General features: G+C 45.0%; 1 protein-coding gene across 12 annotated transcripts; it reads right to left on the reverse strand.

The window, feature by feature from the left end:
• Positions 1 to 9,366: 9,366 nt before the first annotated feature.
• SNX19 (sorting nexin 19) lies at positions 9,367 to 46,510 on the reverse strand. 12 transcript variants are annotated; one of them, XM_082629305.1, is made up of 11 exons: positions 44,960 to 46,510; positions 42,763 to 42,982; positions 41,619 to 41,719; positions 41,391 to 41,510; positions 39,011 to 39,141; positions 37,700 to 37,796; positions 37,043 to 37,223; positions 34,466 to 34,595; positions 12,625 to 12,809; positions 11,746 to 11,833; positions 9,367 to 10,806 (listed from the first exon to the last, which is right to left on the reverse strand). In XM_082629305.1, the coding sequence occupies exons 1-11, from the start codon at positions 46,496 to 46,498 to the stop codon at positions 10,674 to 10,676; spliced, it is 2,925 nt and encodes a 974-aa protein (XP_082485431.1). In that variant the 5' UTR covers positions 46,499 to 46,510; the 3' UTR covers positions 9,367 to 10,673. The 12 variants fall into 12 exon arrangements, 11 of the variants coding, with proteins under 11 accessions (XP_082485431.1, XP_082485430.1, XP_082485426.1 ...); XM_082629304.1 differs by having other exon boundaries at positions 42,844 to 42,982; positions 44,786 to 46,510; XM_082629300.1 differs by having other exon boundaries at positions 44,786 to 46,510.
• Positions 46,511 to 72,089: the final 25,579 nt, after the last annotated feature.

Below are 72,089 nucleotides of genomic sequence, written 5' to 3' on the forward strand. Positions count from 1 at the left end.
AAGGGCCGCCAGTCTGGGGCCTGCTTCTGGGGACGTCGGCACCTCCGATGAGATGGTCAGCCTGAGAGGCATGGGAGGCGGGGCCTGGTGTTACTGCTGCAGCTATGAAACCCACTCAGACAGCCTCCTCCCATACTGATCTGAGAAGCTGGCAGGTCTCTACAGCGGGGGTGCTGACAGATGTCTAAGGCTTCACCTCTGCTCAGTGGAAGGTTCCTGCTGTCATCTGGCTTTTAAGGGGGGTTTCAGGGGTGTGGTTCCATTGTGGGTAGGAAGATGGAGAGAAAATTGCCAGATGGCGTTGAGGATTCCAAGCCTACCAGAAGAGAAAGAAAGACATTACTCACTGACACAAGAAGGCTGCCAACTCCACTTACAGAGCAAGCCTTTGTGTGCAGGCAAAGTCTGTTCCGAGCCTGTGTGAGAGGATGAAGGAACCAGCCATGGCCTCTGAGAATTTGTGAGACGACAGAATATTTAAGGGGAAATTAGGGAGATGCCACGGTGTAGTACTTGGAGAAATCACAGAACACAAGACAATCTGCCCCCAAGGGCTCTACAGCCGCTGGAGAGGACAGATGGGCACGTCCTCAGGGGCAGGTCAGGACAGCCCTACTCCAGGTGCAGCTCCATGAGCACAGCTGGATACAGTCCAAGCAAGATCTGCTGAGCCCAGCCAATTCAAGGGAAACTTCTGTTTCATTACGTTTCATTTCTTAAAAAGGAACTTCTTCATTACACATTGCTTCTCAGGGCAGCAGGTAAAAGACACACAGAACTATGAACAGATACAATCAGCAACCACTTCTGCTTTTACATGGCATCTTTCCCACTTGAGCATTAATTATTTGGCATTTTCTCCCTGGTTTTCAGAAAGTTTTCTCTAGGAGGTTGAACTTACAGAGATGATTTAAGGGAGAGGAAAGCTTCAGCAGTATCTCCAGAGGCTGTTTTGCATTTTCTAATGTCTGAAAGTTCTACAACAGGTTTTCCATGGAAAACTCAACAAGTCACTAAAGTCTCTGAGTCTCAGAACCCAGACTTAAAGTCAGGGGAAGAGATTCCCATGGCTAACCTTTCTAGACGTGTGTCCTGTCAGCTTGGACTGCCATAACAAAATCCCACAGGCTGGGTGGCTTCAACAGAGATTTATGTCTCATGGTTCTGGAGGCTGAGAAGTCCAAGATCAAATGCTGGCAAGGTAGGTTTCATCCTGAGGCCATTCCTCTTGGTTTGTAGGTGGCCACCTTCTCACTGGGGGCCCACGTGACCTCTTCATGTGCGTGAGGAGAGGAAGCTCTGGTGTCTCTTCCTCTTCATGCAAGGGCACTAATTTCATCATGGGGGCTTCCACTCTCATGACCTCATCAAAACGTAACTACCTCCCCCTGGCTCACCTCCTGATACCATCACACTGGGGGCTAGGGCTTCAACATAAAAATTCTGAGGTGGGAGGGACACAAGCATTTTGTCTACAACATTGTGTGAATAGTTTGGAACATGTAAAGCATTTATGAAAATGTTTAATCTCAGGGTTGATGGTTATTCTGATTTCACAGAAGGGAATACTAGGGCAACCTTCCTCATAGAGTATCAGATATGGAGTCAAGTATAAGAAATATCATACATTTAAGGTTTACCTGCAATATTAAGTTGATGTCCATATTAATTTATCATAGAGACAATTAGACTAGTGGGACAGCCAAGTCAACCCACAAAGACTGGTAAGCTGATACAGGAGGAAAATTTAAGGAATAAAGAGAGAGCAATTTTTGAGTTGCATAAGAAAGGAAAAATGACAGAGCTATGAAGTCTTTATAAAATTTTTTTTCCTGTTATTATTTACTTAGTTTGGTTTTTAAGAAAAGGGTTTCAGAAATAAACACAGGAAAGGATTGGGTGAAGCAAACTATTGGTCCAAGGCTGCCTTCTATGAACAAGACTAGATGAGGAAAATTTCTATCACTTGGGAAACATCTACAGAAACCCTAATCTTATATAGATCTCAGGTCACTCCACTCCAGCAGTGGGCATTCTCCACATCTCAAACCTCAGGACGCGGAGCCTGCTGAAACACAAGCTCTCACTCACCTCAATCCTCTCCAGACTGCTAGAAGGAGGTGCACAGCCCTGCTCTTCAAGCATTGAGGCCACGAGTATTACTGCCGTCTCCACACATGCATACTTATCTCCCCTCTTATCTGTCCAGACAAGCTCTCGCCTTGTAAGCAAATGCCGTATGCCACTCACAAGCCCATATCTGTGCAAGGCACACACCTGTACATGGGGGCAAATTCTGTTTCAAACATTCAAACAACAGCTTCTATCTCATCCAAACAGATCGTTGCAAAGGAAACTTTCTGGGTCCTCACCCATATGCAGGATATACAAAGCTGTCTGGAAGGGATCTGGTATTAATTACCTAGTGTTCTACACTGGAATAAGTGCTTAATCCCAAGGAGGTTTACACTGGAGACTGACCAACCTGCCCCGGGGTGGATACACAACCAATCTTGGCTCCAGAGACTATTCCACATCATGTGTTGTGCAAATGTGCACTGGCACAGGAATGGACTTCGTTCCACAGCAGATGAGATCCTTCTTCCGTGGGCCGACTCTAACATAATATATGACCCAAGCACTACATTGTCTAGAGCTTCCTACTTTTCACGAAATGCATCACTGTCTTAATTCTCAGACTGAACTTCTTCCTCCTTTACCTGCACTTGCCCTCTTTCAAGTCATGGCCTGGAGGCTCCTTCTGGGGCCCAGAAACAGCAGGCGACTTTCATATTGACCTGCAGCTAATTTGGATGTCTTAGATTCCTAAGTTTTCATTCTGATGGCAGCTGTCCAGTTTTGATCTGTGTTTGGGCAAATAGTTGCAGCAGCAAACTTGGTGGGGAAGATAGCAAACACCTGTGAGAGTGAAGAGGCATTTATGCTAGGTTTCCTTTTCTTCAGGGTTATTACTGTGTCTTTGAAGAGTTTTCCTTGCCGTATCTTAGACATGACTTAAACTATTAGAGAAGGTGTGAAACAGAGAATTTTGGATCTGGGACCAAAGGATTTCCAGAAAGCAAATGGGAGAGAAAGTTGTCTTTCTCCTCATGGAAACTGCATTCCTTACAAATTTGTGTCTGGGGCAGGAAGAAGTAGAGAATATTTCTTGCAGGCAGATTTTTGTTTTGTCTTATGATCTCAGTGAGGTAAAGAGTAGGTGAAGGTGGGGGACTTGGAAAGTAAACAGGGCACGCTGGGTGTTTTTATGGCTGGATCATTTTAGAAACCATTTTCAAATCAGGACCAATTTTCTTTAAAAAGCATATAGTTTAGAACCTTACGGCCTACATACTTAGATGGCAAACAGCACTCTTATAAAACTGTGTGGGTTTTGGCAATAGAAAAATGAACTTCTTTCATTTGATATTTGCTTTAGAATAAAGATATAAGGTCCCAAACAGGAAAACCTGGCTCCGCCTCACCCCTTTCTCCATCTTTTGTCCCCAGCAAGTTCTTCTTTCAGTCAACTTATTCACATACTTTACCTCCTAAGAGTCGATAAGCATAATAGTCTTTAATTAAACGAGCTTCGGTATTTATTTTGCACTAGGTAGATAAAAGGGTTGAGAAGGCACCGGGGTATAACGGGAGTAGAACAGATACAACGTTCGTTGCCCTTGAAGAATTATAACCTCTTGCTGAAGACCCCACATGTGTGCACAAGGACCTGAGAGGCAGCGTGTTGATAGATAACTCTGAGTGGCACCATCAGATAAAGCTTTAAGGTTGAACTTGAATGGCTCTGACAGATAGAGGGTGCCCACCCACGCACAGCTGGAGGAAGGAAGGGAATCTACCTGGAGAGAGAGCACGGGCCAAAGGACAGAAGCAGGAGAGAGCAGAATACAAGCCCCTAGACTTCTGTGAAACTATCTCATCCAACTTCCTGGCTAAACCAACTCCATAATACATTCTGTCCCCAAGTAAAAGTCCTACTGCCAACCAAGCCCACATGATTCTCCTAGAGACACATGAAGCCTTAATGAACGGTGCTCTCACGGTTCTGGAAAGAATCTGGTTTGCCATCACTTTGTTGAATTTGGACTCCATGCATTTGTAAAGGATATAAACTCTAAAGAAAGGGCTGGTTTTTTCCTCAATAAGGTCTGTCCTCCCTAATGGCAAGATATGAAATGAAATGCAGACATTTTGCTAAATCATGGTAAATCTTTCTGACAGCTACAAGGGCAGAATGATTCTTTATCAAGCGGCACAGGCAAAAGGGCTGATGCCCCGAGCTTACAGATCACCACACAATGCTACACCCAGCACAGAGAAGTCACAGCTTCTGTGGTCACGATAGTGCCTTTATCTGCAACCTCAGACTTTTGTGTTTATCTGTCTTGGTCTTTATCCCCCATTGATTAATCCAAGTGTCTGGAAGTAAGTATGACCCACTCTCCATTGGTCATAATAATATAGTGCAACAGTAACAGGGAACATATGGGGAAGAAAAAAAAGTCCAAGTGTGCACGTGACCACATGTAAAATAAACAACAAGGACTTCCTGTATAGCACAGGGAACTATATTAAATGTCTTGTAATAAACTATAATGAAAATAATCGAAACATAAAAAATGGATATACACATATATACGTATAACCAAATCACTTTGCTGTACACCTGAAACTAACACAACATTGTAAATCAACTATACTTCAATTGAGAAAAAGTCAAAGTGTGGATTATTTATACATAAGCCGCAGATTTACCTCCTTAACTGTTATGACACTTTAACACTAAAATTAGCTTGCATTTCCTAAACGAACATTGGTGAGAAAGAGGCCTATCTGGGATTAAAATGAGTAGATAATGTCACTTAGGAAATGTTTGCTAAGTTTGGATCTTGATTCTATCACTTTTCTTTCATTCCCCTCCAGCCCTCCACACCCAGAAACAGTGGCCCCTAGAGAAGCAAGCGCCTGTGGGTGAGGTCTGCAGTATCAAGATGTGTGGGGAAACCAGACTCTGTCCTGCTGGTGAAGACATCAAAGCCAGGAGTAGTTCTCTGTATCCTATCACTTGCTTGCGTGCACTTCCAGAAAAGCCGAGTTCACAGGTACTTTCAGACCAGAGACAGGTGGGAGCGCGCGGGACGCGGCAGGAGGGCTCAGCGAATCTGAGAAGAGCGCAGCGCACGTGCCACGGGGGCTGCTGGCGCCCGAACCTCCTCCACCGCTTCGTGCTGCCTCTGCTTCAACCCCGCTGCGCCTGGCTCACGGCAGGGAAACGTTATGATGATTTTCACTTGTTTCTTGCTTGACACATTCTTCCGGGTTCGTGTTTTCCTGCCTGTTTTTAAGAAAACCAGACCCTGCCGTCTCTGTGCACTGCGGAGTAGCAGACCAGTCTCAGGGTGCGGGAGGGGCGTTTTGGGGTAGCCGCCCCTCACGGGCTCTCTCCCGAGCAGCACTGGCCTCCTCACCCTTTACGCCACAGAGGAGCGACGGAGGCTTGCTGGCTGGAAACCCTCCCGCCTTCGGCGCTTTGTTCTCTGGCCCGCCAAGGCAGGGCAAGCAAGCGCTGCCCTGTGACGTCTGGCTCTCCCGGTGGAAAGGGGACAGAGGAGCCGCGTTACGGCGGAGCCCGCCCAGCGGGGCTTCAATGAGCGCAGCAGCATCATGCTTTCCCTTCCCCCCCGTTACGGCTCCTTCCCGGCTCCTGCTCCCGTCTGCAGCCCGCAGGGCTGGCTAGCCCTCCCGTCCTCACCCTCAGAAAGCGCATCTCCCCGCAGCGCGCAGGACGGCGAGGAGCAACAGCAGGCTCCCGGGCCGCGGCGGCGGGGGCCGGCCAGAGCGCGGCCGCCGGGGGCCCGGAGCCAGGCTGCTCCAGGGCTCCATCAGGAGCTGAGGAGGGGCCAGTAATGGCTCCGCTGCGTCCCAGCAGGGCGCCGGCGCTTGACAAACCTGCTCTTACACGTGATCTCGATCGATTCTCAAAAGGGTTGTAACGTTTTCGCCCCTTTTTCTACTAGAGACCTGAGTCTCGGTGCAGGTGAGTTACCCAAGCACATGGCATCCTCAGAGGCGACTAGGTGGCAGGGCGAGGACTCCACCACCTCATATGCAGGCAGCGGCGGGAACAGGCTGGGAGGGAGCAAGGGGGTCAGGAGGGGCTGAGGCAGGAGCCGAGTCCCAGGGGCAGGACCAGGCCGGCGGTTCGCGCGCGTGTGGTCGAGCCCCCCGTTCCAGGCAGCAGGCCTGCAGATGAGAGACGCTCTCAGGGGGACTCTTCCTTGACCCCCGCCGTGCAGAGGGAACCCACCGAGGTCCCTCACCTGCCGGGCCCTAGTGCCCACAGGCCCCCTCCGCCTGACCCCGCGGGGCTCCCGCCTCGGCTCTCGCCCCTCCCTCCCCACACACCGGGCTGGCCCTGTGCTGGGCCGCACGCAGCTGTCTTTAAAATTTCTGGATTGCTGTAACTTACACGCAAAATGTGGCGTCTCGGCCACTTGCAAGTGTGCAGTTCAGCAGGGTCACACACACTGGTGTAGACGGGTCTCCAGGACTGCTTCCTCTCGTGAGGCGGAACCTGCGTCCTCTTGTGAGGCGGAACCTGCGTCCTCTTGTGAGGCGGAACCTCCACGCCCGCTACACGGCCACCCCTGGCCCTCGACCGCCATTCCATCTGTCCTGTGGGCCTGGCCACTCGGGGCGCCTCAGATAAGTGAGGCCGGACAGGATGCGTATGCCGCGGTCTACTCTCCGTACCTCTGCCCACCTGGTTCACTGTGCCCGCACCTGGACACCCCCCCATTCCTTCACCAGCTAATTCCTGTTAATCCTTTAGAAGTCAATTCAGATGTCATCACCTCAGGCTCTCCCTGGCTCCCCAGCCTCAATTAAGTTCCCCTCCTGTATATTTAGTGGTGCGTATTAGCTGCACCCAGTTGGAGGTGGCGTCCGAGTCCTAAGCCCCTGATACTTGAGGTGCGGTTGAAGGCCTGCATTCTCACTGGCTACGTCTGGGAGCTTGTGAGAATGCAGTTCGCTAGGCCTTTACCAGGGCGCCGGGTCGCTCACGCACACACTCAGGTTCAGTAAGCACTGTTCTCACTGGACGAGGGGGCTGCAAACTACTCCTGGGCTAAACGCAGCCGGCCGCCCTCTGTGTGAACAAAGCTTTATGCCAACACAGCCGGTCATCTGAATACGCATTGCCTGTGGCTGCTTTCACACCACAGTGGAAGGGCTGAGCAGCTGCAACAGAGACCACCATGTGGCCACACAGCCTAAAATATGTGTTCCCTGGCCCTTTACCACAGATGTCTACTAGACCATAGGCTCCTTCAAAGTGGGAACCCGTCTTATTTTGCTTTGTAAGAAGAAAGGCAGATTAGCACAATGGTTATGTGTGTGGGCTTGAGGGCAGACTGACAAGATTTGTATCTCAGCTCTGCCATTTCCCTCAAGTGTCACGTCTCTCTGTGCCTCATGTTCCCTTATAAAATGGGGACAGAGAGTAGAACTACCTTACAGGGCTGATGTGTGGGTTACGTAAGGTAACGTACGTGAAGTGCTTCACATGGCACCTTCCGCAAACGTTACCCTTAGCTGGTTTGTTATTTTTAGAGCACCGGGGACTTTGGTGATGTTGGCAGGTTGGCCCCTGCACCTGACCCTGTTTATCAACACCCTTTCTCTGCTTCTTCCTTGCTAACATCTAATTATTTTTTCAGGTATCTAACCTTCCTGGAGAGTGACCTCCTCTCTGGGCGACAAACACTACTACGAACCAGTCGTGGTCACACGTCCTCAATGTCAGGGCACTGGCTCAGGGGCGGGCAGTTCTGGCCGAGTCAGGAGAAGAGCAGTCTTGGAGGGCTTCTGGAAAACGGTGTCCTCATTCTTTAGAAGAAAACATGGGAGAGACGCCCCCGTTCTTGCATGGATATTGTTATATGTGAATGTGATGCCCTGAACCGCAGCAACTATGAAGATAGGCGGTCTGAGGACGAGCTAGCATGTTTACAAGGGCAAAGTAAAAAGATGGGAAGAATCTGGGCCCTCTATGAGGTCAGAGTTGCTGAATCCATCCACCCCTGGGCCTCACCCACTCAGGTACTGATCTGAGGGAAGACAATAAATGCTTCTAGTAATTTAATTTCAGTCTAAAGCAACCTAACTCATATAGCCAGGGACCATGTTGACACCTATTTTTACTCCGCCCAGGACCTAACAACTGTTGCTGGGTGCCACGAGGAAAGGAAGAGTGGAAGCTGGAAATGGAGGGGCTGGGCAGGGCGAACGGGGAACCACGGATGTTCCAGGTTAGTGTAGGTCCAGTTCTTCATTCATCACTCACTCTCTCAGCTGGAGTATCTTTTCCTGAGACCCGTGGCTCGCTCCCAAATGCTTATCTCCCTCGTGGTCTGAACCTACTACCTAAACACGGGAGGTCGTTTCAGAGCCAGATGGGGTTTGATTATTTCCTTGACGATATCCATTATTTCCCTTCTGGGTAGAAGGAGGGTCTGCAGACAGCTGATCTTTTTGGGGCAGAGAGTATGGAGGTGGGGTCTCTTATAGAACACGAAATACAAGGAAGTGTTCTTTGGGCTGGAAGTATCAGAAGATTGCTTAGAATTTACCGTTATAGGGGTTTAACGGTGTGTCAGCTTGTGTACTGGTTTTGTGTCATATCTGAGCCAGAACCAGTAGCAGAGATTCAAAGCAGTATAGGTGGCAAGTACACACGAGAGCAAAGCACGGGCAGAGACGGGCAGCAGAGCCTCTCCTGGAGAGCACCCTGGCCCTGGCGGAGGGAGGGAGGGGCGGTGCAGTGTCGCTGGGCCCCCTGCAGTCCCTCACCCTGCACACACTTACCACAGGGAGAAATGCTGAGCGGCTTCTCCTGTGAGTGCCCCGGGTGGGAGACGCTCTGAGAACTCTGGAGCCAGAAAGTGACTGTAACAATCAACTTTTTTGTTTTGGTTTTTGTTTGTTTTTTTTGCCGTACGCGGGCCTCTCACTGCTGTGGCCTCTCCCGCTGCGGAGCACAGGCTCCGGACGCGCAGGCTCAGCGGCCACGGCTCACGGGCCCAGCCGCTCCGCGGCATGTGGGATCTTCCCGGACCGGGGCACGAACCCGTGTCCCCTGCATCGGCAGGCGGACTCTCAACCACTGCGCCACCAGGGAAGCCCAACAATCAACTTTTTAAGGCAGAAGGAACCAAGTGACATGACCTTATTCATCCCCTTGCCTTTAGGCACTAACAGTAAAGCCCCCAATTACCTCACGACATGTTTGATGGTTAAAAGCCTTCCAGGGTGGGGTGCAGGGAAGCAGAAAGATTTCACAGCTTTCTCCCGTGAGACGTTTTAATCTAAGAGAACTCTGACGCTTGTCCTAGACCCACCCTTTTCTCACCAGTCCAACCCCAAGACCCTCCTCCAAGTGGAAGGGTCCCAGTTCAGTGGCAGCAGGCACTCCCCCGCGAGCACAAGCTAAAGGGACGAGGGTGGGCGAACCCCCCGCGGCGAGACCTATGTGCAGCGCCTGCCTCCTGGCTCTCTGTCCCTCCTTTCCTTCCACCAATTTCTGCGAATTGTCTGTCTTTCTAATGGACGCCATGCCTTTGCTTTCACCACTCGTGCTCTTCAAGACTAATTAGATCCTGAAGGAACAGGAAGTACAAAGCTGTTTCTGGGTAAGCTGCTAATGTTCTTGGTTTAGAGTTAAAGATCCCTGCCAGAGACTTGTGGAGAGAGAACCCTCCCTCCTCTGGGCGTTCTCAGCCAAGAAGCAAGTGCTTCCCTTCCCTCGGGCAGCTCTCTGGGCTGAATGTGCAACTTGCCATGCGACTGGGTTGAAGAAAGACAGGGGAGGCCACAAAGGTCAAAACTCACTTGCTCTTGGGGAGGGGGTTAGAAAGCTAGTAAAGAAAACCTGCGGTGCAGCTTTCAGGAGAGGGTATGGAGGGTCGGGTGGATCTACCAGAAGTGTTGTCAGTCTGTGCTGAGGTCTTTGGGACAGGAAGACTACAGCCACCCAGGGAGAAAGCCTGCAGTGACACCCTCTACGGGGCCGATGTGCTGGAAGGAGTGCCTTGAGAAAGGTTTCCCTCTCTCTTGCGGGGCTGTTGGCAAGCTAGGTAGGACCAGGGGTCTGGCTTTCAAGAGTGGTCCCGAATGAATTTTCAGTTTCCTGGTGGGAAAGAGAACTCAGAAGATTGTCTTCTCCTCTAAGAAAATCTGGCTATGGTTTTTCTCCTGGTCTACCTAGAGCCTGCACTGGTGGGTGAGGCACACGTGTGCACGGGGCCAGGCTGTCGGCAAACAACCTTAGGGAGGAGGGCAAAGGAGAGGCAAAAGGGGCTCATTTCTCTACCTCACAGCTTCCTTTTCCAAAGGAAGCAGGATCCACCCACCAGCAACAGTCCAAACACCACCAAAGAGGCATGGAAATGGGTATGCATGCAACTGGTACATATACCCCCTCACTGCCTGCTACAAATGGAGTGTAAGTTGGGGGAGAACTGTGCCACTGAGACCCCAGGCCTTCTGAGCCACAGCCCAGTTCCAGAGGCACAGCCCTTCTGACTGGTCTCTGGGTGGCAGAGTAATGCTCCCTTCCTAACCTTCGAAGAAATGGGTGAAATAACCTCCGGCTAAGGGGAGATGCCCATCTTCTTGGGGCTGCCTGGGGTGTCTGCAGCAGAGCTGGTTATGGCGGACTCCTCAGCAGAGGCACTGAGATCCAAGAATTCCAGGATGATGTCCCAAAGGCAGTAAATCAAATGCCTGAAACAAATGAACAAAACAACTTAGAGGAGGGTCTGGCTCCGTCTAGAGACACCAGATCCTGTTTATGACATTTATCTTCCCTCTCCCTTTCCCCTCTACTGATATCCTTAGTGGACTCCAAACATCAACAGCTGGACAAAGCCTCTGCCATGAAACAAAAGTCTGTTGAACTCATAAAGGCTATGACCCCAGTAAATGTGGAGATGGTACCTGAGACTGGATGTTAGGAAATTCCGCATTGCTTTATAGCTAGCTACATCAGCACACTGGCACTGCTCTGAAGAACTCTAAGGGAGGGAAAAATCCCTGTGATAACAACTTACTAAGAATTTTCAGGTTACCTGTGATGAGGTAAAGCCAGGAGCCTTGGGGTGCGACAGTTAACAGACACGGCGTGCTGCAGGACGGGGGCGTGAGAGGGGAGTGGACAAGCACTCAACACGTGCAAAAGATTCCACCCCAAGGCACCAGCCAGGGAACCACTGACCTCTCTGTACTATTCAAGGAGGGTGCACCAGCATTTCTGGTCCCCTTGTCAGAGGCCAACTCATCATCTTGTCGACCTCACATCAGGCAAAGACCCACGCTGAAAGTGCTGCCCAGGCCAAGGGCTGTTCTCGAGATGCTCACAGGGGCAGGCAGGTGTCAGGAAGAACAGGCCTGGGGGCTGACAGGGCCTTTTCAGTAGCTCACGTCGGGGCCTGCATCGAGTTCTTCCAAATGCAAACAGTGGCTGGTCCCACTGGCTTCCGACCACCTGACACCTGCTCAGGGGCCAGCGGAGTGGGTTTTACCCAGTGTGTGTGGGCCTGGTCATCACACTCCAGGGCCCAGGGCCCAGGGCGAGGAGAGACTGCAGCGCCGTCCCTCTCAGTGAGGCTGTTCACCCAGAAACCCGAGGTGCCTCAGACCAGAGGCGGCTTCAGCCGTGCCTACCGGTTGATGAGGGGCTGCTGCAGTGACTCTAAGACAAGACTCCAGCTCAGCCGGCATTTGTTCACCCCAAGGATTTCTACGACGATATCTGAAGAGGAAAAACAGATGTGGTTTTAGTGTCACCGCTGAAGCTTTAGCTTCTAAGGGGTTTGTCTCCTCAAGATATCTGCTGTCTTTAATCATACTGGGTACTTCTGGCACACCTCTGAACCACACAGCCAAGCTAAAGTCATCAGCAAACAGGGAAAAGCCAAGAAACATGTTTCTTAACTTTACCTATCTAAATTAGAATGGGCCTCAAGAAACAATTTGGTAACCCGTCACTAAAGTGCAGGCACTTCTGATACAACAGTTTAGGTTGGAGAACAGAGGTTACTAAGAGTGAGTAACACTGTCCAAGGCTAAGAGTTCACTACTGTACCCTGCTTCCCCCAGCACAACCACAGGCAACAAACTGCCTTCCCTGCCCTCCCAAAAAACCATATAAAGCAAAGGGAAAAAACCTTCTTCAGTTTGTTTTTATCTACTGCTAAGGACCATACACTTCACTCACTGGCCCCAAGCTACCAAGCTCAGCTTCTGCAGGACCTATATCATTTTCTTCCCTGGTCCAAAATGCCATAAGTTGGCAGAGACCAGGAAGTCTTCATCTGGTGGGAAAATGAAGAGACCTGCCTGAAAGTGAGCCTGCCCATTCCCTCAGCATCCCTGGAAGTCCTGACCATTTTCCTGTTAGCCTCAGAAATGGGGGGTCAACAAATTTTTGAGTTCAGCCACAGTCAAGGCCCTTTTAAAAAACAGGGAAGGGTGTAGGTAATGGTGGTGAAGCAGGAGGGGAAGGAACAGTTATTGGCATAATCAGTCTCACTGTCCAGTCACCTGGCAGGACTCCCATCAGGCTCTGCAAGGCCTGTTTCTCAGCAGCTGCCTTCTGCTCCTGGGTCCTTACGGGTCGAGGATACTCAGGCAAAAGCCCGCCAGGCCAGATGGATTCCTGAAGAAGCCGGAGGTACTGCACCCAGCGCTGAGGACACGTCAGAGTAGCTACCTGCACCTCTAGCCACCTGTGGTTGAAGACAGAAGGGTCAGGTCAACCTGGAGGAAAGGATGCAGCGAGGCGTGAGTCATGTGAGCAATCAGAACAGAGCAAAGCCAAGTGAGCACCGACTCTCACGGGTGAAACCAAGCCAATCAACCACTTGGGATCACAGAATTTGAAGATGACTAATAATACTCTCATAATTATTCACTGAGCTCTGCTATGAGGCACGTGTAGTATTAGGGGCTTTAGAACAGAACATGAAAGGGGCCTCTGGCTCTGGGGAAGGCTGCACCTTTCCAACTGTCCCCCAGTGGAAAGCACCAGAACTTCTCGGTAACGTGTACACACAGCCTTCAGAGTGCAGGGTTTGGTTGATTTTATACAAATCCCTCTCCCTGGCCACCCTGTCCGTATCCAGTTGCTCTTCAAGCCCCCAGGACCTGTCCTGAGGACTCCCTTCGTCTGCCCTTTGCTCCTTACAGACCAGGCCTTCTCCGTTCCAGTAACAGAAATCTGTCCCTTTGGCAAAACCTGTTCAAACTCCACCTCCTCCACGAAATCCTTCCAGAGCATTCCAGCCAGAAATGCTCTCTCTCCTCAGGTCTCCTTTGGCACTCAGTTCTAGAACACAGATTTAGCACCAGAATTTCACTTTGGAACATAAATTATTTTCTCGTGTCTACAGCTTGACTTTTCCAACTAAATTGTAAGCACCACAAGAGTTCCCCATAACAAAAATTTCCCAAGGTGAAAAATTTGTTGATTGACTGGCAATTGTTCTTATTACAGTGAAAATTTACCCCTTTGTCTTGCTTTCAAAAACGAGTCAGTAACTCTGAGGGGGCAGGTATGCCTAACCTGCAGTTCCTGCAAGGCGTTTCAACGTTAATTCTTTACTTGTCTCTGCGTTTTTTCAGAGTGATACGGTCACTAGCTGAGGTTTAAGACTGCAGAGGCCTCCTTAGTAGGTCCCATTTTGAGACTGGCATGGCTGTGGCTGTGATGAATGAACCATCAGCCACGTTACTCACGCACAGAAGACTCTATTTGGTACCGCACCACATGCAGCTCATGCCACCACTCTCAACCCGAGCTACTTGTCGCCCATCCAAGAGCAGAGGGGGCTGCCAACGCAAACTTTATTTAACCTCCACTCTGCCAGACAGTCTGCATTCCACTCAAGCTAGGCATTCCAGCTTTGGGGGCTGCAATCCCCCAAGCCCAGGGCTCACAGATGATTCTAAGAATAGGAAGTCTGAAAGGTGATGGCAGGGCAAGAATGGCAGACGTCGATGGAGATCAAGAGCGGCACAGAGCTGCTCCTGCCCAAAATAGCCATCACGATTGTATTGTTATTGTTAGGGCTGCATCTCCTCCTTACAGGGCTTTTCATTCAGTGAGTCTAAGACGCCCGATGAAAGGGATCCAGTAGCAAGAATTCCTGTTCCTGTTTATAGAAGAGGGTCGCCAAAGGGAGGTGCATGCGATGACCTGATGTTGACTTTAGCTAAGGTGTTGACTAAACTAAGGTGTAGCTAAAGTGTTGACTTTAGCTAAGGTGAAGGACCTGCACCAGCGTCTCACCTAAGTGATTTGAGGGAGAGGGGCAAGGACCTGAGAGTCAAAAAATTTAAGTCCTCCAAAGGAGCCAGGAGAATCCTAAACAAGAAGGCTTCAGTCAGCATTAGTTCTAGCTCAGCTTCTCATTCACAGACGCATACAATAGGCTGGCTTGCCCTTCTCTTTGCCCTTCTCTTTGCCCTCAGGAGTCAGTAGTACCTGTGACTCAACTCTTCAGAGAGATCTTAACATCCACTCAACCCTTCCTCGGCTAAGCATAACATACGACAGCAAACCTGGGCACCTCGGTCACCTTCACGGCACGTTTTACAACATATGAGTCTCACGGTTTTGAATTAACAGTCATTCACTCGACGGGAACAGGACCTCGAGCTGCATTTGGGCAAGGAGGTCCTCTTTGTTCCCTTCCACAGTGACTGAGTGTCTCATGCACACATGCTTGATGCAAAACAAATGTGTGCACGTGGCAAAATATAAACTTACACAAATATACTAGACTGTACCTCATCAAACTCTAAATGGGGGTATTGGGAAGAAGAATCAAAGTGTGAAAAAGTAAGAGTAAGCTGTTCTTAACCTACGAGTGGGAAGGTTAAAAAGAAATCTGTGTTTTGAAGCAAAAGGAATGGAACTTATGTGTCTGCAGTCCAGTGTGTCACAACAGCTTTTCCAGCATCAGTTTCTGGAATCTGCTGCTATCACTATTAAGCTAACAGACAGCTCAAGTTTCAAGGTGGATATACACACACATATCCCTCGGACTATTTACTATTTACAAATTATTTATAAGAAATCATCTACTAAATACAAATGTTATTGTTTACGTAATACAAGATGCATGAGGTAAATACGCTAAAATAAATATGGTAGAGAATAGCCTCAAATAGCACTGGTTTTATTTTCTACTACTATTCTAGTTCTGATATTTGATTTAGATATCTTCTTCTACCATCCTACCTTTTTCCCAAAGAAAAGAAGAAGAAAAAAAGCCAAACCACATCTGTTCTGTCTGGCCATCTCTGAATGATTCAGAGCACAAAGAAGCCTTACCAGGGGGCCCAGAATAGGCAATAAAATGAGAAAAAAACAACAACAGATGTACACTGAGACATGCAAGAGCCTCTATGATGCCAGACGTGGGATGCAGAGATCAGCGCATCCATTCCACCGGGCGCGCATGTCCAGTCCACGCTCAAAGGAACCTGGTCTGAAACAGCTATACATAAAGGGATGAAGCAGTGGCTAAAAAGGATACAGTTTAACACTAGGGCTTAAGATGGCACTTCAAGGTTAGCAGAAGGTCATTTTCCATCAAAACAGCACAATCAAATCTCAAGAGTAAGGGGAGAAAGCTTTAAGGGACCACATCTAATTAGCCAAATTCCCCTCACTTCTTTTCTAAGATCGGTGCTATGGCTGAGTAGGAAGGCCCTGAACAAGTATGGCTTAATGGGGAGGGAGCGGGAGAAGGACAGTGAAATAGTAACAGAAAATATTCACAAGAGCAATAACGATATTCTAACAAAAATGCCTGGTGCAGTCTAAATGAAAGACAGTAACAGACTGCTTCCTGAATCCTCTTCAGCCACTGGGCTGTACTTCTGTATCCAACACAAGGGCGATGACGCCTCAGCCACTTACAACCAACCGGAAGTACCAAATACAGGTCAAAGAGAAAGAGAGAGAAAAAGAAGATGACGTTAAAGCTTCTGTCACTTTAAACAGATCTACAGATTGCAAGTGTCCACTCATCCTGTCACCCTTAGAGCAGGGTTAACGGTCATTTAAATGGGTTGCTGGGCACAGGGTATTTTTCAAACTGTGGCTGAACAGCATTAGAGGTCATGGCGTCTACTCTGTGGTTTGTGACAACGTTTAAAAGAACACCTAAATGTAAATAGATAAGAACAGAAAAGATAGAAGTGCACTTCAAGTTTTGGGACCCTTTTACTTATGTATATATGGATATAGCAGATCTGTATTTGTGTGTGTGTGCGCGTGTGTGTGTTCACAGTGGGTCATGACGTAAAATGTATTTTTTACTGTGAGATGAAGTTTTAAAAAAGTTTGAAAAACATCGATACGGTATAAGGAATTAAGAGTTCCAAGAGAAGGAGGAAAAAGCTCAAGCCACAGTTTTAGCCTCCTGGAGACAGTCCCCACGTCCACCCGCCCCCAAGCACCCTGTGAAATGTTTACAATGGCATAAACCCCAACACCGTGTTCTGTATACAGTCCTAGAACACTGCTCTGAGCATTTGCTCATGAAATCAGTAGGCCCAATCTATTGGGTGGAGAGAAAGGAGATCTTGAGGATGATGGTGTGGATCCAAGGTATTTCCCATTACACAAGTTGTTTTTGCCAACTTCACACCTGATAAAAGTAACAGTTCCCTTCCCTCTGATTCCTTTCCCAGGCCTCTGCCTTCCTGCTACGGCTCCTTCGTGTGTTTACAGACAGTTCCTCCCTGTCTGTGCTCAGCTCTAGGCTTCCTAGTCCTGCAGCAGCCAGACCCAGGTTGCTCGGCTGTGCCTGAGAGAGTTCAGGCCCTCTGACTGTGTATCTAGGTCACCATCCTTTCCTGCCCTGTGTGGCGAGAAGAATGAGGAGGAAATGAACTTCAAGGGCAAGAAACTCCTGTTTCTTCCTCCCAGTGACTATTGTGAAATCTAAAGTGGCTTGTAGAGTCTCACACAATTTCTTCTTTGATTTTTGCTTTCATGTTTTAAATCATGGATCCACATCTTTAAAACATGTGCTTCAAAGGAAGACTACTGACTGAACATCATGATTTAAGAATCTGAGTTCTATAGTTTTATAACTTAGCCACAAACAGTTTTTGTTTTTGATTAGTAATATATAAGTTGCAGATACAAAATTAATATGCTTTAATAATTGAAGTATTTTTAACCAAGGAGGTTAAAGAAATCCTCTGCTGAACCTTAGAGGTTATCTTTTCCAATCTCACCAATTCACGAATGAAAACACTGAGAAAAAAACAAGCATTTCACAGCAAGAGGCTTATAGAAACATACAACTTTAGAGCTGGAAGGAAAGAGGTTACCATATCCAACCTCCTCCCAAAGTAGAAATCCCCTGTGTGATATCATGGCAGAGCCAAGGGTTCTGGCCTCTGACTCCAGAAAGTTGGGCTTTTATCTTAGCTCTGCCACCAATGAGAAAAGTGACTTTGGGGAAGTTGCTTAATTCCTGAAAAGGGTAATTTCAATTCATTAGGGATGCTTCTTAAATACTGGCACCAAAATCTGCCTCCTTGTAACTTCCAGCCATTGCTCCTATTTATACCCTCAGAAGTTTAACAGGAGGTATTAAAGTTACTTGGTCAAATCTCTTTCAAAAGACAACACTATGCATTTTTAAATTCAGCTGTTGTGCTAAGTCTCCTCCACAAGGTATATACATCTTTGATTCTGCCAACGTCAAGGTTGAGCACACAGAAGACACTCAACATCAGATGAATGAAGGAGAGAAATGAATCATTCCTCATCCTGGTTCCCTCCTCTGGGTGTGGGCTGCTTTGTTATTCTCTCTTAAAATGGAGTGCCCAGAACCAAACACAACTTCCAGATGTGCCCTGACCAGCAAAAAATGCAGATTAGTGCCTTGCTTGACCCAGACACCATACTTCTATTAATATAGTCAAAGGCTGTGTTGGCTTTTTGGGCACACACATCAAAGCACTGACTCATACTGAGTTTGCACTCAATTAGAACCTTTAACAAAAAGTCACATGTGCCTGTTAAGCCTAGACTTGTCCTTTTGTACTTGTGTAATTAAAAAAAAATCTAAATGCTGATTTATAATATTTATTTCTATTAAATTCCATCTTGTTTGCTTTAGACTATCATTCTAATTCTTTTAATCCTTTTGAATCCTGACTTCTGTCACCCAGAGTATTAATTTTACCTCTAAGATTAGAGTTACTTGCAAATTTCTGATGAACAGGGTAAGTTCAATGCTCTGTCACTAGAAAATGCCCTCCAGGCTATCAATCTATTAGCTACTTGGGCTAAAGACACTCAGTTAGCCATGGACCACTTAAAAGTACCACAGTCCAGACCATGTGTGTCCATATGGATATTAGGAAAATATGGCATAAGCTTGTTGAAATTCACAGACAGTATAACAACCAATGCATTCCTTTCATTTAATGGTCTGATAGTCCTGCTAAGCCAAGAAAGAAGCCTTGCTAATCAGGCAGGGTGCATTCCCACTGAATGCACACTGGGTTCCAGGGCTTGCTGTTTCTCTTCCTGAGTGTTCACAAAACATCTACTTAATAATCTACTTCAGAAATTTCCAGAGATAAATGTCAGGGTCAGGAGCCTGTATCCACTTTTTATAAGGCCAGATATTTGTCCATCTCCAACCCAACACATCTCTATATGGAAATTTTCTTAATGATCTTAGGTCTTCAATGATAAATACAAATTCTTTCAGTTCCATGGAACAGAATTCATCTGGGTCAGGTACATGAGTTTTAAAGCAGACTGAATGCTCTCTTATTATTTTCATTCCTATTTTAGTCTTCAATTCTAGTTTAAACACATTTGCTCAATTCTTCTTGTTAGACCCTTTTCCTTTACAGAAAAAAACAGAAATTAAATACCCTAGGCAAAAAGTATACCAATTCGTTGTTGAATAAATGATTTCTCAATGTAACCAGTTACTACTATAGCATCTGTTCCAAACAATTTACCTGTATTTTCTTTGTTCTTCTTGTTTTTAACATGTGCGTTTTTTTTTTGTTTTTTTTAAAATCTTTTCCACTAGCATTTATCCACAATGTCAGCTCCTTCTGAGTCAAGCTTTTTGGACACCATTCTTACCAGTTCTAGTTTCTGTTCTCTGCATTACTCAGTATGTTTCTCCTTTCTCTGTTTTTTATATACGTTCATCTATAGTCTGATCTCAGTTAACTACTCTGGTTTCATTTGATGCTGATTCTTTTTCTTTCTTACTGGAGTCATGTGTTTGTTTATTCCATTTACTCAGTACATACTGGTTGAGCTTCTTAAAAGTGCCAAAAGAATAAGACTGTAAAATTTTGAGGGGAGGCATCTCAATTCATTTTGGTATATTCCTCAGCATTTACTGTAAGAGCACCCTTCATATAATAAGGCATCAAATATATACTGAATGAATCAACCTTATTCCAAAACTCTCAGCGATAACTTCCAGTGTTAAAACTTTAAGTTCACTTGTTATTATGGCATATAAGACAGGATTCTCAGTTATGTTCTTCTGTGAATTCTAGTACCTCTCACCTACCTCTACTTTCCTCTCTGTCAGCTGTTTTCCATTACATCCACTTGTAGCTGTATCTGAGTTTTTCTTGCAGCTTCCTCCCCTTTGCTGAGTTGATGGGTCTCCTGTCAAGTATACTCTTCCTACTCCCCTTGGGTTATGTTTTAACTGCAGTCAGGAGTCCACCAGGTGAGCATCATTCGCCAGAGGAAGAAAATTTAAAAACCTTTCCTCTGTACCAGCTACACAATTAACTATTCATTCCACATTTTCCTTTTTCTTCCAAAGACAGAGCTTACGGATAAAAGAAAGGATGAAAATCTAGGCCTCCAAGTCCTGAAGTTTTCTACTAAGAATCTCAAAATTGTTAGAGATACAGTCCATGCCTCCTCATGTGTCATTATTTCTTTTTACACAAAGGTAGGTAATAATCTATTGATTTATTGATTTAATAAGCAACAAGAAGCTTGCAGTATCCCAAGTCAGACATCCTGTTGAGAAGGATACTATGCTGTTCTGTTAGTTATGCTTCTCAATCCACAAGGTAGGAGACAGAGTCACCCTTGACTTCTCCTCTCCTCCATCCCTAGTCCATGTGCCCCACGCAACAGCACATAATTACTGCAACAATTACTGAAGCTAGTTGAGCGACCTCCTCAGTACTCAGTTTCTCATGAACTCATCACCCCTTTACTATCGCTGCAGCAATCATCTTACTTTCGGTCCCCATCACCTTTCATTTCTGTCAGTGTAACTCTTTCCTGATTTCTCTCCCCGGCTCTAACGTTTCTTCCTTCCATTAATCCTCGACAGCGCTATTTAAGTGCTTTTTCTAAGTTACAAACTTGATCATGTCATCATCTATTTAAATTCTGTACATGGTTTCCTAATAAATGGGGGTCGAATCCTACGTTCTTTGAATAGCGCACAGGGCTCTGTATGGGTCGGTGCCTATTGAACTCTTCGGTGTAATCTCTGGCCACTCTGGTTGCACGTCGTGTATTCCCAATCGTACCTGACTTCTTCGAGTACCATAAATACGCCACACTGCTTCACAACTCTGCCTTCAATACTCTAGTCTACAATGTCAGCTCTCGATTTCCCTTCATCCTTTAAATCCTATCTCAGATGTCATCTCCTTTATAAGCCTTCCCTGGGCTTCTCATAATTTACTTAGTCCCTTCTCTTAATCATGTATAGAGCTCTTTTTTTTTTTTTTTTTTTTTTTGCGGTACGTGGGCCTCTCACTGTTGTGGCCTCTCCCATTGAGGAGCACAGGCTCCGGATGCGCAGGCTCAGCGGCCATGGCTCACGGGCCCAGCCGCTCCACGGCATGTGGGATCCTCCCGGACCAGGGCACGAACCCGCGTCCCCTGCATTGGCAGGCGGACTCCCAACCACTGCACCACCAGGGAAGCCCTAGAGCTCTTTTTAAAGTCCTAACTTCATACTATAACTCTTTATTTATAAGATTGCAGGGTAGGAATTTGGGGTCTTTTTTTGTATTTTAATCACTTAACATAGTGTCTGGCACATAGTAGGTAATCAATACATATTAGTTACTACGTGAATTAATGGGACAAACACTGGTCTTAAAGCATGGCGCACAGCTCAAACTAAGCTGTGCAGAAGGCAAACTTCCCAATACTTAAAGCAGCAACAGAATAGTGAGCTCTTTATTATTTGTGCTTATGGAGGAGGACAATAATTAAAAAAAAAAGTAGACAATCTAGAAATCCTTTGTATTTGGCATTTGAGATGTATTTATATAAACATTTGGCAGATTTATTTTCCTAAGACCTTTTTGTTTAGGCTAATATTACAATTGAACTGTGTGCCAATACACCAGCTGTAGGGTGGCTGTTCTAAGAAGTATACTGGGTAATAAGTCAGCTGAGCTACAATTATGAACTCGTCATGAATAATCCATGCAATTCACACCTGGTTATGTACTCCCCCGGAAGGGAAGAGAGGTGGAAGGCAAGGGAGTGGGTCAGCTGGGCTTCGTGTCTGGCACACTCCATAAATCCTAGAGAGGAGAGACAGCTGCCAGCAGTCTATGTTTTTGTTAGTTTTCCTGGCAAATAGGCCCAGAGGATAGAAGAGACTGAAAGTCAAACAAAAGCAAAGGGGTTGTGAGGGCTGTGAGTCACACTTGTATTTTGGGAAGCACTCCTGATGGATGGAGCAGCATCGGGCTGACTCCAACCCAGTACTTGAAGCTAGTAAGAAGAATATAAGGTAGCAGAATGTCTGGGTACAAACGGCCAGAAGCAAAGGTCTGCCTACCTTCCTAACAAATACAGAATGAGAGGGAGCCGCTTGGGAGTTCTGTGTTCATGGGATAAATGAGAGGGATGGCAAGTGGAAATGTTTACAAATCTGTTCTAGACTTGAGCAGTGTGACACTTGTAGGATTCCAATTTTAAAGACGATTACACAAATCTATGCCCCTCTGAAGGCCTTCAGGACAACTTTTCTCAGCCCCACACTATGTGGCCATAAATGTACCATAAACCAGCTCTGAAAAATCGGGACCGATAGACCTCAAAGCTGGGCAAAATCAGTCACACGTTTTGGATATCTGCCCGTTTTTCATCTGACCCAAGTAAAAGCTGCAGCAGGACATCTTTCTCACAATCAGTAACTCCCTCCGAGTCTCTGGAACCACCATGTCTCTTCTCCAAGTCTGAGAGATTCCTGTCCAGAAGAGGCCATCACAGTTTTCACCCCAACACTGCACATAAAACTGGTCCATACCCTTCAGGGGAAAAAAAACTCGGTAGCCAGAAGAGCCACAAAGGCTTCACATAGCGTGTTGTAGTGAGTGAGAACAGCACTGAAAAGCCACACACAGGATTGAGCCTGGTTTGGCCACTTAGAAGTGGAAAAAACTCTGAGTTCTGGATTCCTTCTTAAGACTGATTCTTGCCTTGCTTCCTTCACAAAGTTATCGAGACGAAAGGAGAAAAATGAAAGCATTTTTGAAAGTGCTTGTGTGTTTGCGTATGTGTCAGAGAAAGACTCCTTTGGATCCTCTTGAAAAATTCTACCAGATCCAAGGGACTAAATGATGGCGGGATGCTGAGGGAACTCTGCATTTCATGCTTTAGTTTTCCTTTTGTAAGACTTACTCTCCTCCTGTCAGGTTCAGGAATGTGAACATTAGAAGGGCGAACCATCTTGGTACTGTTTACAAAGGTTGAGGAGGGGCTCCCTGGGGTGATGGGTAACTCGAGGACACTAGTTCAGAATCCTTCCTAAAACGAGACCGATCTACACTCAACGATGAAACAATCACCACAGGGACTGCAGGATCCAAAATGACTCCCTTTCCTTCTTTCCTTGGTCCCGTGTGAACAGCACGCCTGGCTCGTTCTCAGTCACCAGGTAGTTATCCTGACCCTTTCCTTTCTCAGCACCTACGGCAGGGAGGTGGGTGGGGAAAGGAAAGGCTGATTCAAATGGCCACGCATTCAGAAGAATACTGTGTCTGGTGGAGGGTAAAGGTCAGGGAGAGGGAGAGAAACACTTAGCGCTGGAGCACTGGGAAGAAGGGCAAGACACAAAGGAGGGCAGCAGCGGGAATTTAGTGGTTGTCTTGACAACCAGACCCCTGTTGTTCCCAGGGACTCTACCTCGCCGGCTAAGACGGTCACTACAGGAGGGGAGAAAGGAGGGGGACTCCTGGAGGAGGGAGAGGTGATGAGGAAGTATGTGCTCCACTTGATGCGCCGGCTCCCAACATCCACAAACATTAGAGATCACAGATTTAGAGTACGCTCAGCCACGATGTGGATGAGAAGAATTAGGGATGTATGTAAACAAGCAGACATGGCAGAGTTTCAAATTATGCCGTGAAAACGGCGAGAGTAAGCTGGAAACGACTAGCCTTGAAGAGAACAGAGGATGCACGTGAGAAGCAGATGTCGAAGTTAAGAAAGCAGGACAAGCCCTGGCAGGAGCTGGGGAGGAAGGAAAGCGAGTATCATGAACAGAATCACCTTGGGGAGGAGAACGACCCGAAGGTATCTGCTCTGAGTTAACCGTCTACAGGCAGAATTTGAAAACCTTTCCAAACAGAAGGCTATCCATCGTGACACTAGGAATACAGGACACAGCAGTGACAACGCCAGAGCCTCCACACAGCAGAGACTTTGGGGGCCCGACTTGTGGTTGGAAAACAAGAGGGAGAGAGGAGGAGGTGGCAGAGAGAGTCCCTTGAGGCTGTATTTACACAGCAAGCACACTGTGTTTACATAGATTCTGTATTTATGGGGGTTAAATCACCCCAAGAAAACCTCTGGTCCTATAATTATATCAGTGTTAGATAAAAGTATGTTTCCCACCAGTTCACCTCGACTCCCTCCCTGCTCCAGTACCAGACAGGCTGCCGGACACTTGCTGAGGTCTCTGTCTCAAGACAGAGGTAAAGGTCAAAACTGAGGCATTAACATTGGCTCCGTCTCCAAACCGAAGTTGATAGGAAAAAGCCAAACGATCTCCACCCGTGGCTGAAAGCAACAGGCTGATAAGGCTCCCAGCATCAGTGCAATCTGATAATCTCTACCTCAGTGACATGTGTATCTAGGACTTTGGTATCCTAGAAAGGCCTTCTTGAGCATAGGACCAACTAGCTTACAGAGAGTACTGACAAAATTTTTCAACCTCAGATGTCCAGCTGATTTTATCAGCTATAAAAACCCTGGTTCACTCTGGGTTCCTGAGTCAAAACGGTTCTCAACAAATCAGCTCTAGCACTGAATCCCCAAGGGGCTGCTCCAAGGGGCATCTTCTGGCTGCACACACTGCTCAGAGAAGTGCATGCTGAAGGACAATCAAAACAGGAGGAGGGGAAGGATAAAAGAAACTGGGCTGGTCTCAAAGTCAAGGGCACGAAGGAGAGGGCAGATAAGTTGCCTCTGAATCACGGAGCGGGACAACGAATGGTTTCATTACTATCACCACCAGGGCAAGGACCTAAAATTGCAGAATAAGCAGCTCCCTCAAAGAAGGCAAATAGGTATCCTTTAACCTGTAGCGCCACCTGGTGCCCAGGGAGAAATCCCACCCTAACTCCCCCAAGCAGCAGTGGCAGGCGGGCTTTCCATAATGTATTTAACAAAACAAAAGGATCCCTCTCTCTGCACACAGACACTCAGAAAGGGGCTGGCTGAAAATATTCAAAATATGTTTAAAGGTTACTTTTAATTGTAAAAGTAAAAATAATGTCCCTTTCCCTCTTTAAAAATGTTTCAGTGCCTGGAACATTCTTTACCCTAAACCGGTCTAAATGATTCCTATAATGCAAGGTCTAGCTTTAAACACTTTCCTCTCTAAAGCCTACCTAACATTTACCCCCAAGAATCCTTATGATTTTTTTTTTTTTTTTTACTGTGTTTATGGTCTATACTGTGTCATTTGGCCTCACACTGTTCAGTACTTCTGACTCTTACGGATTACCTCTTCTCTTAGGCTGAAAGGACCCTAACATAGAAATGACGCCATAGGAGGTCTGAAGAGCTAGTTCCCAACAATTACTTAAGCAGACACAGGCATCAAATCTTACACAGACTTTTCAAAGATTATCTGTAAAGAGATCACCATACAAGAACCAAATGAAGTGAGTTTCCTAGAAAGTAAAGGAAGAGGGCTGGGAGTACCTGGCTTAAGGGGCAGCTCCCTGGCTCTGAAGCTCTGAGTTTCTGCTCTGGGTATGACTTGGGGAGATGTTAAGTAAGTATGTGAGGAGGACAGGATGGCACTCAGAGATAGCTAACATGAAGGAAGAAGAGACCCTGACCTGAAGGATGCAGAAAAGGCCATCTGTCTCACGGGGTCTTTGCTACTAACAGATCACAAGGCAGGCTCACTATAAAGACCTCGCCAAAAAACCACTGCAATGTACACACATTATCTGTCCTACATCAGACATGTGACTGCCCTAGCAAATAAGAGACCCAAGGAAATGGAAGGTGGAGCTTGTAAAGATGGAGGAGGACTCCCATTTACTGAGTGTCACCACATGGCAGGCATGCAGCAAGAGGCCTCAGTCACTTCATGAGCGAGGCACCGTTACTCCCACTTGGAGAGTAACTGAGGCAGAGGGAAGCTGAGTGACTTGTTCTAAGTCACACAGAGAACAAGCCTCAAAGCATGACTTGAATCCAGACTTCAAAGCCCACATCCTTACTTCCCCATGTGGAAGCAAAGAGGCTGAGAAGGCAAAGCAGCAACAGATGCTTCCAGAGGGGGCAAGCTTAGATGGAACCTCACTGTGGGAGGCCCACGATGGCAGAGGGCACTGTGTTCCTCTGGAAAGGAGATGGCCTGAGGCCCAACCACGGCTCTGGGAATGGGAGCTGCCCAACTAAAGACCTGTGGGGCAGGCCAGAAAGGGGGTTTCCGTTTACATTTGTGTTTCTCATCCCCAGCAGCACTGGGGAACCCCTGAGACTCTCACCAGTGATGAGGACAGGGACCGATTCAACTGGAAGGGCATGTGATGTTCACTCATCTGACAAATACTAAGTGCCTTCCATCTGCGCGGCTAAGTGCCTACAACAGAATGGTGAGGAAGACAGAGTCCCTGCCCACAAGATGCTTACAGTCTGAAACTGTCCTCAAAAAGTGTCTTAGGTTCCTCTTTGTAGTTAGAGAGGCAAGAGATACCGATAACCTGACTTGGAAAAAAAGGTTTTAAAGCTTAAATACATCGATGCTATTCTGTTTTTTTCTTAACTGCTACCACTTCTGTACCTTTGTTTGAGACTATGAGAGTGTAAGAGCATGCACCACACACAGAAGTGCAAATGCACACCTACCTGTTACAACTTTAAAGATGTATTCAAGTAGAAACTGTCAGTACCCGACAGGAAAGGCATTATGCCTTTATCCTAAGATGGGAGTAGAATAAAAGACCCCTAAGAAATATGACAGTGAGGTCACTCATACAATTGGAGACTGTTGGGGCCCATCCTGACCCAGTCTACGGAAGTGAAGAGCTTCCCTTTTTCAAGGTCTAGTGGAAGAGGCACAGGACAAGTAGTGTTCCTCTTCCCCAGGAAGCACAGTACAACCTGAACAAAGGCACTGCTGCAGAACATAGATTTCAGCCCCTTAAAATCAACCCGGGGCTAGAACTAGAGGGCCAGGAGATAATCGGACAGGAAAACTGGAAGACTTAGTTTGAGATAATTTTGTATCTGGGACTCTTGCAAAAGTATGCATTTTTCTACAAAAGCTACGCATAGAAAGAGATCAGGTGTGAGACGCCACAGGCACCAGAGCTGAATTGAAAGAGAAATTTATGGAGCAAAGGAAGAAACCATAATCCATGTTTCCTGAAAAACTCTGAATCGTAACTCTGATAATCTTTTTCTGATTGGGAATAGGATTTAGAATAGAGATACCAAAGGGAGACTATATAATTTCTGATCCAGAAGTGCTTCAAGAATACAGATGGAAATGAATTTATATGCTACCATCAAATACATGTGTCTCTGAGGCCAGACAGATGGAAAGTAAGAGAGATTAGACGGAAATAGTGCACAGGGACTTTCAGGTGAGGCCAATTCTAGTGGCCGCTGCTTCGTGAGAAAGCTTGCTCAATGGGGAGGCCCGCATGCAGTGGTAGGAAGGGCACAGGCTTGCAGGCCAGGATGACTTAAGTGGAATCTCAGATGTGGCCCTTACTAGCTCTATGATTCTGGGAAGCTTCTTTAATCTGAGTATCATTTTCCTCACTTATAAAATACATGCCTACCTCAGAGAATTGAACTGCACCTTCGTATATAAAGTACACAGCTTCTTACCTGATATAGTTAGTATTTAATAAATGTCAGTTCCTTTTCTGTTGTGATTGCTCATGACCTTTCAGTGGTGGGCCTGGAGCTTCCCGTAAGATATAACCATCGTCAGAAAGACCATTTAACTATCTGCTACTTAGACGTGCCCACCGAGAAAGAGGCCCTTGAACGGACTCCACTCAGAGAACACCTAAGATTCTGGAGTGACCCAAGAGAATGGCAGAGGCAGAAGAGCCCATGGTCATCCATTCATAATTGCCCTTCAGGAAAATGAATGTTCCTACCTGCGAACACAGCCCTCTCCAATGGTCCCATACACTGTCCACAAACCTTCTCCTGACCTTTCCTGAGAGATGGTTTGTAGAGACCTCTTTTCTAAGAGAACAATTCCATGGCCTGGCACGAGGTCCAGAGCTTGCCATTTAATTTTCTCCTGGACCCACTGCTTGCTGAACAACTTCACCTGACATATTCTTTTTTTTCTTCTTCCTCTCTGTCTGCTTCCTGACTTCATGTACTTTTCTACCCATAGATCGCAGGACTTTCTCTTTTTTCCCAGCTCTTCTGCCATGCTACTCCAGTCCCACGTGCCCTCAACACATACACATGCTCACTCAACCACACTCACTCTTTAAGAAATCCTCACACAGATGCCAGGAATGTGTCTGCTGTCCTTTTGACACAGAGTCTGATGCCATCTTCGGGGCCATGCGGAGGGCAGAGCCACAGGACGTGGCATTCGTGTACTCTGCTGCTAGCCTGGCTCATATTTTTATCGTGGCTTTGCTCTGGGCATCCAGGCAGGGAACCAGGCCAGCTTCTTCTCATTCCTTCACTCTATATTAGGACTCCATAATAATCTCACCCCTCACCTTGGCTGGGTCTTCCTGCCCCAAACCTTCTACCATCAATGGAGCACAGTACATCTCTCCTCTTTCCCTCCAACCCAGTCAATGTCTGAGTACTTGTCCAGTTCCCTAAACCTGATTCTCACGCATGCAGGGATACTGTCGGTTTCTCCTGTTTTCGGACATGAGCAGTCTACACAAGCTGGACTCACTCCTTGGCTTAGACTGCTACCCCCACTCCTCTCCCCTCCCTTAGACTCTAAGTCCAAATAAGGAGTGCTCCTTCTTACATAATTGGATGTTCCCAGCACAGAAGCTGACACACGAGGTCAGGCGCGCATGTGTGCAAGACTTCCCTTTGACTTAACGATGCCTTTTTTGGGCATCTAACTTCTCTTCAGCTCCCTGCCCCCTCTCTCTCCACACCACCAACAATCAAGGGAGATTTATGGAGCCTGGCTCAAATCAGAACTCTTCCAACCTTGGCTTGGAACGAGGGGTCAGAAGGTTGAATTTACTCTCTCTCTTCTTTTTCCCTTGCAGGCCAGAGATAGAGAAGGAGGGGGGAGGAGGGGAGGGGAGAGAGGGAGAGAGAGAGAGAGATTGAGCCTGTGCAGGACAGAGAAAAAGCGAGAGAGTGCATGCTTCTGATCTGGCAGCGGTCCCTGGCGTCCCAGGCAGTTAGTGATGCATATAGGTCTTTTAAGGGAGCAAGGAGAATAAGGAAAGCTGGAAGCAGAAGAAATTAACTTATCTTCTTGGAGATGATAATGCTGGAGGTTGGAAAATGATGACATTTTTAAAAGGAGATGCGTCTAAGTCTAGATGCCATCAGGGATGGCAGTGTGCTCAGGATAACCAGAGAAGTGGCGGTAGCTACCCGTGGCATCAACACCAACCCTCCTCTTTCGAACTTAAAGAAAGATAATCCAAGTGTTCTGCAAAAGGATATGGCTCAGACACAAGTGATTTCAGGGAGAGAACAAACATGCTGCCTCCTGAGCAGCAGTCACGGGGACAGTCTCGGAGAGGCCAGCACTGAACCGGCTGGGACCACCCACACCTCTCCGTCGGAGCGAGGACAGGTCGGGCAGGAGGTGCTGCAGCTTTGGGGCGGTATCACTTCCAGCGTATTTGCTTACCTTGCTTTGGTAATGCCCAAGAATGTAGCGCTGCATGAACCTCTCTTTAAAAATAAAAATGCAAGCTGTCCAAGGGACAAGTAACATGGGCTGACTTGAGGGTGCTGCAGAGTACTCTGTGTTATATGTGAGTGGGCGTATGTGGAAATGCAGTTTTTGTTTTACAAACTGACTGGCAGTCTCCTCTCGGGGAATGTATACTGCTTTGAGTCAAAGATTTTGGGGCTGGCTTTTATCCCTTCAAATCATAGAGCAAACATCTGATCCTGAGAGACAGTCACTATAGCTGAACATCAGACAAACCTGGGTTCAGACTGTGCCTGTAGTATACTTATTAGCTCTGTGATCTTGAATGAACAACCACAATTCTTTGTAAGCCTTTGCATCTTTGAGACGGGGATCATAAGAGGTCTTTCACACGGCTTTTGCGGGCATTCAGTGACACGCTTGTAGTGCTCAGCACAGTGTCTGCACAAAGTAAACTCTCAACAAAAGTTTGCTGGATGGTAAACCCTGAAGCTGATAAGACTGTTAATGTCTACACTCTGAACCCTGAACTAAGCCCTGTCTTTTCCATGTGTACCATGCACATGGAACTTGCTGGTATAGACCATGGGCCACAGGCATCAGATCCTCTAAGCCCTGGAGGGGGCACTGGGATTCCTTCTCCGATGTCCATGACTTCCTGACTGCTATCTTAAGGAAGCTTCAAGAACAATGTGAACCCAGCACAAGATAGTTGAGGAGAGGGCCAAGTATATCATTAAAAAAGCTGGGAGTAATGATTTATAGAGAAAGGTGAAAAACCTTGAAGAGGGAGGAGTGAGACGCTTCATGTAATTCTAGTTTGTAGAGGCTCAGGGCAAGGAGGGTGTCAACATCTGTGTTCCTATTTCTGTTGCAGCTCATACAAAACAAAATGGACTTAAGAATAAAGTTTTATTAGATGTAAGAACTTTCTGACAGGAAGAAATATGGGGCAACTCAACAAGTACAAAATATCATCACTTGGAAATACCTAGGATGAACAGAGGTTAACAGACCACAGTTACAGAGAGTTTTCCAAAAGTAACTAGCCACAAAATTCTGTTCTTGCACAGTATTCATTTTGGCTTCATTCAAATTCACTATAAACATTCAGAATTTTCTCCCTTTAACAACAAAAAAAGATGCCACCCAATTAAAAAAAAAGTGAAAAGAGAAGAAAGTCAAGGGAAATTCAGCCACAAGCCCTCTCCCTGATTTTGTTTATGGCATGAGCTACATTCACCAGACAGCCATCTACCCAGCTAATCAGGTGTGGTTCCAGTGGAACTGTCAGGGTATGGGGACGGAAAGGGGAGGAACTTAGCCTGACTCCAAGTTCTTCTCGTGAGGAAAGGTGCGACTTGATTCCAGCAGCACCAGTAAACCTGGAGAACAGTGCCGCACCCTGTACAGAACCTGTGCTTGTCTGTGCTGCAGAGACCAGGTGGTCTGCCGCCTACTGTCAGACGCGGGGATGCTCTGGTTGTTGCCTTTGCAAATGAGTCCATCGGTATAAAGTCACCTTGAAAGGCCTCACACGTGGTCCCGTTTAGAAGAACAGGGGTTGTGTGCAACCGTAGAGACAGGCACAGTAGGAGCAGCGGAGGCTGCAGGAGACTGATCTGTGTGGGGCATCCTGAACAGGGCAGAGAATCTGGGGCCACTAGCTGGAGGAATCAGAAACAGAATGCACTTTTTACCCTGCTTTCCTTTTCCTGAAGCGCAAATATGAAGACCTAGTGTTTACTGGACATGTTCTATGCACCCAGATACCTACTGATAGACATCATTACTATTCCAAAGCTCAGACAGATTAAAGACAGCAGAGTCGTGTACACTGAAGTGCGTAAGAACTCGGGCTTTGGAATACCTGGGTTTGATTTCTACCCTCACCAAGCATTCACTTTGTGATCACGGATAAAGCCCTCAGTTCTCACCCCCGCTAAACGGTAAAATATGTAAAAGCAGGCACCATGTCTTATACTGCCCAGCTCTTAATATTTTTTCAGTGAATAAAGGAATAAGACCAAAACAATCACCCTGCTGGAGAGAGAGGGGAGTATTTTAAGGTAAAGTGGGATGTGTGCCACAATGCAGGCTTACCCATGTCTACAGTCAGGTCAAGGCAGTGCTTACACTAGAGAGCACCATCTATTTACTTCACAACCCACCCTCCACCTTACCGTCTCCTCCCTATCACGAGGCAATTTATGATCATCGCCCACGGAGGTAATGCAGCCCGGCTTGGAATTCTCACAGCCTGCAATTCCCCTGGATTTAATTCTTGTATTAAAGCTCCCTAGCTACATAAAATACCATTTCTTCAATGACCTTCCTGTAATTCCCCAAATACACTTCTCTCTCCTTTCTGGCCCAAGCTCTTTAATATTCTGAGTTATTCAAACTTCAGGTAACCTTCCTACCTTTTTTATATATGAATCTCAATCCTTTTTGAATTTCTCCAGATTCATTTGTACTTTTCTGTTACTACTGAATAATTTCTTGTGGTCTGAAACCAATTTATCATGTAAATGACTTCAGGAGGTGGGGAGTCAACGACGACACACTAGCTCGTTTAGGATGTTCCCATTTTGGGGGAAGGTGAGCAAAGGTAAGCCTAACAAAGGAAGAGAAATGAAGCCTCAATCAGCAACATTCACACGTGACTGAACAAAACATACGAAGACTCTACTTTCCAGTATAAAGGTATTGAGAAGGGAAATGTTTATTCTTTTGTCCAATATTTAATGAGCATCTTCTGTATCCCAGGCCCTGTGGAAGCTGCTGGGGACATAAGCCAGTTCTGGCCCTTAATGAACCACTGGTCTAGGGCAAGGTTTCTCAACCTCTGCACTACTGAGGGTGTAGATACATCCTATTCAGGGTAGGATAATTCGTTGTTGTTTGGGGCGGAGAGGGTGCTCTCCTGTGTGCAGGATGTTTAGCAGCATCCCTGGCCTCTAGCCATATCCTGCCTCCCTTCCCAGTTGTGACAACCAAAAGTATTTCCAGATATCGCCAAATACCGTGGGGGAAAACTGATACGCTGGGTGAATCACTAGTTTTGGGAAAGTAGACCATTTCTCTAATATACTGTGTTAAGTATTATCAAAACTTTGAGATTAGAGAAGAAGACTCCTTAGATCCAGGGAAAAATGGGGGAGGATGCCATAAAAAGTTTCACAGAATAAATGACATTGAATGTTGATGTTTGAAAAATATTTAGCAGTAGGCCAAGAAGACAAGAAGAGGGGAAGTTTAGGATGCAGGGAGAGAGCAGGAAAAGAACAAGTAGAGAAGACAATAAGGCAGAGACAAGAGGATGAAGAGAGGCCTGAAGGAAGAGCATCCACAGAGTACTGAGGCCACGGTGGGTGGTGTGCATGGGGAGAACTGGAAATAAGGCTGGGACCAGATCACGTAAGAAAGGAGTTGGAATTTTACTATAATAAATGAATATGTATTTTAAACACAGTGGAAACCTTTTTCAAACAAAACCTTACCTAGACCCCCAGTCTATTAAACTGATCAAAATGGTCCACTCGGTTCTCCCCGTGGCTTCCAAGTTGGCTTCTGAAGCGCCTCTGTGGAACCCTAGAACTCTGGAAAGCATGTTGGGAAAATCACTCTTGTAGGCCACAGAGCACCCTGATGGATATTAAGTGCAGGATGTATGTTCATATTTGCTTTTCAGAAAAAGCAGCCTTGAGGTAGAGCTGAGTATGGAGGAGGGACAAGGGTGAAAGTGAGGCACAAAGACCAGTCAGCATTTTATACGTGGGCTTCACACGGAGACCAGTCTTCAGGCTGCGATACACAGGAAGAAGCACGTTGGCTTTGGAGTTGTGCACATCCGGTTTCAACTTCCACTATGTCATTAACTATGGCCTTGGGTATGTTGGTCAACCTTGCCAAGCTCTACTTTCTTATTCTGTGAGATGGGGCTACCTAACTCACTTGGTTGCTGTAAGAAAATATATGTCAACAGAGGTCAGGTGCTGGAAATGATAAACACTCAGCAAATATAAACGTGCATCCTCTTCTTTCACTTAGTTTCCTAACGATGAAACCTTATTAAGACTTCCTGATCCTATGTAACTTTAAGTGTGGAAGGGGCAATTTAATTACTTGTTGTTAATGGATTTCCTACTTGTTGCAGAATAGATACGTAATTCTTTTCTTAAGTTTTTATTTTTATTTTTGGAGTGGCCTATTAGCGTGAGCCACACGGTAACAGAGGAATTCAGGATTTGGCTTCTTCTTACTCTGGGATCTTCCAGGATGTCTCATGCAAGAGTGGCCAAAGCTCAAGCACTATTGTGTCTGTCTGGTTCAGAGACAGTGTCTCTGGCCTTCAGTTCAGCAAAGCTTGCATCAGTTTCATGGTTAGGAAGTCAGTAGCTAAAAACTCCATCTATGTACAAATCTTTCAGGAGATTCAAGCGGTGTTGGGATCACAAAGCCTGAATTATAAAATCCAAGTTTTAAATCTAAGTATCCTTCTATTCCTTATCATCCTGTGTCAGTAAGTGCTTCTTCAGTAGTGAATATGTACACCCCTCCTGGAGAAAATCATCTTTATTTTGAGCACTGACCAGTTTTCTCCTTGTCTTTCTTGTTGCTTATCGTCACAGTGACTATACACTGTTAGTTAAGAGACACATCCACTGTAACAAGGTGAAAGGTATAGGACCCGGAGGTAAAACTGGGTGGAGAATTGATCCTAGAGGAGGAAGAGTTCAGCTGAAGTATCTGAGATCACAGGTGGTGCCTGTCATTCAGTGGATGATGCCAGAAGTCTTACAGAAGCAGACCCATTCACACTTTAGACAACAAGGGGATACTCTCCAGGCACTCTTCATCCCTGTACCCCTAGAACAGAGATTTTATCTTCTCTTATGGCCACAGGCTTCCTGGACTCTATACTTTCCCTTTCTAGTGGAGAATTAGACATCACATCCAACCCCTGTCCAACCTGAGACTCTAATGTGAAGCAGTCCTACCTCTGAATCAGGGTCCCAAAGATGAGATGAATAACTTTCTGCATGCTCTCCGTACATAGCCATCTCCACTGTTCCATCAGCAGCAAGAGAAGCAGATCCAGGGCTGTGTCAGCCAACTCTGTCTCTGTTCCTGGGGAATGAAAAGGCATCAAGAGTAACTCAAAAGAGACCCATACTTGAGGAACACGTTTCAGTGCACTAGGTCTTCTCCATCTTTATATCAGTCATCTTAAATTTTTGTAATCTATCTGTATTCAAGTCAAGAGATGTTTACTTCATTTCTACAAAGTTCAGCAATAGGCTCTGTATTTCTTTACAATTCTTTTATGTTCCTTAGTCACTTAGTAAGTATTGTTTATCTTTAAAAAGATTTTGCATATAATTATTTTGCCTCCCTAGCTTCTGTTTCTTTTGTACTTCCCCCAGGAAGCTGAATACATTTTGTTCCAAGGAAGTGTTCACAACTGGTGACTAACGGGAACTGGTAAGGTCCACTCCCTTCCATCCTTGTATTCCACTAGCCTCCACAAAGTAGCAAGGAAATGCTGTGAGCAGATGTGGGATTCACTTTTCCGTAAAAAAGTTGCTCTGAAAGCATCTCCATTACACAGAGCTGATGGGTTAGGATCCAGGAGACTTCAGTTTGATTTTGAGATAATATGTGGTTGTAGGAAAAACACTACAGCTTTGGTAAAATGCTATGACAATTACTCGTTTCTTTCCTGTTTCAAAGATTGGAAGGACCACAAATACGCTCATACCCATGCTGAGCTGAACTCTCTTAAACAGATGTATTTTATGGATGCAAGCACTGTTCCCTAACCTTGTTCATGGGGTCCCATGTCACTTCTGATTTGCTTCCCAGGAAACTGCCCCAGAAATACATACTGTTCCTGAATAAATCTCAGCTATAACCACAGCTACAGCTGTGATTAATGTTACAATTAATCACCAACAATCATTTTATTAGCCTAGGACCAATGGGTATTCTCTGCACCAGCTTGCCCCAGCATTCCTTGCTTAAGGGTTCTTTAGAACATGAATGATTTCAAATTTGGATAAATCTGCTAGAACTGAACCATACTTTCTTCTTAATCCCATCCAGTATATATTTTCTTTTTTCTGCACTGTATTTCAAGGGGGCATGGGAGCTGATGTGTCTGCTTTCTAGTCATTTGCTCAAAATGGGATATTCAGTTCCTTGGAAAATAGCATTCCTTATTCACCCTCTTCAATTCTATCATTTTCTCAGGTTTAGCATTTACCCAGAGCTGCCATCACGTGGTGACAATTAGTCATAGCAGTAAAACATAAGCGACAGCAAACAAGGCACGAGGTCCTCTTGATAAAAGTGGTAAATTATCTACCACGTAAGCATGCTGAGTCTCTCAGGGCTGGTAGAAGGGCTCAGGCATAAATTATCCCTTTAGAGATATAACGTTCAAAATTTAAAGAGTTGATTTTGGCTAGAATTATATTATTTTACCCATCCCATCTTATTTATAATTTCTTGGAGCTCTCTGATGATTTTGCCATCGTAACGCTTCATTTACTTAACCAGTGAGATGTAAGCTCTCTGAACAGAGATGGGGTTGTAAACTCCATTTTTCACAGAGTTAAGCTAAGGTCCGTAGAGCAGAGGTCAGGTGACTGTGGGCACCTGAGAAACAATGGTGAAATCAGTCCTTTTTCCTTTTCTGAACCCAAGATTTTGTGATTTTGTATTTTCAGCAGGAGCCTTTGTTTTGGGGGATCTGAAAAACCTTCTTCTTATAAAAAGTTCTAGCTCTGCAAACCTACTGATATCCAGGGCTCCCAGTTTTTCCTCTGTAGAAAACATCTGCACTGCTGGGAAGTAAACCTGCCCTGCCTTAAATGCTTACGAGGCGAGAGTGGTGTCCTCACCGCTTCCTCTCTGCTCTTCCTTGGGTAACTTGGTGGTGTCGTTTGCCACAGCAGTAAGTAAACCAGAAGGAACAGATCCAGGGGAAAAGATAAATTCCATTCTGTGAATGCTGTATTTCAGCTGCCCTATAGCACGTCTAAGTGTAGGTTTCCAGTAGGCAGTTGGAAATACACCTCCAGTATTGAGGCATCAGCAGCCTATGTGTTAGGGCTGAAACCAACCAACAGATGAGATCACCCAGGAGTGCGCAGAGTTAAGAACAGAGAGTCAAAAATAAAGCTCTGGAAGGCTGAGGAGCCAGCAGAGGGGACTGAGGCAGGGCCACAAGAGGGGCAGAAAGAGAACCAGGGAAGTGGCACCACAGACGGCAAGGGAAGAAGATTTCTAAATAAATTTCAAAGATACGCCAAAGCATGCCAAAAATACATACGGATGGTATTATAACCGTGGATCTTATCTTGCTGGAACTCCCTGTTTACGTGCCACACTCCTCTGCTCGACTCAGCTCTGGGACTGTGTCGTATTCCCCTCCGTATCCCAGCAGAGTACCTCAAACATTAGTGTTCAACACCTGGCTTGCTTAGCTGAACAGATGAGAAACTGAAGCAATGAATCCCAACAGTCCCAGGTCCCAGGTGGACTGTACCCTGGCTCCCTTCTCTGTCACTTACCTGGATCACTGTTGCTGAGGTCCTGGGCTGGCACGCCTGCACCTGACACGCAGTCATCCACACATCCCTTGGAGATTTGTTCAGAATCTTTTCCTGGGGCCTCTGCTGGCTGCGTTTCTAGTAACTTTGTCTGCTTTTCAATAAAGGATTCCATCCCAGACATGGAGAGGATCTCTGACTCCTGAAGAAAGAGCCAGTGGCACGTCACATGAAACGTGCAGAAAGCGTCAGGCCAACTGCAGCACTCGTGGTTTCTCTGTTCCTTCCCTGCAGTGTCATGAGTAGAGGACCCACTGACTCTGTGACCACCTAAGTTTTTTTTTTTTTAACCTAAATTGCAAGGAAAACAATGCCTCTGTAGTCTCACTTGACACAAAAACTTTGGGTTTTCTTCCAGGAACTGGCTTTCTCATTCTCTCATCCATTATTCCAAACTGACAACTTTTGAGAAGCCAACCTGCCAACCCAGAACTAGTAGGAATTCCAAACCACTCTGAGAAAATACTCCTAGAATAAAAATCAGAGAGCCAGATGTTGGTGAAGTCCTTTAGGAAGGCACCTAAGTCCTTTCTGATTTTGGAGACCGTCTCAGCTGCCTATAACTGCAGGTTCAACATCCCAGCTATTATGTCCAAGAATTCTGCAGGGACTTCTTACCACACTGCCTTCCCGGAGACAATAGAGAATCTTCTCGTGTGCCTCAGTTATATTCAGTGCTGGAGCAATTTTACTGGATGAGAACCTCAGTCTGGACCTGGTACAGAAACGAAGAGCAGAAACAGTATGTAATCCATGGTCTTGATCCCCATACAAAAGGGCTGACAGGTATTAATACCTCAAACCAAGAACACCCATACTTATTCTTAGGAGCTTACTATGGTTCAGGGTCAGAGAGACCTAGCCCTGAAAACCCCCAAACAATATATTTTCTTGCAATACTTAATATACAGTGTAACACTTGCACTAAGCTATGCCTACCCTGCATTTGTGAAAGGACGTTTGCTAATGTGAAATAAGGACCAGTCTGTCACGGTTGTATTCCCATAGGCTAGAAGAGTGGCTAGCACATACTATGCACTCATGAAAAATTTGTTGAAGATTAAACAGACAAGTGGCACAGACCAAGGTTGTCCTTGTTGTTCACACCTTTTTGCACATCCACTATTCCCCTTGTGTTCCAAATAAAACCAGGGAAAAAACCACAAGTGCTAACTTCAATGTTTCAAGGAATAGGGTTCTTATAAGCACAGGCACCATGGTTACCCTTCAAATATGGGCCCAGTAAAAAAAAAAAAAAAAAAGGCTAAGAATTGTGAGTGTTATTGCCGGCCCATGAAACATGAACATAAAGACAGACAGACAGACAGACAGACAGACACACATTCTACAACCCCCCATCCCCCATTCTCTCTCTCCCTTCATAATGGCCCAGATACAGATACGAAGTGTCCAGGAAGGGAAGTGTGGTGCCCTTCCTCTCCACATGCTGGCTCTGAGCGCTGCCAGAGAGCACCTGGGACCCTAGTGCAGGAGAGAGTAGCAGCAATAGCCAGTGACTAAAATCGGCCCTGTAGGTGTCCATTCTAGCCCATTTCTGTTTACTGCTAATACACTCAAATTCTGAGCCAAGATTTCCAGAAACGATGACAAACAGAGATCAGTCATAAGCCTTAATTCTTAAAGGGAAAGAAACATCACAACTTTCCAGGGGAATAAAAAAGGAGAATATCCATATTCTAGAATTTTCCTTCTAATCAAAATTCCCTGGTGAGTTTGGGCCCTAGGTTCTCATGGCAAGACAAACATTCACCAAGTGTGCCTGTGCAGGATCTCAGGCTCAGTCTGTGGTCTGGCTTTGTATAAAAATTGGTAGGTATGACCGATCTCCTCTCTTCTAGGGCCTAAGAGTGGGAATGGGCTTTGGCTGAAAACTGGGGATCAGCCTGAGAACTGGGAATGGTTTCTCACTTGGTAGCCTTCTTGCCTTCTGGCTGGGGCTTGCTTTCTGCCTCGGCCTCACTCAGTTCCTCTGTGGGGCTCTGGGGCTCAGAGCGAGGAAATGCTGTCTTCAAGGTGTCCACAATAGCGCTCACCACCACCTGCAGGGGTCAGAGATGCAGGGGTCAGAGATGCGGGGTCAGAGATGTGGGGTCAGAGATGCGGGGTCAGACAGAAGCCACAAAGGAGCTTTCTGCACCCAGGACAAGGAGGCGGCTGGCCTATCTAGCAGAGCCTTATCTATCCACACAGACACTAGCTAATGACTTGGTGGAAACTCTCTCCCCTTTTCTCTCTGGCTATAAAAATCTTCTTCCTCACAGAGTTAAGACAAACAATGTCATGGGAAAAGAAGCCAAAACAATGGGATAAATAATAATCTGGAAGTTCTACAGGCTGGTGAAATACTTTTCATTTTCAATTTTTTCCTTTTCATAAAGAAGAATGATTTTTTTTTTTTTTTTTGGCCACATTGGGTCTTTGTTGCTGCGTGCGGGCTTTCTCTAGTTGTGGTGAGCAGGGGCTACTCTTCATTGTGGTACGCGGGCTTCTCATTGTGGTGGCTTCTCTTGTCGCAGAGCACAGGCTCTAGGCAGGCAGGCTTCAGCAGTTGCAGCACGAGGGTTCGGTAGTTGTGGCTTGTGGGCTCTAGAGAGGAGGCTCAGTAGTTGTGGCACATGGGATTAGTTGCTCCGCGGCATGTGGGATCTTCCCGGACCAGGGCTCGAACCTATGTCCCCTGCATTGGCAGGTGGATTCTTAGCCACTGACCCACCAGGGAAGTCCTCATACAGAGGAATGATTTTCCATTTCCAAACTGATAATACTTTCACCAAGATGTGATTAAGTGGAAGGAATATAGATAGGAATATATGGAGAAAAGAAAGAGTGAAAAAGATTAACAAAATAAGAAATACACTCTAGAAACATATGTGATATAAAAATGCTCAGAGCAATTCACACAGAGTAAAAAATCTGGTTTTTCACTTAATTCGAACAATTTCTCTTCTTTAACTAGAGAAAGAATAACAAAACTCACTCAGGTTAAAGTTAAGGAATTTGGAATTGATATAGACTTCTCTACTCACAAGGACGAAATGAAACAATCCTCACTGAAGAGTAAGAATTATTTCTATCTCTCAGAATGGGAAAATGACATACAGACATTTGCTAAAAAGAAAAAAGAACAAACGAATGAAACCCTAAAATATCAAAATGGAAGGAGACGTTTACTTTTCCTTTGGCGCCTCTGGCCCATTAATGAACACTGCTGGCTCAGAGCAGCCCAGCACCTGCTTGACCTCATTCCGTGTTAGTCCTCCACAAGCGCAGCCAGCACAGCCGAGGCAAGGCTGAAATGGTCAAGCAGCACCCCAGGGAAAGAACACAGAGAACCGCGTGAATGCGGATAATGTAGCTGAGAAAATACAACTCGCTCTCTCGGCTCACAGGACGGTAGTCTGTGGTGAGGGTCCATATCTGTCTTGTTCACTCCTGTATCCTCAGCAACGCATACAGTACGTGGCTTTAAGTAGGCATGCACGGGGCAGATGTTGAAAAAATCAATGAAGGAACACGTCAGCATGGATGAACACACCTGCAGGGAACTCTGGGGATTTGACCTCGTTTATCCCTTTCTGATTTGCAGTTTTTTCCTCACAGCAGTGAATGTCTCCTAACTCCCACCACATGAAGTTCCACTGTATCACTTTATCCCCTGAAGTCTAGATGAGAAGAGGGAGAGGCCTCTTCTGCCACAAAAGTCAGTGTTTTCTAACCTCTTAAAACATATGCATTTTCTGATAAGCAGAGACCTCAGCCTTCTGCCCTGGAGGTACTAAAATCAGTTGGCAACCTCTGCTCACAGGCTCCAGTGTGGTGCTCAAATGTCCTTCTCCTACAGTCTCCAAAGGTTCTGAGTTACCATCTTGAAGGTACAGTTCTCTCACACTCTGTTCTCCAGCAGAGAATCACTACACAAACCTAAGTCCAGCTCGGTGCCTGTCTTAGGGCTCTTTCCTGAGTGACCGACCCTGGGAATGACCTTTGTCTCCGGGAGAGACCTTCCTGCCCCACCTATCTGTGGAGATGCAGAAGCACCCTTACATCCCTCCCCTGGAATCGCAACGCCATGACATCCCTGGGAGACGTGTGTACACCGACTGTGGGGGCGGTATCGTATCCTCATTAGCTGTTCACTGTCGTTCGGCAGGTAGACGACCCAACCAATATTGGCAACAGGTCTTGAAAATCCCAGTGCGTGTTCCACTTACTGCTGGGTGCTGCGTCTCCCACCCCCGCCTCCACACTGATGAGAAACTAAGACTGAGCACGGCGGCCCCGCTCGTACCTTGTCTATTCTGGAGACCATGAACGGTTTCTTGACAAAGGCAATACGAGCATCTGTGTTCAGAGCAAGGAACTCCTGCATCTCCTCACTGTTAGCGATCTCAGGAATGGCACAGAGTTGCTGCAAGAGACACAAGAAGGACTTCAAAGAGAAATTCTGGTCCCCAGCTCTCTCCACCTTGGCTTGGGTGTCTGTCTGGTGGCTAGAACGAGAGCAGAGGGTGCTGACCTTCAGGAATGATTCCAAGAGGCTCTTGCGGGCTTCCACTCTGTCACTATCCATGTTTCCAAATGGAAGCTCTGGAAAGAGCTTCTTAGGACCCTTCACATCTTAAAAAAAAACCAAAGTTAATTCATTAACATTCACTAAGAGTCACTGCATATAAAAAGCATCCTGTATGTAAACAAAATAGAACTGTTGAATGCATTTCCCAGGGATTTGTGTTCCCTCACCTGCGGGCTGGAGCTGAGAGGCGGCCCGAGGCTGGCGAGGGGGCTGGGTCCCATGGCCTGGGGCTCATCCCTTCAGAGTCCCTCCCCTGGGTCCTCCCCTCCTTCGGACTTTTTTTACTTCAGGAGTTCCACATATACTCCAGGGATATAATACAGACAACCTACTTTCATTATTAATGATAATATTAAGGTATAAGGGGCCAAACACTATAGTGGTTATGAATAAGGGCCCGGAAGTTTAAATTTTGGCTCCAAGCCCTACTAGAATAATGACCTTAGGCAACTTGCTTAATCTTTCTTTGTTTCTTTTCTGTAAAATGGGGATAATGATAGTAGCTATCTCATAGACTGTTATGAGAACTAAAGGAGCTAATAAGTATAAAGTGCTTAGTAGAGAACTGGGCATATATTTTCGGTATCAATTATCGTTATTAATAAAGAAAATGTGCAACTGAAATCCACAATTTATGCCAGAACTTATTAAAATGTTTGAGTGATCGCTGGCATTTTTTAAAAAAACAAAGCAGCTGCTTACTAGCTTATTTTTCGAGTATAACTTTGTTTTCTTATTGTTCCTGTGCCTCACAAGTACCAAACAGCACACCAAAAAGCCTGTTGTTAAAGGAAAGCTGGCAAGGATTTCTAGAGAATATTTTAATATCTAAGAGCAATTGATCTATAAATTTGGAAAAGTTAATTTAACACCTCACACTACCTCACAGGCACAAGTGGACTGTGAAAGTTTCCTTCCTAAGCTTAAATTAGATGGGGCCCCAGAACAAAGCATTCGGTGGCAAAGAAGTACCTCGGAAAGAATGTCATTAGCGTTGTCCAGCACTAAAACCCAAAATACCCAAAGCAAACTGGGGGAGCACAGGATCCCTGAGGCTGCACTCTCCCCCTCCACCCTCCCCACAAACCAACAGGCCTCCAGCCTCTCAGCTCAGGGTGGCTCGATGTGAACAGCAAGCAGGCATTCTGGGGCTGGGGTAACTCCTGACTTTTGATGAACTTTCGTAGATCGGATTTCTCCTCCAGACGGGTCTGCAGATTCAGGAACTCACGGTAACGGCGGTTCACGGTGTGGTAGGCCAGCTGCTGCAGGCCACCGCTGTTCTCGCCGTCAAGGCCCGTCTCATACTGTCGGGTGAACAAATTTGTTTACTGCATCAGCTTACTGGCCACACAGTAAGAGTAGAGTAGGGGTAAAGGGAGCAAGATGTTCCTATTCTGTTCCCGAACGTATTAGATCTGTCTGTTGCTCTAAGTTGTAATGAATAACTCAAACTGAGCGAATTACGGAACGAGATGCATTTCCCAACAGACGAGGCCTAGGAAGTGAAAAATGAGTTTTACTGCCCTCCACTCCTTCTTCCATCTCAAAGCTCTCCTTGCAAACACTCTCTTTACTTATAACTATTTTCAAATCCCAAAGACAAAGGATAAAAAAGAAGGTACAGCACTGGTAAAAATGACACTGACTCTTTCATCCCTAATTACGGGGTTGGATGTTATAAGGGGATAACCATGGTGTCATTATACGCAAGCAGTGATTATCTATATTAGTTGGGGGAAAAACAAATAATCCAAAACAGCCGATTAACAAAAATCATTTGTTTGCCTGGAATGCATTAAAGGAACATGTGTTTTTATTTTGCCTTGGGCAAATTAATTATCATTCTTGGGAGTGACGCTGAATTTTTCTTCCCGAGCACAGATCATCTGTATGAGGAGAAGTCATGTGGAGACTAGAGATGTTTTAAGGGGTCAGAGTCTGCTGTCTTCCTAGGCTTGGAGAGCTGGTATGTGGGAAAAGACAACGGTGCTGAAAGTTCCCCCAGAGCGACCACCCTGAACAGCATGAGAGCTGCAACTTCATACCTACAGGGGAAGACTTTTTGACAGAGTAGTTAAGATATAATAAATTCTGTGGAAGAACAATGTATGTGCTTGTTTTCATTAAGAGTGAGTTACTGTTATTGTTTGATTAAGGTATTATACTGTGGGCAAGTGATGGAAGAAACCATCTCCTTGTTGGTGGGACTTGAGGCTGGTGCTTAAAATTTTTCTAGAGGCAGAGAGAGGTATTCCTTATGAGCTGAAATGAGCAAAGTAGTCCCTGAGACCAGTACTGAGAAGGAAGGGTCAAGATAAGACATGCAGGTGGAATTCAGGTTAGCGCTCTCAGACTTGGAGCACCTGGAGTTATGATGCTCTCTGTGGAACAGTCTGCTCCTTGAGGGACACTATTTGATACTGATACGGTCCCAAGCTTGGCCGCACCTCAAAATCACTTGGGCTGCAGACTCTGCTGTCAGAATACGGATTCAGAAAGGCGCTGACGGATTCTGAATGAGAATTTCCCAAGAATGGGCCCCAAGATTCGTATTTTTTAAAAATACAACTCTCCAGTTGACCTGGAGACAGCCTATCCCAAAACCAGCTTTAGGGAGCTGCTGCTCTAACCGAAACAGCCACCTGATCCATGAACCCCCTTCACATCATTTCTGCCAAGCAGTTCCTACTCCTGCTCTAAAACATCTCTAGGAATGAAGAACTTGCTACCTTTTGAGGTATATATAGGTAAATAACCTTCCTTCCTAAAACAAAAAGTATGAAAGATACTAGTACTTAAAAAAAGAAAGAAATTAGCAGGGAAGAAGTTTGGAAAGAATCTCTGGACAAGACTGTATCCATTGGGAACCACTGACAAATATGACTCTCAGTATACCACGATTCTAGCATTGGTTGTGAGGGTATCAGACAGAGGCCTACTCTGCTTCACAAATGAGCCTCAGACCATTCACCTACAGATGCTGGCTGAATTAACCATGGCAAACTAAGTAAGAGTAGCCTCTCCCCCTCAAAACACTAGCTTCACTGACTCTGCTTTCCAACTCATTCCCAGACCAGAGTGGACGACCACAGTTCCAACCCTGTTACCTTCACCGTGTAGAGCGTGTATGGGTGGAATCCGGTGCCGCTGTGCTCTCGAGCAGTAATGGTGCCGGTAATACGAAGGTTCTGGATGATAACGGGGCCGTCTGGACTGCTCAGGGGCTCAAAGCTGAAGGTGGCTGAGCTGAGGGGACCGGGTGAAGAGGAGGAGAGTAGTACCTGTGGGAGAGCGGGATCTAGGGAGCTCACACCATTGGTGAGATCTTTCTCTAAGCACGAGGGTCGTGGGGGACACATCCTTTCCGGACTGGCCAGCAAAGCTGTGAGAGAGGTGACATCTCCCCGCTCTACGTCCTTGTCTGCTGCGTCAATCTGGATCTCTGGGCAGGAATCCAGCATGGAGACACGCAGGCCGGTCTCTGGTTCTGTTCCTGGACCCTCCTCAGCTTCTGCCCCCTCAGTTCCTTCGGATCCCCCGTCATCCTTAGACTCCAGAGCCTGGGGACCCCCTAGGGCACACAGGGAGTCCTGAATCCTGGCAGAGAGGAAGGTGCCTGGGTTCATGAGCGTGATGGTTCCTTTGCCCAGTTCAGACAACGGAGACTCCAGCTCCGTATCTTCGGACAAGAACAGAGGCTGCAGGGAGTGAGACGCGTTGCTTCCTACTTCTCTCTCTTCTAGCACTCCCCCCAAATCCCCCTCCAGTGCTTCGTGGCCTTCTTCAACTTCTGGGGAGGGGTGTGAAGGCTCACTACAGTTCAGGAGCACTGGGGCTGGAGAAGGGGCTCTCGCATCTGCTAGACTCTGGACCTCCACGATCAGTGGCAGAGATGTGGGCACTGAGGGCTGTTCCCGGGCACTGGCTGGGCAGAGTGGTTTACCCCCTCCTGCCGGGCCAGTTCTGGTCTTGGAAAAGATGCCCACGAGCACAAGGTGGATCCAGTCCGGATCCGAGAGCTTGCTGATCAGCGGTAAGATGACATTGCAAGTAATGAGTTCCACCACTACGTGGCGGCCGGTGCGGGTCTCCAAGTGGGGCTTTGGCACTAGGCCTTGAAGCAACACGTTCACGATGCCACGTGTGTAGGCGACCTCAGCCCTGGGACTCTGTACTGCAGGATGTGGGGCGGTGGCCTGGCAGTAAGCCTCCCAGAGCTGGGAGGGCTCATCTGTGCCACTCTGCTTCCCTGCCGTGGCCTCCTTTGCCTGAAGATAGCTCTGCAGGTGACAACCACAGAGAGTCAGAACCCTCTGGGCAAGAGCATGGCTGTCCACCCTGGCCATCCTCCTCCGGAGCTCCTGGACCAACCCTCGCATGGCTGCCTCCATTTCCTCCTCGAAGGCGGGCTCCTGGCTCACCGTGCGATACCAGGACGACACGAAGTCCCGCATGACCATCCGGATGGTGCGGTCGATCTCCTGCTCCAGCTGCCTCTCGGCCTCGGGGTTTGGGGGGCAGATGGCCAAGGGGATGAAGCGCTCCAGGTGCAGCCGACCCGAAGGCCCCACGATGGCGTCGGAACCCAGCCATCCTCCCAACACCAGCAGCATCGCAGACAGAAGGCACAGGAGCCACACGCTGACCAGGAGGTGGATGATCAGGAGCCAGCCGAGCACGGCCCCCAGGGCCACCAGCTTCCGGCTACTCAGCAGGTGACTGAGGCTGGGCCCGGCCGGGGGCTCCTGCGCCGCGGTCGCGGTCTCTGCCTTCATGGCGGGCGGGAGGGGGCTCCCCGGACTAGCTCCCCCCTCCTCCATGTCAGAGCCGGCGATGGGGCGCCGACTGCGTCGCGGACACGGCAGCCGGGCGGCGGGCCCCGACGTCCTACAGGTAGGGTCCAGTGACAAGGGTGGCTCGGCGGCTCGGCCTCGCCGCAGCCCCCTCCGGCCGGGGAGCGGCCCTAGAGGAAAACCCTGCGGACTTCATGGTGCCTGGGCGGCGGCCCGCGGCCTCAGAGGGTGGGCAGGGCCGTGGGCCCACCGAACACTCACGGACGCCGAGGACCGGGGCGCCCGGGAACGGCTCGCGCTGCGCCGCGCCCCGCTGAGTCCCGCCTGCAGTGAACGTAGCGGCGTCTCCTCCGCGGCCTCACAGGGTCCCTCGCCGGGCTGGAGCCGCCGGGCGCCTGCGCTCCGCACGCCGGCTCCTCTCTAAGCGGCCGTCCGGCCGGGAACCGGCGACCACTTCCGGGTCGGCGAGAGCGAGGCATGTTGGGAGAGCGCCGCGCGCCCCACGGCCCGGCGCGGCCCGGCTCCCTCTGGTGGTGAGGAGCCGCCGTGACCGCACAGCGCGAACCAGTCAGGCGTGCGCCCACTTCCCAGAGGTGGGGACCTGCGAGCAGGCTTGCAGGTAAGGACCCTCCGAGACTCACTTCCCGCTCCAGGGATTAAATGAAGTTTGCAAACACCGGGTACCATTTAGGCAAACTCAGTAGTCCAGTTACTTTAATCTCATGTGGGCATTTTTTAGTTGGCCTGGTGATACATTTTAACATTCACCCCCCACTCCCCAGCGCCCCTCTCCCAACACCCATGCTCAGCTCAGCGAACTTGTGCTCAGGAATTGCTGAATACAAGGCATAAAGCATTAACACAGAGATAGATTTATTCCTAACATCTCATAATACCGTATAATAAAATCTCTTTTTGTGATTTGGGGTTATTTGCTGGTGGCATTGCCCGAGCAATCAAATCTTTTGAGCATCTGCTAGGTTCAATCCCTGTGATAGGTAGTGTGGAGGAGTAGAAGCGGTCCTTGTCCTCAAGGACCTTGCAGATAATTGCGGAGACGAGTTCTTGGGTCATGAGTGAATATTTAATAATGCACGTCAGTATGGGATATGGTCAAATGCAAATTATTATACGTATGAGGGGAAGGAAAGGTCACCGTGGGTTGTAGTGGTTAAGGGAGACCTCAAAGAGAAGGGAGCCTTTCTGCTGCCTTTCTATTCCCCTCCATCTTTTCTTCCCTTTTCCTCCCCAAATATATAGGAAAAGAAAGCAGAGGTAGAGATGTATGTTCAGTCTTCTGATAGATTTGCTTGGGAATGTGCTCTGTTTGGTTTTGGTTTTTTTTGCCTTCAGTTGTCCACACAGACGGAATTACCTGTGGGAAAATTAAGTATCCGACAGTAGCACAGACCAGGTGTAAGAGTGTTGGTGCCAGTTTCATGTGAAGCCAGCTTCCTTCTGCATTTTGGTCCCCGGGAGCTCTGTGTGCATGTGGCTTTCCTTTTTATTTTGGCACGGGGCGTGTATCATTTGTACAGGGCTGTTCATGGTTGTCTTCAGCAGTCTCGGTGCTGTTAGCAGCTTTTCATCATGATGGCCTTAGTCCCCACATATTTAGAGGACTCTTCAGGCAAACTCCAACCCCAAATTGTGCCAACAGGAAGCATATCGTGGCTTCTCCTCTCATCTCCTTTTCTGCTATTGGGGTAAAGATCTCTTTTGAATGCAAAGGGAACCATCGTTTAGATGTGGGGCATAGTTCATGACTATCACTTCTAAAGCAAAAGTTGGATTTAGCATCAAAGTGCCCACAAAGCGAACTGGGCACATTCCTGAGCTCCCAGAATGCTGGCCACTTCGCTGGTGCTCTCCTTCTCACAGAAAAGGAGCCTCAGAAGTGAGTGCTGCTGTCTTTGTCCTCCCAGACCATTCCATTGTCTTCAGGGGCAGCTAGAAGATCACACAGAAATGTCCCTGCCACCGAGCCAAGAACTAAAATAAGAAGTGGATGACGGGGACTTCCCTGTTGGTGCAGTGGTTAAGAATCCGCCTGCCAGTGCAGGGGACACGGGTTCGAGCCCTGCGCCAGGAAGATCCCACATGCTGCGGAGCAGCTAAGCCCATGTGCCACAGCTGCTGAGCCTGTGCTCTAGAGTCTGCGAGCCACAACTACTGAGCCTGTGTGCCACAACTACCGAAGCCCGTGTGCCTAGAGCTTGTGCTCCACAAGAGAAGCCACTGCAATGAGAAGCCTTCACCACAAGGAGTAGACCCCGCTCGCCGCAACTAGAGAAAACCCGCGCACAGCAACAAAGACCCAACACGGCCAAAAATAAATAAATAAACTTATTTTAAAAAAAAAGAAATGGATGATGGAGGGACTGAGGATGAGTCTGAAGACTTCCCCAAGATGGTTCAGAGAGGAAGTTTACTCTGCAGCAGAATCTGGAATGCTCAGGGCAGCAAGAAACTGACCTTGTAAGTGGGCGCTGTGCCACCTGACCAGATGGTCTGGAGCACTGAGGTAGCCGAGAGTACCTTCCTGATTTTGAAGTGGATGCGATGAAGCAGCATCCGCAGATGAACATGCCAGCGCACTTGTCATTTTGACTGGTGTGAGCTGCTGCCTGGGGGTCTGGGGCGAAGGGCCTCAGTCTCCAAACAGATTAATCACTGGGGGGAGGTGGGAGCATGACCGGTGTCTGATGGTGGTGACGGTGTGTGGACGTGGCGGGGGAGGCTGGCTGTTTGGCCACATCATTCACTATCTCTGAGATCCTTCTTTCTTTCCTTCTTATCATTTCTCAAAATATTCTAGGCATCTTGCCAGAGTGCTGGGGATAACAGGACACATAAGACACTGTAATTCACCTAAGGGGACTCAGTCTAGTTACAGGACAGAGACACTGTTGTTGTGGGTTTTTTTTGTTTTTGTTTTTTTTTACATTTTGGCCATGTGGCATGTGGGATCTTAGTTCCCTGACCAGGGATCGAACCATGCCCACTATGGTGGAAGCACGGAGTTCTAACCACTGGACCACCAGAAAGACCCTGTTGTGTATTTTTTTTGTTTTTTTACACCTTTATTGGAGTATAATTACTTTACAATGTTGTGTTAGTTTCTGCTGTACAACAAAGTGAATCAGCTATATGTATACACATATCCCCATATCCCCTCCCTCTTGAGCCTCCCTCCCACCCTCCCTATCCCACCCCTCCAGGTTGTCACAAAGCACCGAGCTGATCTCCTTGTGCTATGCAGCAGCTTCCCACTAGCTGTTTTACATTTGGTAGTGTATATATGTCAATGCCACTCTCGCACTTTGTCCCAGCTTCCCCTTCCACCCCCCTGGTGTCCTTAAGTCCATTCTCTACATCTGTGTCTTTATTCCTTCCCTGCCACTAGGTTCATCAGTACTGTTTTTCTAGATTCCATATATATGCGTTAGCATATGAGCATATGATATTTGTTTTTCTCTTTCTGATTTACTTCACTCTGTATGACAAACTCTAGGTCCATCCACCTCACTACAAATAACTCAATTTCATTCCTTTTTATGGCTGAGTAATATTCCATTGTATAAATGTGCCATATCTTCTTTATCCATTCCTCTGTCGATGGACATTTAGATTGCTTCCATGTCCTGGCTATTGTAAACAGAGCTGCAATGAACATTGTGGTGCATGATTCTTTTTGGATTATGGTTTTCTCAGGGTATATGCCTAGGAGTGGGATTGCTGGGTCATATGGTAGTTCTATTTTTAGTTTTTTAAGGAACCTCCATACTGTTCTCCCTAGTGGCTGTATCAATTTACATTCCCACCAACAGTGCAGGAGGGTTCTCTTTTCTCCACACCCTCTCCAGCATTTATTGTTTGTAGAGTTTTTGATGATGGCCATTCTGACTGGTGTGAGGTGATACCTCATTGTGGTTTTGATTTGATCTAATGATTAGAGATGTTGAGCATCTTTTCATGTGTTTGTTGGCAATCTGTATGTCTTCTTTGGAGAAATGTCTATTTAGGTCTTCTGCCCATTTTTGGATTGGGTTGTTTGTTTTTTTGATATTGAGCTGCATGAACTGCTTGTATATTTTGGAGATTAATTTGGAGATTTATCCTTTGTCAGTTGCTTCATTTGCAAATATTTTCTCCTATTCTGAGGGTTGTCTTTTCATCTTGTTTATGGTTTCCTTTGCTGTGCAAAAGCTTTTAAGTTTCATTAGGTCCCATTTGTTTATTTTTATTTTTATTTCCATTACTTTAGGAGGTGGGTCAAAAAGGATCTTGCTGTGATTTATGTCATAGAGTGTTCTGCCTATGTGTTCCTCTAAGAGTTTGATAGTGTCTGGCCTTACATTTAGGTCTCTAATCTATTTTGAGTTTATTTTTGTGTATGGTGTTAGAGAGTGTTCTAATTTCATTCTTTTTTGTGTAACTGTCCAGTTTTCCCAGCACCACTTATTGAAGAGGCTGACTTCTCTCCATTGTATATTCTTGCCTCCTTTGTCAAAGATAAGGTGACCATATGTGCGTGGGTTTATCTCTGGGCTTTCTATCCTGTTCCATTGATCTATATTTCTGTTTTTGTGCCAGTACCATGCCGTCTTGATTACTGTGGCTTTGTAGTATAGTCTGAAGCCAAGGAGTTTGATTCCTCCAGCTCCATTTTTCTTTCTCAAATTGCTTTGGCTATTCAGGGTCTTCTGTGTTTCCATACAAATTGAAAATTTTTGGTTCTAGTTCTGTGAAAAATGCCATTGGTAATTTGATAGGGATTGCATTGAATCTGTAGATTGCTTTGGGTAGTATAGTAATTTTCATGTGTATTGTTTTAGTATGGTTTCAAATCCACTTGTTTGTGACTTAAGTTGACTTAATCCACTTCTTTATGACAAAAGACCCAAAAAAGTTGTTTTAGGAAGTAAAGTTGTTTTGATATAAGAATAAAGTATGTTGTGACATCATCTCATCAGTTGACCTTGATAAGCACTTAGCAGCTCGGCTGCTGAGGGACCACTGGGGGCTTATCAATAAGAACATGTGGGGAAGCAACCCCGGGGGTGGGGACACTGAGACTCTAAATACTGAGAGTTTAGAGGAATATCTGAGAGTTTCTGTGTGGGCAAAAGCCACCGTTTGCTGATCTAGGTCTCTGAAGATCCTGAGACACCTGCTCCTGCCGTGGCCAGAATGCTCTGGGCTGGCAGTGGTGGGAAACTGTGCAGCGGTCTCAGGCAGAGAGGGGACAGAATTTCTGCCAGAGGGGTGCTCCTCTGGGCAGTGGCGCCAGCACTGAGAAGATCCCTGGAGTGATAACCCTTGGAGCAGCCTCGCCTGCCCCCAGCACCCACACCTCGTTCCCTAGCAATGTACGCTAGTGACAACGGACTCTAGTTGTGAGCTGGCAGCTGGAAGTCAGCTCTCGGTGGCTTTACCAGGTACCAGCTCGTATCAAGGTACAGCTTGAACTACATTTGGTCTTTATTTCTTTCATCTCCCCTTGCCTGGAACAAGAGTGTAATTTATCATTTGTTTGGTGTCTGTTATTTCTTTATGGGCTTATTAATAGACATTACCCTGTATGCTCTTTGCTTGTGCAATTCCCACAGTGAACCTGTGTTCAATAAACTATTGGCACAGACAAGCTCAGTCTCTGAGCTTAATTTTTCCCCCAAAACAGAACAGACACGTAAGTAGATAAATAGAACTAAATGTTATCCCGTGGGGTATGCTAGCTGCAGTAGAAGTACAATAACCTGGGAACTAAGAGGAGGGTGGTCAACTGGGGAATTGCGTGGTGCCATTAAAGTCTTCATAGAAAGTTTACTATTCAGTTGGAAAAAGAAAAAGAAGTAAGTTATTTTAGGTGAATGGAGGGTACAGAGAGCAAGGGGAATGGGGGGGGGTTCTTTTAGGCAGAGGCAGCCGTGAGAAACAAGCAGGAACAAGGCAGGGGTGCTGTAGCAAGAGGACAGGACGGAGGCAGCTCGTGTCCCACCTCGATTTTCTCTCAAAAAGAGGAGTCATGGTAATGCAGGGAAAAGAGGGGTAGTGACGGCACAGGTGACTTGGGAAGAGTTGATGGTTTGGAATTATTGCTACAAGAATTAGAAGGAAGTAATGAAGGTCATGGAGAAAAAGGAAGGGGGACCAAGGACCAAGCTGAGGTTAAATATCACGACTTTGTAGTGGTGCCAGTATGTGTTATTGAGCTATTTTCTCCCGAGGTGTTTAGCCCTCTCAGTATAGGAGAGAAGAAGGAAGGAGGCTGGTTTGCTGTGATATTTGAGGTGTCTGGGTAGAGGAAGTGAAAGGATGAGTTGTTCAGACCTTGACATCCTGAGGAGAGAGCTGTTCAGATTTAAATTCACAGTGTCTGGGTGTCCAGGGAAGGAAACGCAATAGGAGAGGGAAATGAGTTGTGAGAACAGGATTAGGGGTCCTGGGAGAGAGGGAGCGAGCCAGAAGAACAGGAGTCTGTGGTTATAGATTTGTCTCTTGGAGCCTGGGTTTGTGTGCTGATGATGCTCTCCCAAATTACTACAAACTCAGTACATTTATTCTCCTACAGTGCGAGAGGTCAGAAGTCTAGGCTGACTTGGCAGGGCGGCCTTCCTTTTGGAGGCTCTAAGGGAGGGTCTGCTTTCTTGCCCCTTCCAGCTGTCTGTACCCCCTCGCTCACAGCCTCATGTTACATCATCCTCTGCGTCTGTTGTCACGTCTCTTTCACTCTGACCTTCCTGACTTCCTCTTACAAAGACCCCTGTGATTGCATTGAGCCCTCCCAGACAACCAAGGAGAGTCTTCCCATGTCAAGATTCTTACCTTAATCACACCTGCAAAATCTCTTTTGCCATGTATGGTAACATAGTCACAGGTTCTGGGGATTAAGGTGAGGACATCTTTGGGGGTCCATTATTTGACTTTCTACAGAACCTTCGTATCTACAGATGAAAACGTTTCTGTGATGGTGAAGTCTGGGTACGGCAAAGTAGTGAGTTCCTGAAGTAGGGTATGGATAACGTATTAGGGCTGAGGAAGAAACTCTGAATCTGTTTTTTAGAGGCTGATCCACACAGGATTGGCAGTCACTACTGCTAAGCTAGGGAGAGGGACCATGGTCTTGGTACACATGTTCTTAATGAATGAGGAGGACGGCCAGGAGGTTGATGGATGATATAATGAGGAGAGTAAAGTATGGAAATACCAAAAAAGGAGGAGGACATTTTGCATAAATTAGAAAATGAGTCGTCTGAAAGAAGCTATGCAGGGCTGGGACATTGCTGTGACATCTCACACCCTGCCTTAGACACAGTGTTGAAAAATAAATAGCCACCAGAAGGCAGCAGGGAAAAATTGCATATTATTTATTCATTCACTCTCTATTCATAAATCCATCCATCCATTCATCCAACAGACATTAACCAGATATTGAGACTTTAAAGATGGATTTTATATGGTTGCTTTTCTTAAAGGATTCACAATCTAGTGATGGGCACTGACACAATGTGTAAAGTTCTATAAAAACATGTGTCAGAACATGGGCATGCAGAGAATTGGGGGGTGTTTCATGGAAGAGGTGACATTTGAGTTGGCCTTGGAGGATGGCTAAATTTCCCATGAAGATGAGAGGAACTGGTCATTTCAGGAATAAGGAATACTGAGTAAGCTCCCAAACTAGTTTGCTGGGACTCTTATAACAATATACCACAGACCTTCAGCAACAGAAATTTATTGTCGCACAGTTCTGGAGGATGGAAGTCCAAGGTTAAGCTGTTGACTGGCTTCTATGGAGGTCTCTATCCTTGGCTTGCAGATGGCGGTCTTGCTGTGTCTTCACATGTGCCTTTCCTTTGTGGTGCCTCCCCGGTGTCTCCCTCTCTTTTAAGGACACCAGTCATGTAGGATTAGGGTCCACTCATTTAACCTTAGTCACCCTTTAAAGGCCTGTATTAGTCAGGGTTCTCCAGGGAAACAGAACATATACACATATACGTATATGTACATGTAGCTGCACGTTTATTACGAGGAGTTGCCAGTGAGGCTGAGAAGTCCCAGGATGTGCCATCGGTGAGCTGGATGCCCAGGAAAGCTGGTGGTGTAATTTACTCTGAGCCTGAAAACCTGAGAACCAGGGAGCTGTGGTATAAATCCCAGTCCAGGAGCCAGAGAAGATGATGAGATGAGATGTCCCAGTTTGGTCAGTGAGGCAGGAGAAAAGGGGTAAATTCTTCCTCCTTCCTCTGCCTCTTGTTCTGTTCAGACCCTCAAGGGATTGGACGAAGCCCACCACGTCTGGGAGGATGCTTTACTTTACCGAGTCCACTGATTCAAATGTTAATCTCTTCCAGCAACACCTCACAGACACACCCAGAAATCATGTTTACTTTGAGCACCCTGTAGCCAGTCAAGGTAACATAAAATTAACTGTCACCAGGCCCTGTTTCTAAATACAGTCACTTTTGAGGTGTACCCGGGGTTAGGACTTCAACATATGAATTTTAGGGGGACACAATTCAGTCCATAACAGTTCCTTTCTATCTGTGGGTTCTCTGAATGGTCACATTTTGATGATCAAGATACTGAAAGAGACAATGATAATTTTTTAAAAATTAATTAATTAATTTACTTTTGGCTGTGTTGGGTCTTCGTTTCTGTGCGAGGGCTTTCTCTAGTTGCAGCAAGCGGGTGCGCGGGCCTCTCACTGGCGCGGCCTATCTTGTTGTGGAGCACAGGCTCCAGACACACAGGCTCAGTAGTTATGGCTCACGGGCCTAGTTGCTCCGCAGCATGTGGGATCTTCCCAGACCAGGGCTCGAACCCGTGTCCCCTGCATTGTCAGGCAGATTCTCAACCACTGCACCACCAGGGAAGCCCGACAATGATAATTTTAATAGTTTTCAAGATTTGTTTTCATGGCACATAAAAATGGAAATAACAATGACCTGCAAGTTAACGAGACCTAGGCTTAAATTCTACATCTGGCTGTACAAAATACTAAGTGTTCTAATAGTCTCTCCCATGGCAGAACAACTAGATCCTGAATAGAAAACACTTTCTGATGCATTGGGCTCATAAGAGGATGAGAAGTAGATGATGAGTTCAAGGTACACTGTCTTGGCCCACTCCATTAAATTCCATAGTCATTAGCTACTACATTAACAGTTAAAAGAGAAAATTCATATTATCTCAGCCGATGCAGAAAAAGCATGTAATAATATTCAATATTCATTCATGACTTTAAACTAAAAGCAAAACAAAGAAACCTCATAGCAAACCATGATAGGAAGGTATTTCCTTGACTTACAATATCATTCTGAATGGGAAACATAAAAGCATTTTTTCCATGCAATTATTATATTTAAATATGTTAACAGGTCTATTGAGGTCTAATAGGTCTAATTAACATAAAATAAATTGCACATACTAAAAGCACACAAGTTGATAAGCTCTGACATATGTATACACCCATGAAACCACCACCACAGTCATGATAACGTATCCATCATCTTCACAAGTTGCCTCCTGCCCTGTCAGCATTGCCCTGCCCCCTCCCCCAGGCTTTCTTTCACTTTAGAATAGTTTGAATTTTGCAGAACTTCACATATATGAAATCATACACAATGGATTTTTGTGTGTCTGGCTTCTCTTACCCAGCATAGTTATTTTGAGGTGGATCAATTGTTTTTTCCTTTTTATACCTGAGAAGTGTGCTCCACTGTATGGATATATGATAACATGTTTATTCATTAACCTATTGGTGGACATTGGATTGTTTGAAGTTTATGACTATTACAGATGAAGCTGGTGTGAACTTTTGTGTGCAAGTCTTTGTATGGAGATATCCTTTCATTTCTCTTAGAAAGATGCCTATGGGGGCTGCCGAAGGCTCCAAACAGCATCCCTATTGATCACTGACATTCAAGCACCATTGATCTGTTGGGTCACGTGGCCCAAGTGGCACAGCAGCATGCATTTCAGCCTGGACCGGTTGCAGAACCTTCTCTTGTTCTGGGCCCTAGTCAAAACTGGAAGCTTTTCATGTCACTTGGAAGTGGGCCAGAGTAATGACCTAAATGAGGAATAGGTTGCCTCTAAAATCCAAAGTGGACCACTAGGCATTGTGCCTGGGATATACAGGAATATCTCAACATGCACCACAACACTGGATTTCTAGAAATTTCACGGAGGTGGAAGGCATCTGAATTTTTCTTGTATTTATTTCCCACCCTCTGATGTGCAAATGTCTTACCAATAAGTCTAGAATAGTTGCCAGTTCTAGCCTGCTAGCTCATCAATGCCATTAATATTATCAGTGGAATGAAACAGCGTGATGTTCTGTGGAAGGTAAAGGCAGCCAAGTCTCTGTGGACGAACTTAACGACATAAGGCTGGAACATGGATGTACCCCTAAGTTAGGACAGTGAAGGCATGTTGCCAGCTTAACTGCTTCTGGTGGTCTTTACTAATAGCCATCAAGAAAAAAGCCTTTCCCAGATGAACAGCTGCATAACACGTAGGAGGGATGTGTTAATATGTTCAAGCAGTGAAATCACATCTGGAACAGCAGATGTAACCTGATGAAGTTTATGATAATCCACTGCCAGTCTCCAAGATCCATCTGTTTTCTGCACTGACCAAATAGGGGAGTTGAATGCAGATGTGGTGGGAATCACCGGCCCTGCATCCTTCAAGTCCTTGATGGTGGCGCCAACCTCTGATCCATCCAGGAACACAGCGCTTTCGGATTACTGTTTTCCTAGGAAGAGGTGGTTTTAGTGGCTTCCACTTGGCCTTTTCTATGATAACAGTTCTCACTCTACAGGCTAGGGAGGCAGTGTGGGGATCCTGCCAGTTGCTCGGTATGTCTGCTCCAATTTCGCATTCTGGAACTGTGGAAATAACCACAGGATGGGTTCATGGGCCCATCGGACCCACTGTGAGATGGACCTGAACTAAAACCCCATTGATCATCTCACCTCCACAAGCCCGTACTCTGACTGATGGGCCACAGTGACACTTTGGGTCTCCTGGAATTAATGACAGTTCAGAACCTGTGTTCAGTAATCCCCCAAAGTCTGATTATTTTCCTTTTCCCTAATGAACAGTCACCCTGGTGAAACACGTTCAAGTCTGAGAATTGATTGAAGCGGCATCACTTTCTGTTTTGTTGATTCAAGTTAGACTTCTATACACTTGACCTAGAGTTCTTCCACTTAATTTAGCAGATTGCCCATCTATTTCTCCTCTAGGGATGATGATCAACTAGCCAATGCCATAGGTCCCTGTGAGTCAGATTATTCTGATTACTGCTTTGACCCGGCTGTCCTATGGTAATCACACCCACCTTGTCTTTGACGGTTAAGTGCCCCCACTTGACCCCTGCTACCATGGGATCCACTATCTCTATTGCATTTAAGTATCTTATTCAGAGACAGTAGATCCTGCTGTCATTTCTGGGCTACAGAGAAGAGTGACCACAGTTAAGGATGCCAGGGCTCCCCTCACCATTTATTTCCCCTGGTTGTGGTGAAAGGCATGTCACTTGGACCCCCTCACACAGAGCAAGCAGGTCTTATGTGATAAATTCATTGTAACGTTCTAATCTCCCTAATAAGCCTTTGGATACTTTCCTCTACAGTACTCCAAGGCAGTTCTGGCATTTCATTTTCAAGTGGTGTTGGCCAACTTTTTGTCCGTGTTTCAGCTAATCAACCAAACAAACAGTTAGGGAACTTTCTAACCCCTGAAGCTATAACATTGAATCCTGAATCTCTGCTTAGTGGGCCCATATCAATAAATTTGACCTGGTCCAATTCTACCATTTTTCCCACACCCTTAATGTCTATTACTACACATATTCTCCAGATTTCTGTCTGTATAAATTGGAAAAATCATGCAGTTCTTTTCGAGTGTAGTACACCTCCTAACAGGTCACACTTGGGGTCTCACCAGTGGGGGCCTGCTGGGATTTGAATCCTGCTATAGGTCTAGAAACAAAGATGGGTCGTGCTGGGGGGTGGGCCCCAGGGGAGCCAGCGGTATCTTGCAAGGCAGCTACTCAGGACGGGTTATGACAGTTTCCTCAGGCAAAGCTGGGCTAACCTCTTCAGACGGGGAGAGAAGGGCTGCTTCTCCTGGCAAAGAAGACTCGGCAGGATTTAAGGGTTTAGTATCCCCAGCTGCATCAGGATCTGCCCATATGTCCCCATTCCAATCTTCAGGATCCTGTTCCTTCCCAGACAGTGCTCTCTGTTTAACAGAGTATATACCCTGTGGAGTTGAGAACTCGGTTTGCTTTGTAATTCAGCTGCTCGTAGGATGAGACTCTGAGTTGGGCTTTCAGAAATCTCAGTTCTGCAGCTGTAGGAGGTGCAGTTTTCTTTCACAGATGGCATAGACACTTTCAGTTCTGTGTTTGAGCTGGGAACTTGAGGCTTGAACTCTTCTTTTTCTTTTCCTACTTTCTCCAGTGCACTTAGGAGCAACCAGCCAATCTCACTATCCTTGTTATTTTAACTAAACTAGGTATCAAATACAGTCACCCAGCACCTTGCTTTTTATAAGTATTTGATTAGAGTATCCAGTGATGATATTTTGTATATTTTTTGCCACATCACACCACAGACTATCAGTGCTTTTTACCACTGGAAGTGATGTCATTAATGCCTTTAAATATAGTCTGATTAGAGGACCAATTCCAGATATCCCAAACCAATTCAGAAAATTTATACTTAAGATTCTGTTTCTCGGGCTTCCCTGGTGGCGCAGTGGTTGAGAGTCCGCCTGCTGATGCAGGGGACACGGGTTCGTGCCCTGATCCGGGAAGATCCCACATGCGGCAGAGCGGCTAGGCCCGTGAGCCATGGCCGCTGAGCCTGTGCGTCCGGAGCCTGTGCTCCGCAATCGGAGAGGCCACAACAGTGAGAGGTCCACATACTGCAAAAAAAAAAAAAAAAAAAAAAAAAAAGATTCTGTTTCTCTCTTTCTTTATATATGTCCTGCATATGTAGAGAATTTAAATTAAAAATATACATTTATTATACTATTTTAAATAATATGTTTATGAATATATTAACTAAATAATAAATGTATATATGTATAAATTATCTATCTGTCTAGAGATTTGTTTCAAGGAATTGCCTCATGCAGTTGCAGGGGCTTGCATATCCAAAATCTGTAGGGCAAATCACAGGCAGAAATTGATGCTGCAGTGTTGAGGCAGAATTTCTCATTTGGAGAATCTCAGATTTTGGTCTGAAGGACTTTCAACTGTTGCGATGAGGCCCACCCACATTATCAAGGACAGTCTCCTTTACTTAAAGTCAATTGATTGTAGATGTTAACCACACCTACAAAATACTTTCACAGCTGCACCTAGATTAGTGTAGCTTAAATAACTGGGCGCTATGCCTAGCCAAGTCAAGGCATCAAAACTAACATTCACATCATCTAATAATTTTTCTATATCCATTGAAATAATCATATGGTTTGTTAATATATAAGTTTCTCTGACTAATGTTCTAATGCTAACCCAACCTTGGATTCCTGGGACAAGCCCCTTTTGGTCACAATATATTATTCTTTTTAAAAATATTATTAGATTTGATTGGCTAAAATTTTGTTAAGATTTTTTGCATCTATATTTATGAGGGATATGTATAGCTGTAGTTCTCTTCTCTTGTAATGTCTTAGGTTTGGACGTCAGAGGAATAGTGGCCTTAAAGAATGAATTGGGAAGAAGTTATTTATTTTCCATTTCTCTGCCATTATTCTTTTTTATGCTCTGCTAAAAATTGGGCTAACAAGATCCCTTTCAAGCTATGTTCTAGCTTTATTAGTGTTGGAATGATTATGTGGGTTTTGTGCATTTATTTCTAACCCATTTGTGTTATGTTTAAATTCGGTTTCTTGTAGGCATAGAGTTCTTGCTTTTTTATCTATGTGGATGTTTAGGCCATCTGTATTTAATGTGCCAATTTATATGGTTGAGTTTCAGTTTACCATCTTGCTATTTGTTTTTCATTTGTCCCATCTATTCTTTGTTTCTTTTCTTCTGTTTTTCTTCCCTCTTTTGGATTAAATGAACATTTTAATGATTCTGTATTTTCTTCTTTATTGCCTCATTTGCTATAATTTTTTAAGTGTTTCATTTAAGGTTTATAAGACACATTGTTAATTTAATACAGTCTACTTTCAGGTAATATTATACCACTTTACATATAATTTAAGAATATTACAACAGTCTACTTCCATTTTTATGTTTCTGACCATGGTGGTATTGCTGTCATACATTTAACTTCAGCATATTTTTTAAGTCCCAAAATACATTTTGTTATTTTTGCTTTAAAGAGTGAACTGCCTTTTAAAGGAACTTAAGTAATAAAAATATATTTTATATTTACCGATGTAGTTACCATCTCTGGTGCTCTTCATTTCTTTGGTAGAGAAGATATTTCCTGCTGGAATCATTTTCTTTCTGCCTGAAGGATTCCTTACTATCCTTTGTGGTGCCATTCTGCTGGTAATAAACACTTCCACATTTTTTAATGCCTGAAAATGTCTTTATTTCACCTTTTAAAGGTGTATTCTCTGGGGACAGAATTCAAGGTTGTTGACAGTTTCTTTTTCTCCCTCAGTTCTTTAAGGATATTGCTTCACTTTCTTCTGGCTTCCACTGTTTCTGATGAGAAATCTGTTATCATTTTTATCTTTGTTCCTCTGATGAAACATACCTTTTATCTGTGGCTGCTTTGAATTTTTCTCTTAAGCTCTGGTTTTTAGTAATTTGATTATGATGCTCTTTCTTGTATATTTCTTCATGTTTCTTGTACTTGAGGTTTATTGAGGTTCTTGGGTCTGTGGATGTATAGTTTTCATCAGTTTTGGGAATACTGGCTATTATTTTCACCTATATTTCTGCCCCTTATCCTCTTTTTTTCAGACTCCAAAAATACATATATTCAGTCTCTTGAATTTGCCAAACAGCTCACTGAGCCTCTGCTCATTTTTTTTTGTCTTTTTCCTTTCCATGTTTAAAAAAAATAAATTTACTTATTTATTTTTGGCTGCGTTGGGTCTTTGTTGCTGCGCACGGACTTTCTCTAGTTGTGGCAAGTGGGAGCTACTCTTTGTTGCGGTGCGCAGGCTTCTCAATGCGGTGGCTTCTCTTGTTGTGGAGCACGGGCTCTAGGTGCGTGGGCTTCAATAGTTTTGGCACGTGGGTTCAGTAGTTGTGGCTCACAGGCTCTAGAACGTAGGCTCAGTAGTTGTGGTGCATGGGCTTAGTTCCTCTACGGCATGTGGGATCTTCCCAGACCAGGGCTTGAACTCCTGTCTCCTGCATCGGCAGGCAGATTCTTAACCACTGCGCCACCAGGGAAGTCCCCCTCTCCATGTTTTGTGTTGGATAGCTTCTATTGCTGTGTCTTCAAATTCACTAATATTTTCTTTTGCGATATCTAATATACTGTTAATCTGTTCACTGTATTTTCTATCTCAGAAATTGTAGTTATCATCTCTTGAAGTCCAATTTGGGAATTAAAAAAAATTTTCCCCATCTCTAACATGTTAAATATTTCCTCTAGTTTCTGGAACTTGTAGAATACAGTTGTGTCTTTGTCTGCTAATCCTGTCACCTGTATCATTTCTGGATGGTTTTTATTGAGATTCATTTTTTTCTTTATTATGTTTAGCATATTTTTCTTCTTCTTTGCATGGCTGGTCATTTTATACTGGATGCCGTAGATTGTAAATTTTATCTTGTTGTGTGCCAGATATTTTCTATTCCTATAAATATTCTTGAGATTTGTTCCAAGACACAGTTAAGGTACTTAGAAACAATTGATCCTTTTGGGTCTTAATGTGTCAGCGTTGTTGGGTGGAACCAGAGCAATGTTTGGTTTGGGGCTAATTTTGCTCTACTACTTAGGCTAAATCCTTCTGGGTACCACAACTGATGTTTTTTGAATTGTTAGATTTTCTAGTCTGGCTGGTAGCAAACAGTACCGTTCTCATCCCATGGCAGTGCTGGATACCATTTCTTCTTTTCCTTTTGAATGTGTTTCCCCAATGGTTTTGGGGAGTGTCCTCCCTTGCATGTGCTGATCAGTACTAAATTGAAGATTATAGAGGGATCCTCTGCAGATATTCAGTGTTCTCTGTCCAGATTTCTCCTCTCCAGTACTCTGTCCTGCAAGCTCTAGCCATCTTGGCCTTGAGACTTCCAGTTATATCGTCTCAACTCAGACCACCTGTTCTTGTCTGCAGTGTGGCCTGGAAATCCTCTTTAGGCCATTCATTAGTAGAGCGAGTGTAGATGTCACCTTGTTTGTTCTTGTTTCTCAGGGATCACTTTGTTTTGTTGACTAATGTCCAGTGTCTTGGAAGACATTGTTTCACACATTTTTTCTGGTTTTATTATTTCAGGAGGGAGGGTAGATATGACCCGTCTTACTCCATCTTTTTCAGTTGTGGAATTACCACTTGCTTCTCACTCCTCTTTCATAAGTCACTCTTTTTTCTTTTCAGACCTCAGATGCAGAGGGTGGTTCATCATTCTTTGCAGTTCATGGCAGGTAACATTGGTATACATAAGGATCTTCTATTTTAATTTTCCACATTTTTCTTTTGACTCCTACTCTCATTATTTCCCCTACCACGAGTAATTATTTTAACGAGTTAATTTGTATATTTTTGTTGGAGTTCATGCAAATATGTATGTTGGATTTTTTGTGTATTTTACATTTATACAAATGGTATTAAGGCATAAATCACTTTTTTTTAACTTAGCACTATGTCTTTAAGGTTCATTTATATTACCATGCATATATCTAATCTATTACTGCTTTCTGCTATGTAGTAAACCATTGTATGCATCTAACACATTCATGTATTTACTCTCCCAGAGATAAGGAGAGATTTCCTTCCATATCCTATCACCAAATAATGCAATGACAAGTATCCTTGTACATTTTCCCTCCTAGACTTAAGTGAGAAAACTGCCACAGGCCCCCCACACATAGAGCAAAACTCTTCTCTAATAAAGTCCCATTCAGGTAATGCACCTGGTTCAAAATCCAGGTATCTGGATGATGCTTATTCCTCTCCATCAGGTCTTATTTTAGTTTCTTGTGGTTTACTGATGAGAAAATAAAAGGCAAAGTACCTTCATGCCAGTACTTCACATTCAATATAAAATAATGGGTATGTGATTGCTAATTGTCTCCAGGAATTTGTTCTCCCTTTCCTCCTTTCAGTAGTACAGTTTTAGTTGGGCACATGGCTGCTTGGCTACAGACCACATTTTCTAAACCCCCCTGCAGGGAGGTGTGGACATATGACAAACATGGAGTCAATGCAATATACGTAAAAGTGATGTGTGCACCTTATGTGTTACTTCCTTATAGACAGGTTACTCACTCTGGACTTCTAACTAGCAAGGAATTGACAGATTCCTTGTAGAATCAGAAAAAGAGGCCACAATCATGTATTAAGGATGACAGCTCTACTCTGCCAGCCTGAGACCTTGGGTTGCCTCTTAGAGTCCACTTTCTTTAGAGTATTAGCTTAGAAAAAAATAAACTTCTATTTTGGTGTCTTTTTTCTATAACAGCTTAGCCTTTATCTTTACTAATAAAAATAAGAAAAGATAATTAGAATGAAACTCCTATTTGGAAAGCAAAGAATGGGGAACACCAAAGGTCATCAGATCTTGCTGGGCATGAATTGTGACAGCTCCCACCCTGGCAGTAGGGCTGGTGCTTGCCTAGCCCAGCTGGCTGCCCTTGGTTCTACTCTCTGGAAGTAAATCCAGTTTCCATTGTTCCTTGTCTTTGTCCTCTGTTTTCATTTTTGCTTTTGTTTTTTCCTTTCCCACTGCTCTCCATAGATGTATCTAGAAAAGGTATTGGAAAATGTGCCTTTTTGGAACTGCATTATCTACACAGCCCAGTTCCTGCTAGCACAGTTTTCGGGCCCAACTGTACCTTTAAGGATTGAACATTCTTACACTTCTAAAGGCAAGGGTTTGGTTTTTGCATTAATATAATGCCTCACAAACGAAATAGCTTTCAATCTTTGCATTTCTTATCAGCTCCACGTAAAAGTAAACATATCCAGTGATCGTTTCAGATTGTAGTTTTTACATCCTTCAGATCTCTTTTAGTTACTAGCTTTTGTGCTCAGCTCATAACTCTCTCAGTCAGTTTAATGGTAGCTGTATTAAAGCCATTTGCAAAGATGGTCTGGTGTGGAAAGACATCATCCTTAGTCTGAGTGTTGCCACTAGATTATCTCCCATTCTCCAGTTGGTGAGAACAGTTAATGGGAGATTCTTGAGAAAGGCTCTGAGTAGCAATCTTATTGCCTGTTGTTTGAGGATACAGAGTCAGTTGATTTTTCTAAGACAGCCCAACCCCAAATCCTAGTTTCAGTCAACCAGATTGCAGCCTGTCTTTAAGGTTATGATGTGGAAGTTTCACATATTATTTCTCCCCATAGCCCGTTGCCCTGAAGTTGGTCATTTGGTCACACCTAGCTGCAAGGTAACAATGATCCCAGATAAAACTCATAGTGTCCTATTACTAAAAACAGAATATATATATATATATATATATATATATATATATATATATATACACACACACATAGAGAGAGAGAGAGAGAGAGAGAGAGAGAGAGAGAGAGAGAGAGAGAGAGAGAAGGATGGTATAGTTAGCTGTCTCTGCCACACATGTAGATTGGAAATAAGAAACAAAACTCTTAGCTTTTCAGATGTAATGACTTGTCAGTATAGGAACCTCAAATAATCTATTGACAAATTATTAGAAGTAATGAGAGGGTTTATCTAAGTGACTGTCTAAAGAACAGTATCTATAAATTATTTACATTTCTACATATAGTCAATAAAATGTTAGAAAATAATATTTAAAAATAAAATTTACAATAACAAAATTTTTTTAAGAAGATGCTTAGGTATAAATCTAACCAAACTTGTAAGAACTTTGTGGAGAAGATTATAACATTTGATTGAAAGACGTTAATGGTCAGTGTCCATGGAAAGAAATTATCAATATTAAAAAGATATTAATTCTCTTCCAATTAATTTATAATTCAATCCTAATAAAAATCCCAACAATGTTTTGAGTGAAACATGACAGATGGCTTCTATAATTTATATGGAAATTAAAAGGGTCAAGAATTGTCAGAATACTAAAGGAGAGGAATAAGGTCGAAGAACTTGCCCTACCAGATACCAGGTTTATTAGAAAACTATGGTGATTAAGATTCTGTGCTATTGGTGTGAGGGTTGACACATTGTCCAATGAAACAAGAAAGAGTCCTGAAACAGACTGATAAATATATATGATCCAAGAAGCTTCTAGATCAACTGGAGGAAAAAGGAAAGAAGGGACTATTCAATAATCTTTCTGGGACCATTGATTTTTCCACACCAAAAAAATGGTATAAGATCTCGACTGTAGAAAGAGCACAAAAATCAATTCCAGATGCATTAAGGACTTAATTCAAAAGCAGGAGTTTAAAACTGTTAGAAGAAAATGTGGGAAAATATATTTCAAATCTCAGTGTAGAAGAATATCTTTTAAAAAGACAAAAATCACTAACCAAGATAGAAGGATTGATGAATTTTGTTACAGTAGAACTTAGAATTTCTGTTCATCAAAGTCATGATGAAGAAAGTGGAAAGACAAGCCATATACTAGCAGAAGTTATTTGCAACACATACTTGAAAATGCATTTGTATCTATAGACATAAAAAACTATAAACCACCAAGAAGAAAACCCAAATAACCCAATAAACAACCTAGCAAAGTAAATGAATAGGCATTCCATAGAAAAGAAAATATGGTGAGAAAGCATTTAAAATTATTTTTAAACTTATTAGTAAATCAGAAAAACATAAATTAAGACTAAAATAAATGCATTCATTAGATAGGCAAAAATCAAAACATTTAACAATATTCCATATTAGATAAGATGTACATTAATAGGAGCTCTTACACACTCTGGTGGGTATGTGAATCTTAAAGAATGTTGGAAAACAAATTGGCCCAGTGAAATGGAACATTTATGTAGTTTATTTCCCATCAATCCCCCTCCGAGGTGTATATCCTATGAAAACGCTTCACATGTACACTGAGAGACAGACAAGCTTGTTCATAGCAGTAGTTTTCATAATAAAAAAAACACTGGACGCATCTTAGGTACTCATTCCCAGAACTACACCTACATGTAACAGCTTGGATAAATGCCAGTGACAAAACAAGTCTTTAGAATAGTGCTCCTCGAACTTTGTCATGCAGGCATACTGTCACACTGAAGATTCTCATTTAGTGGATCTGGGCTGGTGCCCCAGAGTCTGCATTTCTAACAAGATTTTGGATGATGCGGTTGCTGCTGGTCTGCAGACCACATTGTTGATTAGCAAGGGCCTAAGACTACATATAGGAAATACCTGCATTATGGAGCACAAAACCAAGATATATCAAGCAGTGTGTTATGTAGGTAAATTGTGCATATGTGTGGGATAGACTAACAAAAAAGGCAATTATAAAATTCAGCATAGTGGTTACTATTTGGGGGACCAGGACCAGGAGGAGCGAATTAGATAGATGTTGTAGTTCTTAAGTTGTATAGTGGATCCTGGATTTGTTGTATTGACGAGCTCTGTAATCTTGACCTCAACCTTTGGACATGGATTCATAATCAGTAGAAAGGCAGGATTAAGTTAGTAGACAATTTCAATCCTAACTATGCACCAGAATCACTTAGGGAGATTTCAAGAAACACCAATACCTACTTCCAGTTGCCTGATGTTCTGATTTAATTGGTCTGGGTTGAAACTTGGGTGTGGTGTTTACTAAAAGATTGCCCTGCAGTGCTCATGTGTGACTAGGTCTGAGAACCATGGTAACAGACCACCCCTGATATTCCTCTTAATCGTCTGTGATTTGAACATACAGAACTTTTTTCTTATTAGATCGACTTCTTGGAAAGGCTCTCCTGGTTCAGCTTAAATACCATGTTCTTCAGTAACTAAAATAGGGCCTTTTAAACTGAAATCTCCCTGACCAGCAGGGGCTGTGTCGTCTGGCTCACCTATTGTTCCCCTGTTCCCCTGTATGATACCCAGCAGAGTTGTCACCAAATGCACCTGTGAAGGTACTGGTGAATGATGGGTCACTGAATGTTAACCAGAGGTTTCCTCCAGGTCAATTTTTATCTATCCTCTGAGTTCCCACAGCAATTTACATTGACTGCATTAAGGCAGTACTACTTCTCAGTACAACTGTTGGCAGGTCTGTCTCTCCCACTTTACTGTGAGCTCCTCAAGGCCAGGCTCAGGGTTGTATTATTTTTAGACCCTCAGAGCTTAGTCCAGTGCCTCAGTAACTGGTTGGCGAAGTAGCAGATAAATGACTTTTGAAAGATTTTCTGCAACGTGCTATGACACTTTGCTGCTTCAGTCGGTCATAATTTAATCATCCAGGAATCAAGGCTTCAGAAGCATCAGTCTGCAGAGAGGGTCTTGCTATTCAATCTGCAGAAAATAGATTTAACATTTTAGAGCAGTCTGAGGTTCACAGAAAAATTGAGCAGAGAGTACAGAGTGTACCCATATGCTCTCTGCCCCCCACATGCACAACCCTCTGCACTGTCGACATCCCGACCTCCCGCACCTCAGAGGTACATTTGTTATAACTGATGAAACTACACTGACATTATTATCACCCAAAGGCCATAGTTTCCATTAGGGTTCACTCTTTGTGTTGTACTTTCTATGAGTTTTGACAAATGTGACAAGTATCCACGATTAGAGTATCATCTAGAATAGTCACTGCCCTAAAAATCCTCTGTACTGCACCCATTCAGCCCCACTGGCAACCACTGATCTTTTTATTGTCTACATAGTTTTGCCTTTTCCAGAACGTCACATAGTTGGAATCATATAATATGTAGACTTTTTAGATTGGCTTCTTTCACTTGGTAATAACATAGTTAAGTTTCCTCCATGTCTGTTCATGGCTTGACTGCTTGTTTCTCTGTAATATTGAATAATATTCTATTTTCTGGATGTGCTATAGTTTATTTATCTATTCACCTATTGAAGGACATCTTGGTTGCTTCCAAGTTTGGCCAATTATGAGTAAAGCTGCAATAAACTTATGTGTTCAGGTTTTTGTGTGAACATAAGTTTTCTGCTCCTTTGGGTAAATACCAAGAAGTGGGATTGCTGTATCATAGGGTAAGAGTATGTTTATTTTTGTAAGAAAGTGCCAAACTGTCTTCCAGAGTGTCTGTACCATTTTGCATTCTTATCAGTGATGAATGAGAGTTCCCGTTGCTTCACATCCTTGTCAGCATTTGGTGTTGTCAGTGTTCCGGAGTTTGGCCATTCTAATAGGTGTGTAGTAGTATCTCATTGTTATTGTAATTTGCAATTCCCTAACGACATATGATGTTAAGCATCCTTTCATTTGCTTATTTTCCATCTGTATACCTTCTTTGGTGAGGTGTCTGTTCAGGTCTTTTACTCATTTTTAATTTGGGTTGTTCATTTTCTTATCGTTGAATTTTAGGAGTTCTTCGTATATTTTGAATGACAGTCCTTTGTCAGATATATCTTTTGAAAAATTTTCTATCAGGTTGTGGCTTATCTTCTCAATCTCATGACATAGATTTGTTTTCATATCTTTGATATAAAACTGAAATCTAATTATTTGCATTTTTATGCCAGAAGTGGAGAAAAGAAAAAAAAATCTAGTTAATTGAGGATTTAGGCTAATGTCCAGGTTGATTGAGGCTTTATTATCTCTGGCTTTGGCAGGCAGTGACATACCCATCATTTTCCCATCCCTTAAGTTGGGTGAGACAAAAAGACTGTCATGCCCTTACACTCATTCCATCTTTGTGCCTGGTCTCATTCTGTCTCCCTTTACCTGGCCAAACTATTGATGGCCAGAAACGTGGGTGAATAAGAGTGACAACGAGGCCCCTTTCTTCTCTATCCCACATACTCTAGACTTTTATGACAGCTGATCACCAATGAGAAGGGATTAAATGTACAGAAGTAGGAGGTAGACCAGTTGCATAAGTTGTATATTCTGCACTAGCTGTCTGTGAACTAATCATTCAGTGGATAAAAGACTTCTTTGGAGCCAAAACTTAGAGAGAGAGAGAGAGACTTGGGAATGTGCCCAGCATTTACTCTTGGAGCTCCCTGGGAGATGAGAATGGACCCGCAGAAGTCAATTCCTCGTGAAAGACAGGCGTCTTTGATGATAGACGAGCAAGAGGCTGTGGCCCTTAGCTCTGCTTGGGTCTGTTTGCCGGCACTGGTTGAGCCCAGGCAAACGGCTGTGGGAAATTTCCTTCATGAGCAGCCTGGGCTTGCAAGTGGGGCCTTGCATATCTTCTGGGCTTCACTGGGAAGCAGAAGCAATGGCGAGGTCCCTGAGAGCAAAGTGAAAGGGCCTTGGGAGGACAGTTTCAGAGTGTCGGGAGCTCGGGTGTAGTCCCTGCCTGTTCCTCCTGCCCATGCCGCTGGCCCCACAGACAAACCTTGCCTAAATCTTTCCTCTCGTCATGTTCAAGGCTCTATGTGTCTTGTTCCAGTTCATCTCTCCACCTAGCTGCACCTCCTTATACTTCCCTGCGTGAATCCTGCCCTGCAGAGGCCTCCTCCTCAGTGTTTTCCTGACACGCACGATGCCTCCCTTTCGGGCGCCTTTCTTCTCTCTCGGCCTTTAACCCTCTCCCCTGGTCCTCTCATTCCTCCCCTAATCTTACCCAAAGGGAGTTAAAGAACTCAGGCATACTAGAAAGAGAGGAACTGGTCTTCTGTTCTTTGGTAGTACACTTGACTCCTGAACAACACAGGTTTGAACTTTGCAGTTCACTTATACACACATTTAAAAAATTTTTTTGTATGTCTTTATTTCTTTTTTAAAAAATTTTATTTTATATTGGAATAGAGTTGATTAACAATGTTGTGTTAGTTTCAGGTGTACAGCAAATTGATTCAGTTATACATATACACGTGTCTATTCTTTTTCAAATTACTTCCCCATTTAGGTTATTACAGAGTATTGAGCATAGTTCCCCATGCTGTACAGTAGGTCCTTGTTGGTTATCTATTTTATTTTTATTTTTTATTAATTTTTATTGGAGTATAGTTGCTTTACAATGTTGTAATGTTTCTTGCTGTATAGCAAAGTGAATCAGTCATTCGTATACACATATCCACTCTTTTTTAGATTTCCTTCCCATTTAGGTCAGTACAGAGCATCGAGTAGAGCTCCCTGTGCTATACAGTAGGTTCTCATTAGCTATCTATTGTATACATAGTAGTGTATATATGTCAGTCCCAATCTCCCAATTCATCCCACCCCACTACACACATTTTTTTCAAGAGTAAATAGTATGGTACTCTACCATCTGAGGTTGGTCAAATCCACGGATGCGGAGGAACTGTGGCTATGGAGCCGGCTATGTACAGAGGGCTGACTAAGTGATACGCAGATTTTCCACTGTGCGCAGGGTTGGTGCCCCTAACCCCTGCATTGTTCAAGGGTTAACTGTATTTGGAAAACAGCTTTAAACATTTGTAGGTAACTGGGAATTACTCTTCTACCTTTAGGCAGAACCTCAGTGAAATGACTGCAGGAACACCCAATTCTCAGAAAATGTCCTCCAGGAATTTCAGTAATATGCAGTTTTGAGAGAGGGTACTTACTGCGCTGGTTAAGAGCACAGGCTCTGTGACAGGTACCCGAGATCCAATTTCAGTGCCATAATTTGAAAACTCTGGCCTTTGGCCAGGTCACCAAACCTCAGTTTTTTCGTATGGGAATATTGATAACATTTACCTCCTAGGATTGTAAGGAGGGCTAAGCAAGTTTATATGTGTAAAATGCTTTAGAATGTGGTACATAGTATGTGCTATAGAGTATATGAATGTTTGCTACTAGTTTTAATGAGAAGTGAAAAATTTGGTTTTTCAGTAGACAACATTTTTCAGGCTCTTGGCACTCTTCATTTTCAAATGCTTCCTCTTAAGGTAGTGAGTGGGAAGTGGAGGGGAGGCTTCCTGAACACTGGAAGATCATTCCAAACATCTAGGTGTGATGCTCAGCCCCAGGCCGGACACTGAACATGGATGCCTCGTACTTCCTATCAACAGGTTTCCCAGGAGCCTCCTTCTCACCCCGCCAGCCACACAAAACCATTCTCCTACTGCCACTCAGGTTTGTCTTCTGTAGCCATCTGCAATAGGGACTTGTCAAGGGTGAAATGAAAAATTTTATCATTATTTCTAATTCTTCTGGATGTCTCAGTCATTGAAGTTTTCACATTCAGGGCCATTTGGGTGTCATCAACGCCTCAGGTTTAAAGAGGAAAGATGATGAATTGTGAACGTTTATGAGGAAATGGCAGCAATTATCATGATGGTAATGAAGAGGGAAGTGAAGAGATTGGCCCACTGGGATGTTTCTCCCAGCCCGGGATGGTGGTGGCGTGGCTCCAGTGGTCTTGGGCGTTACCATTGCGCCAAGATGGATGGAGTGCCTTACCCAACAGCCCTTGCAGATTC

The sequence above is a fragment of the Mesoplodon mirus genome (assembly GCF_964341445.2).
Source record: "Mesoplodon mirus genome assembly, chromosome: 7".
Lineage (NCBI taxonomy): Eukaryota > Metazoa > Chordata > Mammalia > Artiodactyla > Ziphiidae > Mesoplodon > Mesoplodon mirus.

Coding starts and splice junctions, on each gene's coding strand:
- SNX19 (XM_082629300.1), bottom strand. CDS start 46,498: ATGGAGGAGGGGGGAGCTAGTCCGGGGAGCCCCCTCCCGCCCGCCATG. Junction 41,511..41,618: donor TCTTGGAATCATTCCTGAAG/GTCAGCACCCTC, acceptor TGTCTCTTGCAG/CAACTCTGTGCCATTCCTGA. Junction 10,807..11,745: donor CAGCAGCCCCTCATCAACCG/GTAGGCACGGCT, acceptor CATTTGTTTCAG/GCATTTGATTTACTGCCTTT.